Source organism: Trichosurus vulpecula, chromosome 8, assembly GCF_011100635.1.
Source record: "Trichosurus vulpecula isolate mTriVul1 chromosome 8, mTriVul1.pri, whole genome shotgun sequence".
NCBI classification, from domain to species: domain Eukaryota; kingdom Metazoa; phylum Chordata; class Mammalia; order Diprotodontia; family Phalangeridae; genus Trichosurus; species Trichosurus vulpecula.
In genome coordinates this window covers 228,986,708-229,052,011 of record NC_050580.1, presented here as the reverse complement: position 1 = coordinate 229,052,011, position 65,304 = coordinate 228,986,708, and the positions used below count along the sequence as shown (strand labels likewise).

General features: G+C 37.0%; 1 protein-coding gene and 1 pseudogene across 1 annotated transcript; one reads left to right on the top strand and one right to left on the bottom strand.

Moving 5' to 3' along the window:
* The first annotated feature begins 8,599 nt into the window (after positions 1-8,599).
* Positions 8,600-62,537, top strand: POLE2 (DNA polymerase epsilon 2, accessory subunit). The gene is made up of 19 exons (XM_036736715.1): positions 8,600-8,675; positions 11,725-11,825; positions 12,915-12,990; positions 16,400-16,477; positions 17,013-17,106; positions 25,224-25,298; positions 32,340-32,423; positions 37,803-37,859; positions 38,596-38,644; positions 43,057-43,129; positions 45,579-45,751; positions 46,204-46,293; positions 46,723-46,777; positions 57,677-57,736; positions 57,826-57,903; positions 58,759-58,867; positions 59,197-59,373; positions 60,814-60,881; positions 62,528-62,537. The coding sequence occupies exons 1-19, from the start codon at positions 8,608-8,610 to the stop codon at positions 62,535-62,537; spliced, it is 1,575 nt and encodes a 524-aa protein (XP_036592610.1). The 5' UTR covers positions 8,600-8,607.
* On the bottom strand, positions 35,406-35,926 carry LOC118828379 (annotated as a pseudogene).
* Positions 62,538-65,304: the final 2,767 nt, after the last annotated feature.

The following is a 65,304-nucleotide window of genomic DNA, read 5'->3' as shown; positions in this document are numbered from 1 at the left end:
ACCATCCGCAATAAGAACTACCTCAATGAAGTACCTACCAATCAACAACTATTTAAGTGCTTATTTGCTAAATACTGTAGATTTGGTATCATATATTGAATGAAACTACAGGCACATGAGATATGCACCTGGGGAACCAAAGATGTGCATATTAGAGGACCAAAGACAACCATATCTCACCCACTTTGAATGGCTAGTTGTAGAATGTGCACCCTTGTAAAGATTAATGAAAAAAATAAAATGTACGGTATTTTTTCTGTTTTAAAGGGATTAAAATTTTGGTATGGAACAGATCTTAAAGGTGGGAGTAACTGATCACCTTGTTCACACTGAAAAAACATGGAGGGGGTGGGGGGCCAAGATGGCAGCTGGAAAGCAGGGAGGTGCGTGAGCTCTCCGCCAGGTCCCTCCAAAAACCTATAAAAAATGTCTCTGAACAAATTCTAGAACTGCATAACCCACAAAATACCAGAGGGAAGCAGGGCCCCAACCCAGAACAGCCTGGATGGTCTCTGGGTAAGGTCTATCACACACGGAGCTGGGAGTAGAAAGGAGCAAAGCCCAGCGTGGGCAAAGGCAGGACCAACCAGACCAGGAGCTGGGCAGAACAGGCCCTAGGGCCCTGAATCAGTGAGCTGTGGCAGTTACCAGGCTTCTCAACCCACAAACACCAAAGACAACAGAGAAGAACTGCAGAACCCACGAAATAGCAGAGGGAAGCAAGGCTCCAGCCCAGGACAGCCTGGCTGGTCTCTGGGTAAGGGCTATCACACACAGAGCTGGGAGTGGAAAGGAGCAGAGCCCAGCATGGGCAGCAGCAGGACCAACCAGACAGGGAGCCAGGTGGAGCAGGCCCTAGTGCCCTTAATCAGTGAGCTCTGGAAGTTACCAGACTTATTAACCCACAAACACCAAAGACAACAGAGAAGGTTAGTGGGAAAAGCTGCTGGGAACAGAGTGATAGGAGTTCCAGGTTTGGCCACTGCCCCGGGGGCAGTGGGGGTGGTGCAGCTACAGAACCACAGCTGCAGTTGCTTCTGGCCCCAAGCCCATCTGGTGGGAGGAATTAAGTGGCAGATCAGAGCAGGAGTGCAAAACCTGCTTAAGATCTGAGTCAAGTCCAGGTTGGTGGTTCTTGGGGGAGGAGGAGTGCTGGTGTGGCAGAGCTGTATAGAAATAGCTCTGAAAACAACAGCGCATCCCCTCAAGCTTGGAACACAGTACTCTTTACTCTACAAGCAGTCATACCCTGACAAAAAACTCCAGTCAAGTAAGTTGGCTAGGAACATGACCAGGCAGCAAAAATGGACTCAGATTCAGACTCAGACTTTGGAATCTTTCTTTGGTGACAAAGAAGACCAAAACATGCAACCAGAAGAAGTCAACAAAGTCAACAAAAGCCTCCAAGAAAAACATGAACTGGTCTCAGGCCATGGAAGAGCTCAAAAAGGATTTGGAAAAGCAAGTTAGAGAAGTAGAGGAATAATTGGGAAGAGAAATGAGAATGATGCAAGAAAAACATGAAAAATAAGTCAATGACTTGCTAAAGGAGACCCAAAAAATTATGGAAAAAAATATTGAAGAAAACAACACCTTAAAAAGCCAATGAGGAGAAGAATGCCTTGAAAGGCAGAATTAGCCAAATGGAAAAGGAGAGTGGGAGTGCAGGGAGCGCTTTGCTGGCACTGAGACTGAAGAAAATACTACCTTAAAAATTAGATTGGAGCAAGTGGAAGCTAGTGACTTTATGAGAAATCAAGATATTATAAAACAGAACCAAAGGAATGAAAAAGTGGAAGACAATGTGAAATATCTCATTGGAAAAACCACTGACCTGGAAAATAGATCCAGGAGAGATAATTTAAAAATTACTGGACTACCTGAAAGCCATGATCAAAAAAAGAGCCTAGATATCATCTTTCAAGGAATTATAAAGGAGAACTACCCTGATATTCTAGAGCCAGAGGGTAAAATAAAAATTGAAAGAATCCACCAATCGCCTCCTGAAAAAGATCCCAAAAAGAAAACTCCTAGGAATATTGTTGCCAAATTCCAGAGCTCCCAGATCAAGGAGAAAATAGTGCAAGCAGCCAGAAAAAAAACAATTTGAGTATTGTGGAAACATAATCAGAATAACCCAAGATCTAGCAGCTTCTACATTAAGAGATTGAAGGGCTTGGAATATGATATCTATAGGCATCTGAAAAAACATTCTAAATCACTAGTGATTAGAGAAATGCAAATCAAAACAACTCTTAGGTACCACATCTCTCCCATCAGATTGGCTAACATGACAAAACAGGAAAATGATAAACGCTTGGAAGGATGTGGGAAAATTAGAACACTGTTACATTGCTGATGAAGCTATGAACTGATCTAGCCATTCTGGAGAGCAATTTAGAACTATGCCCAAAGGGATATAAAAACATGCATACTCTTTGACCCAGCAATACTGCTTCTAGGGTTGTATCCCAAAGAGATCACACAAATGGGAAAGGGACCCCTATGTACAAAAATATTTATAGCAGCTCTTTTTGTGGTAGCAAAGAATCGGAAATCAAGGGAATGCCCATCAATTGGGGAATGGCTGAACAAGTTGTGGTATATGAATGTAATGGAATACTATTGTGCTATAAGAAATGGGGAAGAAACGGACTTCATAATAACCTGGAAAAACCTACATGATATAATGCTGAGTGAGGGGAGCAGAACCAAGAGAACATTATACACAACCACAAATATATTGATTCTGTGATGACTAACCTTGATAGATTTGGCTCTTCTCAGTAATACAAGGTTTAAAGACAACTCCAAAGGACTCATAATGGAAAGAGCTGTCTACATCCAAAGAAAGAACTAGGGAGTCTGAATGCAGTTTGAGGCAAACTCTCCTTTTTTTCTTTTGTTTTTTTTTCTCTCTCTTTTTTTTTGGGGGGGGGTTGTTTCTTCTTTCTCATGATTCATTCCATTGGTCATAATTCTTCTTTACAACTTGACTATTGTGGAAATAAATTTAATGCAAAGTTAGATGTAGAAGATATATCAGATTCCATGCCATCTGGGTTGGGGGGGCAAGAAAATCTGGAACTCAAAATCATGTGGAACTGAGTGTTGTAAACTAAACATAAAAAAACTTAATTAAAAAAAGAAAATGTGACATCTCATAGGAAAAATAACTGACTTGGAAAACAGATCAAAGAGAGATAATTTAATAATCGGAGGACTATCTGAAACCATAAACAAAAAAGAGCCTAAACATCATACATTAAGAAATCATAAAAGAAAACTGCACAGACATCTTAGAACCAAAGAGTAAAGTAGAAACTGAAAGAACTTATCAATCATATCCTGAAACCCCCAAATGAAAACTCCCAGGAATACCATATCCAAAATCCAAAGCTCCTAATTCAAGGAAAAAATAGTGCAAGTGGTCAGAAAGAAAGAATTCAAGGACAGAGGAGCCACAATAAGGATCACACAAGATTTAAAGGAGTGGAGAGCTCAGAATATGATATTTTAGAAGGATGTAGGCTTACAACCAAAAATAACTTCACCAGGAAAACTAAATGTAATCCTAGAGTGGAAAAAAATTAATCTTTAATGAAATAAAGAACTTTCAAGTCTTCCTGATGAAAAGACAGAGTTGTTGAAAATTTGACATACAAACACAGGAATGAAGGGAAACATAAAAGGATAAACATGAAAGAGCAATCAAAAAGGACTAAATAAGATTAAATTGTTTACATTCTTATATGCGAAGATGACACAGGTAATCCTTCAACTTTATCGCACTAGGGCTTATAAGTGGAGTCTAATTTAAAGAATTATGTTTGGATATTCTCAAAAGAGGAATGGAATTAGTGGGAAGAAAGTACGCTGAGGGAATAGAGAAGGGAAAATAAGAAGGGGAAAATTATTCGGTATTATACTGAATGGAAAAAAATGGACATTTGACAAACCCTCAGATTTTCAAGACTTTGTTTAAAAAAATCCTCAACTTAATAGAAGATTTGACATACAAGAATCAAGAGAAACATAAGGTACACACTAAAGACTGACTATAAGGGATTCCTAAGAACAGATTGCTTGCCTTTTATATAACATAAAACGTAAAATGTATATGTCTAACATTCTTATTAATAATTCTCGAGCTCGTAAGAAAGAGGGGGATAAACCTGACTATGATATGAATTTAAAAAGTAACACCATTTAGAGACAACTAAAAAATAAAATAACTATTTTATACAAAAGATTTGCAAGAAGAAGAAAGGATACAGAGGATTTAGATGGGGAGGTAGGCTGGTAGTTCTGGCAACCTACTTTCATTGGGAATGGGTTTAAGAGGGAATAATACATATATATTTAGAAGAGCATAATAGTCTTCTAAATTTAGAAGAAATAGAATAGTGGGGGTATAGTGAGGGGGGAAAGGACAAGGGAGGCATTAGGACAAGGGAGGGATTTTTAGAGGGGAGAATGAGGGAATAGGTAAAGAGAGTTTAGATTATGGAAATGGGGAGATAAAAAAGGGGGAAGGCAAGTAATAGGTGAGCAGGGTGGTTGGTGGAGAAGGGGGCTAGGCAAGTAATAGGAAGGCAATGTAGCAGGTAGAAGTAAAGTGGAGGAGGCAGGAAGAATAGGAAATAAAAGATACATACAAACATAAAAAACAAAGATCAGGAGTAGATTATGTTTGGGAAAGTATACGTCTATATACGCATGTATATGTGTGTGTGTGTGTGTGTGTGTGTGTGTGTGTGTGTGTGTGTATCTGTATGTCTATGTATATATCAAGAAATATGTAAATTACATTGTAGCCATCTGGGGGATTGGGGGTAAGGGAAAAAAAGAACAAAGTAAAAAAGTGCACAGCAGAGAACAAAAGAAAACACAAGGAAGCAAAGAAAAGATGAACAATTCTCAACACAAGGTGTATTATTTATCACAAAGACTTTCTTGAAATGAAAATTTATTGTTACATATTTTGAATCCTCTCCTATCTTCTGCTATACACCTGACATGCTTTTTTTCTTTCTTACTTTATATTTAAGTTTCAATATTTAAGTTTATGATATGTTTTTCTTTCTTCTCTATTTTGTATTTGTGTTCTGGTGAAATAAAAAACTGTTTAAAAAATAAAAATAAAAAAATAGATCTGACAGATAAACTATTCCCTGCTCTCCTAATTTGCTCAGGGTATCATCCCTTATGTCTAAATCATGTACCCATTTTGACCTTACCTTGGGATAGGGTGTGAGATGTTGGTTTATGCCTAGTTTCTGCCATACTATTTTCCAGTGTTCCCAGAAGTTTTTGTCAGATAGTGAGTTCTTATCCCCGAGACTGAAGTCTTTGGGTTTATCAAACAGTAGATCACTATAGTCATTGACTGCTGTGTCTTATGTACCTAACCTATTCCACTGACCCACCATTGTATTTTTTAGCCTTAATTCCCTTGATATCCTTGAGCTTTTGTTTTTCCAGATGAATTTTATTTTTTCTAGCTGTATAAAATAATTTTTGGTAGTTTAATTGGTAAGGCACTGAATAAGTAAATTAATTTAGGTAGAACTGTCATTTTAATTATATTAGCTCAGCCTACCCAAGAGCAACTGATGTTTTTCCAATTATTTAGATCTGACTTCATTTGTGTAAAAAGTGTTTTGTAATTGTGTTCATATAGTTTCTGGGTTTGTCTTGGCAGGTAGACTCCCAAATATTTTGTATTGTTTACAGTTATTTTCAATGGAACTTCTCTTTCTATCTCTTGGTGTTAGACTTGTTGGTATTATATAGAAATGCTGATGATTTATGTAGGTTTGAGAATCCAGCCACCTCTGACCCTTCTCACCATTGGCTGGGAGGTGGGCTTACAATCTGAGCATGAAAGCTAGACAAAGAACTGGGAAAATAAGGCACAGAAAATCCAATTCCCATTCCCTTAGTTAATGATTACAACTGAGGTGACATCTATAAATCTAAAGAAGGAGAATAGACTAAGGGGAGGGGGAGACCCTCTCCATTCTCTTATAGTACTTTTATAGTAAAGGAAAGCAGGTCACAGTGACCCTATTCTTACTGAGCAAATCTTTAAACCAGAACCAGAAGAAAAAACAGAAGTTTCAGGGTAAACTTTCCCAGAGGCTGAGCTATCAGACTCTCATGGCCTCAGAATCTTCCATTTCCCTATTTCTTGATTTTTAAACATTTCTTAGTATATATATATATATATATATATGTATATATATTTATACATATCTTCCCTGTGAAGTCTTCACATTTTATTTGCCTCACACATTTTCCGTCAACATCCTGCCTCTCTCATCTTCCATTTTGAAGTGTCAGAAGCATCCACAGTGACTCAAAGCTTGAAGACTACAAGCTTGATAGAAGGCTCTCACCTGAAGAGTCTCTAAAGTGGAATGGCCCTGAAGAATCCTAAAGGAGGACACGTAAAAACTGGAGCTCTCTAGCCTCTCACCAACTCTGCCCTGCCCCTCACACATGGCAGGGCATGGATCTCCATGAATAAGGAGAACATCCCATACCAATGACCTTTGGGACAGGGGTTTCTTGCTGTTGTTTTCATTTCAGTTATGTCTAGTTCTTTGTGATCCCATTTGGAGTTTTCTTGGCAAAGATACTGGGGTGGTTTGCCATTTATTTCTCCAGCTCATTTTTACTGGTGAGGAACTGAGGCAAACAGGGTTAAGTGACTTGCCCAGGGTCACACAGCTAGTAAGTGTCTGAGGCCAGATAGGAACTCAGAAAGATGAGTCTTACTGATTTCAGGCCCAGCTCGTTTTTCATTCAAGGGTATGCATTGTATCCCAAGGATATTCATTGTATCTCAGCATTGTGCCACCTAGCTGCCTGGGACAGAATTTACAATTGTAAATTTACATCTTGTTTGTATGTAGTTGTTTTCATGTTGTCTCCCTCTACAAATAGATTTTAAGTTCCTTGAAGGTGTGGACTTTAAAAATTTTCATAGTAAGTGTATAATTCATTTTTTAAAGTCTAGATATGATTATAATCCATATGTTTTCAATGGAGTTTAAATCAGGTGAGTTTATTTACATCTCTTAGACAAATTTCTTGATGTGTTACATAGTATGTTGCAGTATTTTATCTCCATTGGAGAATTTCTGTAGTTCTGGACCAATTCTGCTTTTTAAACATACCAATCTATTATAGTTCATAATTAACAGGGACAAGATTTCCGGCCTCACTAGCAGTTAAAAAAATCCCCAAAACATTTTTGGTTAGATGTCTTACAGTCCAATGAAGACCAGTTAACAAATATTTGTTAAGGACCTATTATACACCAGGCAGTGTGCTAGATATTAATCATAAAATTACAATGAGTGAAACAATCCCTCCTTGCAAGAAGCTTATAGATATAGGCTCACCTGGACTTCTTCTGACAATGGTTTGGTATATCCTTGAATGAAAAAGCAAATTTCACCAGTAAAAATTTTTTTCAATCTTTAGTACTCTAGTCTTGCTTGTGACATGCACTTTTCCTTAATAGCAATGGTTAGTAGTGTTCCTTTGTGTTTCTGTGCAATTGATCCTGGTTCATTGTAAGCTTGAATGATCCTTTATTTCTTCACACCAACAGCTACTGCAATAACTCTAACAGGTAAGTGTACCGTTTAAGAGCTATAACTTTTCCATGTTTTCCTGAAGCAATATCAATGCTTGAAAAAAAATAAAAAATACAACAAAAGAGAGCAATAAAACTAACATATTAGAAGAAACCCAAAACTCAGCTGAAATAGATATCTAGTTAAGGTCAGAATTTTTAAGCTAGAGAGCGAGGATACCAGACTAAAAGTGTATCTATAGTTCCCCTAAATATTAGTCTGGGAAATTTGATTGGGTTCCATCTAACATCTGATGACCTTGTGTCTCTATAGAGAAGGGTGTTATTGGCCTACTGTTAAAAGCATTTATATGACCATTGCTGTCACAAAATATGTAAAAGTTATAGTTCTACCCAAATAGTTAGTACATCCCCTCATTAGGTGGAAGGGGACTAAGCCCTAGCTGATGGGGATCATGTCACTAAAGTCATCATGTTTAAAGTGATGCTTGAACAAAATAGCTATTCTAAAATTACAAAGGTGAGAATATAGTAGTGCATTCCAGGTACAACTTAGTGCCATTTCTCACATAATTCCATACTTTTTTGAAGTCCAATATAAGCTTTCCTTAAAAAAGAAAAAAAAAAGTTTGGTCACTATGATTCATTTAAGTTGCTGCTCCTAAAACCAGCCCATTCCAAACGCAAGCCTTTATAAATATTGGCCCAAAGGACTTTTCTCTTCAAGGGGGGAAATAAATGCTTCCCTGAAGATCCGCGGGTCAAAAATATTATGAGGGACTGACGCAGTTCAGCGGGACCAGATAGGGAGAAGGAAGGACCGTGAATAAAAATGAAGGGCTCAGTCCCGGGACACTCCCAGAGCTGTCTCCTAGGTTAACTGTGCTGACACAACTTCCGGTGGGGGAAGGGGGAGGGTCTCCTTTAGTCACGTGTGGGGCTGGGTGAAGAAGGAGGAGGAGGAGGAGGCGGGGCTTCCTTGGCGCCAAAATCCGACCATGGCGCCGGATCGGATGCGGAGCAAAGTGGTCTCTGCCTTTAAACTGAGGGGCTATCTGCTCCGGAGGTGAGTTCTCTCGGGATACGTTTCATGAAGGGGGTGGTATGCGAAGGAGGCGGGTCCGGAGAATGTCCGAGGCCTGTCCAGTGCTTTGTGCCCCCACCCTGAGCTCGGCGCGTCCCAGCTCGGGGTAGAGAGATCTGAGTCCGACTCTCCGAAGAAGGTGAGTGATGGAAGCTTGGGATATCCTGGGCCTTTTTTGGGAAGCATTTATTTTATTTTATTTTTTAAATTTATTTTTTATTTTTAGTTTGCAACACTCAGTTTCACAAGTTTTTGAGTTCCAAATTTTCTCTCTCTCCCTTCCTCTCCTCCCCCCTCCCCCCAAGGCAGCATGCAATCCGATATAGGGTGTACATATACCTTCACATTAAACTTATTTACACAGTAGTCAAGTTGCAAAGAAGAATCATAACCAATAAAATGAATCATGAGAAAGAAGAGACAAAACCAAAAAGGAAGGAAAAAGGAAAAAAAGAGAGAGCAAATATCATGCCTCCATCTGCATTTCAGACACCGTAATTCTTTCTCTGGATGTGCATCGCTTTTTCCACCGTGAGTCTTTTGGAGCTGTCTTTGAACCTTGCATTACTGAGAAGAGCCAAGTCTATCAAAGTTTGTCATCACAGATACAATGTGTCTGTAATTGTGTATAATGTTCTCCTGTTTCTGCTACTCTCACTCAGCATCAGTTCATACATATAAGTCTTTCTGTGTTTTTCTGAAGCCTGCCTGCTCATCATTTCATTACATTCATATATCACAACTTGTTCAGCCAATTGATAAACATCCCATCATTTTCCAATTCTTGGCCACCGCAAAAAGAGCTGCTAAAAATATTTTTGTACCTGTGTGCCCTTTTTTCATTTGTATGATCTCTTTGGGATACAGCCCTTGAAGTGCTATTGCTGGGTCAAAGGGTATGCACATTTTTATATCCCTTGGGGCATATATACAATAATTTTTTAAAAATGCCTTGGCTAAGCCAAGAAAATGGAGCGTTAAATATTTTACTGTGGAGAACTCAGTTTCTCTGTGCAAATAACTAAAGAGTTGTGTAGGCATTTAGGTTTGTGAATTAAGTCAACAAGTATGTATTTGAGTTCTGGCTATTCCTAGCACTCTTAGGTGCAATGGGTTAAGAAAAATAGTGTAAAACATCTGATCATAAGAAACAATCTTTTTAAGACAAGATGTGAACGCATTCAGTTCTTTTCAGCAAATAATGGGTACCAACATATTAGCTTCAAAATATAATGGATAATGTGAGATTGTTTATCAAAGTGCTTTATAACTTTAGAGTGCTATAAAGATGCAAGGTATTATTATTCATAATAGTTGTAAGTAAAATATGATAAAGTATCATAAAAGGTACAAAAGTACTATAGGAGTTCAGAGAAGGGAAATGTTACTTCCTGTTGGGATTAGGAAAAGCTTTATGCAAGTATTTGAGCTGTGCCTTAAAAGGATGGTAGTATATGGGGAATGGATTCTAGGAGGAAGAAGCAGTGAGAGAAAATGTATGGATATATGAAAGCATATGGCATATTTAAGAGTAGAATCATTTGTCTAGCAGGTTGTGTTCATGGATGGAAAAAAAAGATCCGGAGAGGTTGAGTGAAGTGAATTTCTTTAATATTTTTACATCCAGTTTTCACTTTTGTGCAGAATTACCAAATAGTTCTGTGATCTCTAGTCTGTGAATAGAAACTACTTCTAAAATTCTTTATTTTTAAAAGAATTTCTTTTGGCTTTTAATTTTGATTTCTGTGTCTTTAAAATTCCCAGTCATAAGATATTTATCTTAAAATGCAAAATGTTTAAAAAGATAAGTGTGTTAAACTCATTTGAAAAGTCTATTATTATAAATTTATTTGATCTAAGTCATTTTTTCAATGACTCTGATTCTCCATTACACACACACACACACACACACACACACACACATATCTCAGTGACATGGGTGCCCTACAGTGATGCAGATTGAATCTTATCCATATCTGTTCATCACATGCTACTCCTACATTCACTGTAGGTCCATCCAGTGGGGTAGGACCTTTACTTTATTCTCTTGATATTACATGGATTGTAGTAGAGCACATTTAGGTAAGGAATCCACCCGTATTTTTTTTCTGGTCATATGTTTCTCTGATGATATCTTTTATATTGCTTCTTTTTTGTTTTTTGTTTGTATTGTATTTCAGTCTGTATAGGCCCACCATCTACAATTTCATTCCCCTTTGTGCAATCCCTAGTTTCAGTTCTATATAGAATAAATGAATAAAGCATTTATTAAGTGCTTACTATGTGCACTGGGGATAAGCTCACAATCTAATGGGGGAGACAGCACATGGAAAGTTTCAGGTGCAAATTAGATGGAAAAATCCTGCAGACCTGAGAGTGCAGTTGCAGAAACAGATGTTAATGCCCCTTCTTTAATGTCATTGGTCCCTAGGCTTTAGGATTCAGGGTCCTGGGCTTTCCCCATCAGAGACTGAGGGGAGATGGTGATCAAGGTGATATGGTGGTGGTGATAGTTATGTGCCTAGCAAATAGCTCCTCCCATCTCTCCTTCAGGGTGTCTTGCTGCTTCAGCTCAGTTGGCTTGTCTGCCCTGTGAGTGGAGTTGGTGGGAAGGTACAGAGGCCTGGCCTCTTCTTCACGGCTGTTGCTTCCCCAGGTTATGGCAGTGAGGGTTGTGCTGGAAGGAGGTCTGGTTGTTTAGTGGGCACTACTATTCCCGTGACTCTTTAGTTCAGGGTCCTTGGCTATCCCCATCAGGGCATTAGGGGGAAATTGTGGTCAAGGTGCTGGTGGTGGTGGTATGACTTGCTTGACACATGCTGCCTCCTCTCTTGCTGTATTGCTTTAGCATGAGCAAAAGTCTCACAGATTTGTAAGGTCTGTTTGGGAGGGCAAGATTAAATTTCAGTAATAGACTGATGATTTTAGTAATTAATGCCATGTTTTTTATATTAAAAAGTACTTTGCCCTTAAGTATAAATTACCTGTTTTTTTTAAAATCAATTTCCAATTTTTTTCTTCCTTCTATTAGTGAAGCCACTAAATACCTCACTGAAGCTCTTGAGCTTGTCCCTGACTTAGAGCTTGAAGATACATTGGAAGGTGTCATTGATGCTGTTGAAAAGCAGCCTTGTAAGTAACTCTTCAATTGTTTACATAGTTACAAATTTAATTTGATCCTTAAATTTGGTGACGTTTGTTATAGCATAAAGTGCATTACTTATTAGATATACCATGATATCACCTTTCCCTAATTTGACAATAGCCAAAGTATTAAACCTGAACTTTGGCCTGCTTCCCAAGGGCCTCTGTTTATTTGTATAAGTCATAGCTCATGCTATTACAGCTAAATTTTCTCGTCTTCCCTTGACTTCTAATTTTGTTAGAACTAAGAGAAGTAATTGCATTATTACAACAGACTTTCTAGAAAGTTGTCATCAACTTAGGAAGCACCCCTCAGACATCCATCTTCCCTTGGATGCCCATTTGATTCAGAAAAGCTTATTTCCGCCCCAACTGCAGATAGTAACAAAGGACTTTTTGCTTGTCATCTTGGTCCTTCTAAATGTGCATCAGCTGTTGTCATTACAACAGGCACAAATCTGTAGTCCCTCGCTGTGGTCTTCAGTGATTCTGCTCTCTCATTTATTCCTATTGCTATTATTGCAGAAGGGAGAGAATCAAATCTGTGACAGAAACATTGTTACAACACAGGTGGAAAAAATTTCTATGTCTCATTTTAAGATCTATAGATATAATGGAACCACTTTTGCTCATATATCTTAGTGGTTAAAAATATAATATAGGAGTAAAATGACTCCAGGTATTTTTTATTATGAACTAATCAGCAAACTGTTGTGACTCAAGTGGGATGTGGACTTTTAACCTTTTTTGTGTCATTGACTCATGTGGAAATCTGTTAAAGCCAAAGAACTTATCATAAAAATGCTTTTTAAATGTATAAAGTAAAATAACATTACAAAAGAAACCAATTATATTAAATTATGGTTATCAATATTTTTAATAAACCCCAAATTCACAGAGTCCTTAAGAACTCTTGTCTTAAAACATTTTTCTTGAAAATTGAAATAATTAAAAAAAACAACAAAAAAAGAAAATTGAAATAATTTTTTAAGAATATTTTTCAGAAAAAATATTGATTAAAAAATTTAAACATTACAAAAGTATCTAAAAAGTGTAACTTTCAAATTGTCTTTTCAGTGTCATCAAATATGATTGAACGATCTGTAGTGGAAGCAGCAGTCCAGGAATGCAGTCAATCAGTAGATGAAACTGTGTATGTTTACAAAAGTATCATTTTATTAAGTTATTAAAAATTAATTTTCATTGATTTCCTTAGGAAAAGAAGTGATGTTCATCATTGTCTGTAATAAAAGGTTCAATTATTTCTAGACATTTTCATTCAAATGATGGGCTTTATTCTGTTCATCTGTTATTTTTCTTGATTTTTAAGGTTTTTAATATCTTAATGTATAATATGCGTTTTAAAATAGAAGGTACATTTTTATATCGATTTACTGGCAGCCTATTTTTGTTGGTTTAGACATCCAAAAAGATAATTTGCTATTAAAGTTATCCATTAGGTTGATAATTTTGAATTAGAACCTCTTAGTGTTAATGGGGATACAAACACTGCCCTAAGGGTTAAAAAGAATATTAAGGGTTGCTTTTTCAATACTTTGTGAAGCCCATAGTTTATTCTGTAATTTGAAGGCATCCTAAAGTCCTTTCCTTCTTGAACCTATACCAAAAGAATTTCTTTTGTGTCCCTTATTCTGTGTTTCCCCCTGTCCTTTAATGTTTAACCTGTGTCCACCTCCCCTGTCCTTAAATCCTTAAACCATAAAGAATTCTCTTTGTCTCCCTCATCCTATGTTATCCTGTCCTGTCTTTGGTCTTTAACTCCCATAAAACCTCTAAAACTACATCATCATTCTAAAGCCTCTATATAAGCATAACTTCCCCAAATATTGGGGTCTCACTTAGCTTTCTTGCTAAGGAGACCCGTGTTTGCTTACACAATAAATAAAGCTCCCAGTGGCTACAGAGTGAATTCTTTCAACGCCTGAACTGCTCTCCCAAAATCTAAACTCAACAGTGTTATTTGTGGGAATCTTTGTATTCCAAGCCTTTTTTTTTTCCTGTGCTCTATTAGTATGGGCAGTTTTCCAGTGGCTAGGCTTTGAGAAAACTGTTTACTTACCTCAAATTAAGTGATAAAAGAAATTTAATAACTTGCAGTGAAAAATGCTCCTTGGGAAAACCAAATAAGGGAATCAATTTGGAAAATAAAATTTAAAATCAGAAACTTTCTTTCTGATTAGGGAATCTGAGGTAGGAAGGTTCCTAGAGCGTCTAACTCAGGCAATTCAACTGGACAACCATACCCCACCCTCCTTACTTTAAAAACAAAATAAAACCCTACAATCAAAGCCTTTTGACTTTAAACAGATCTTTCTGAAACACTGAAAACACCCCAAACTTCCTGCTCCTGATTGAACTTTCTTTTGTAACAAAGAAAAGCAATTAAATAAAAATATCTGGTATCTTTACTATAATAAGTATAATATAATATAATATAATATAATATAATAAGTTTAAGAGTATTCTTTCCTATTAACTAGTTTCATCATTTTCTGTTCTGAGGATTTTCAATAGAATTAAGCTTGTAAATGATATTTTCATTTACACTGTTACAGTCATTGAGGATATTGTTGTTTTGGTTCTACTTATTTTAGTTATTACTCAGTCTAAGTTCATGTAAATCTTTGCAATTTCTCTAAATTCCTTATATTTGTCATTTTTTCTACTCAGTAACAATATTTCACTCTATTAATAAGCCACACTTTTTTTAGTCATTTCTTAATCTATGGCCTCTCATTTTGTTTCTGGTTCTTTGCTATCACAAGAAATGTTGCTATGGCTCCTTTTGGTGTACAGTGGGCCTTGCTTTTTATCTGACTTCTTTGGGGTATGTGCCCAATATTGGGGTCATTGGATATAGACAATTAGTAACTTTTTGCCTTTCTGTGAGACTCAGGCATTGCACTATTCCTTGGAGTAATAACCAGTCACTTTTTTAAAATTGTATTTTATTTTTTCTAATTATATGAAAAGACAATTTTCCGTACAATTTGAAAGATTTTGAGTTCCAAATTTTTGTCCCTTCCTCCTCCCCAAGACGACCAGCAATAGATATAGGTTATACATGCCCCGGTCCTATACAACATTTCCATGTTGGTCATGAATAACCAGCCATTCCACAGAATTAAAAACACAACAAAAGAGAGCAATGAAATACACATAAGCAATGAAATGTAGCATTCAGGTGGGGAAACCAGCTCACTCTGATTTTACCTGATCAAGGTCAGGCCTTGAGAGTCAACCAGTGTTATTAAAACGAAATATCAGAATTATTGCTTTTCCCAAGTAATTCACTCATGCCTGCAAAACATCATCTAATCTTTATCACACCCTCTTATGTGACACAAGTCTCTCTCTTGGGCTCTTGTCTTTCACTTGGTGACCTCATTAGCTTGCATGGATTTAATCATTCCTGTGCAGCTCTATATATGTAGCCCCAGTGTCCTGAGCTCCATTCCCACATTACCACTAATCCACTGGATATTTCCAACCTGTATATTAGACTTGGAATATCCAAATGAACTCATTTTTCCCCCCAAACCACTCCTCTTCTAAACTTCTGATTTCTGTTGAGGTCACTACCATCCTGCTAGTCACTCACATTTGAAAACAGAGTCATTCTCTTGACTTCTTACTCTTGCCTCACATATCTAATCAGTTGTTACCTCTCATCAACTCTTATGTTCACAACATCTGTTACGCATCCCACCCCTTTTTTCTTTACTCACACAGATACCACCATAGTTGTGCTCTCATCACTCCTCAACTTGGAATATTGCAGTATCCTCCTAATTTGCCTCTGCCTCTAGGCTCACCCTTCTCTAATCCTTCCTCCACACAGCTACCAAAGTGATTTTCCTAAAGCACAGTTCTGACCAAGTTATTCCCTTCATCCATTAGCTGCAGTGGCTTGATTTTACCTCAAGTTTCAAGTTGAAACTCCTCAGTTTGGCTTCAAATACCTTTTTACAATCCGGTTCCAATTTAACCTTTTCTAGTCGTATTAAATATTATTTACTCCTTACTTTGTGTAAGTACTCTTCATGTACTCTTCACTCTGGCTGCGCTGGCCTTTTTGCTGACCTCTCACATACTCCATCTCCCATCTCCATGTCTTTGAACAGGCTGGCTGTCACACCTGGAATGCACTTCCTCCTCTCATAGCCCCTTGTTCCCTTCAAAGTTCAGCTCAAACACCACTTATATGAAGTTTTTCCTAATTCTTCCCAGCTGCTAATTAGCCTTTCTAGTTCCCCCTTTACTTTGGCATTTATTTTGTTTATATTAAAATATGTACATGGTATTTCCCTCAGAACATTCCTGGAAGAACAGGAATATTTCATTTGTCTTTTTATCTTTGGATCTTACTGTGGTGTCTGGCACATAATCAGTGCTTAAGAAATGCTTGTTGAAATATATAAAAAAATGAAAAAAACAAGAAGGTTAATATATGAGAGTATTTTTCATGGTGCAAGTTGCTGTTTTGAAGTAGAATCTTATTAATAAGGTCTTATGTATTTTGTGTTTTGTTTTATCCCCAGAGAACATATTCTTAATATAATTGGAGCATTCGATGTTCCACACTTTGTGTATAATCTGGAAAGAAAGAAATTTCTACCGTAAGTTTTCTTAAGTATTAGTTTTCATATAAAGAATAATGCCTCACATTTATATAGCCCTTGAAGATTAAAAAAAAAAAGACCTTTTCTTCTCAACAACCCTATAGTGTACTCTGTTTCATGCCCTCTTTGTAAACCAAAGCCAGAAAAAAGACTAGGGGGGAGCCGGGCAAGCTGTGACTCAGGAATTCTTCAAAGGGCCAAGGTCTGATGCTAGTAACTATTTAGAAGCCTTCTAACTGCAGGGCTTATTAAATGCTTTGTTTATTCGACAGACATCAACCCTATGAGTTATCACCCTGTCCCCGTTTTGCAGATGAAGAGACTAAGGCTCATAGATGTTAAGTGACTTCCCCATGGAAGTCAATACTTGAACTCATGTCTCTTGCTTTTGAGCCCCATGCTCTTTCCCTGTACCATATTACCTTTCACAGATTGTGAAATGTCCACTTATGTGTGCTCATTTCATATAGTACCTATTTCTAAGAAACAAGATAGTGGCTTTGAAAGAATAAAGACATTCCTCTTTTTCCAGGCTATCAATGACCAGTCACCCTTCACCAAATTTATTTGGGGAAGCGAGAGACAAAGCAGAGGTGTTTCGTGAACGTTATACCGTTTTACAGCAGGTGAGTTTAAAAAAAAAGCAGGCAGTCTTTGGTTAATTAGTATTTACAATTTGACTTGAGAATTTTCATTACATATTTATAAAGATAAGTTTGGGGAATTAATACTTAAGGATTTTAAGGTTTCTAATAATAGAGATAATAATGTATCATAATAATGTATCATAACAGAGATAATAATGTATCAATAGAGATAATGTATTATAATGTATCATTTAGTATTTTGTGTTTTAGAGGGGACTTTCTATCTGACATTTAGGAAAATCATTTAACCCTTTTACTTTTTTTTTTGGTAGGGCAACTGGGGATAAGTGACTTATCCAAGGTGATACAAGTGTCTGAGGCCGCATTTGAACTCAGGTCCTCCTGACTCCAGGGCCAGTGCTCTACTCATTGCGCCACCTAGCTGCCCCACTTAACCCTTTTAGATCTGTTTTCTCACAATTAACATTCCGTAGTGCTGCAGTAATCTTTTAGGGTACTTTTTATAGCTTTTTATAGATAGTTGGTCATTTATTTGATGACTTGCTATTATAAATTGTAAACTTGATAACGGATTGCATCAATTGTGCCTTTTGTCCCTTTTACTTTCATTCCTTGTAGCTGTGTATATTTGAAGTAAGGAATTTTTAAAATTATAAAAACAAAATTCTATGGAATTCATAATATACAATCCTGGGGACATACTGTATACCTGTCACCTAAGGACCAGTTAAATTTGAAGATACTCATCACAGAGAGGAGTTGAATCTTTTTTGATCATGAATACTCATACTTAGGTATGGAGGGGATTTTGAGCTATATCACTTGAGGGGAATAATAACAGGTGAAATTATAGATCCTTGAAGTACTCAAGTATTCATTATATTGTTTCAAATGGTTATAAAATTGAAATTTTATTGCAAGCCCTGTTCAAGTTTTGTCCCAGAAAATGTTTTATTTATGGTATTAAATTCTACTTTAAAAATTATATAGTTTATTGGAGTAGGGCAAGTTGATTTTTAAAAATAAAATTAGCTTGTTCCTTCTATATATTACATAAAAAAACCAATACCTTATAACTTTAGCAATCTGAACATCTTTTCTTATTCTCCAGAAAATATTTAATTAATCCCTTTATATAAACCACTCTAGTAGGTATTATAGGATCATAGGATTGAAAACTGAAAGGAACCTTAGAGACCATCTAATCCAATCAACCTCATTCTACAGAGGAGGGAACTAAGGCCCAGAAAGTTTAAGTGATTTGTCTATGGTTACAAACTAATTAGTAACAGTTAAAATAAGAACCCAAGCCTCTTGATTTCAAGTACAATGCTATGTCCATTATAAAATGTTACTAGCTCTTCTTCTTCTACTTTGTATTTTCCAAGAAAATTGAGTCTATTTGCCATGAGCTTTCTCTTCCTTTCTTCAATCTGACTTCCAATTCCATCACTCATTACTAATGATCTCTTAATTGCCAAATACAATGTCTTTATCTCTGTCCTCATCCTCCTTGAACTCTGCAACTTTAGAAACTATTAATTATCCTCTCCTCCTAATCTTCTTTGGGTTTTCATGATACTGTTGGGCTTTAGATGTCTTCCTGCTTTCCTGACTACTTCTTAAGTTTTCTTTGATGGATCCTCATTCACACGATGTTTCCTAATAGTGTATGTATCCTAAGGCTCTGTCTTATACCTCTTTTCTCTATGCTCTCTCAATTGGTCATGTCACCACTTCCTATGGGTTTAATTATTATTTCTATGAAGATATATCCAAGATCTATATAGTGTTCTTGTACAGATCTGTACTAGCTTCAATAGCTTAAAACTCTACTAAGACTTTTGGGACACTGCATCTCTCTCTCCCTCTCCACATACACACATGCATGCAAATATACATATACATATGTGTCTGTATATGTATATCTTCTGAGCTGTGGTCCTATATCACCAACTTCCTATTGAACATTTTGAACTGGATGTCCTGTAGGCATCTCAAACTCAACAAGTCGAAAGCAGCACTCATTCTCTTTTCTCCACTAATTCATCCCTGGCATCCTTTCTAAACTTTACTATTTCTGTTAGGGACATGACCATCCTCTAGTCACACAGGTTTGCAACCTTGGAGTCATTGTATCAACGCCTTACTCATCTTTCTAACTAATTTCCAGATTTTTTCCCCCTATCTTTACATCTCTCACATCTGTTCTCTTCTTTCTACTCAAGCTACAGTCTTAGCTCAGGCCCTCACTGTATTTTTTTGCAGTAGCCTCCTAATTTCTCTCCTTGCCTCAAGTCCAACTTTATTCTAACCTATCTTCTACACAGTTGCCAAAGCGATTTTCCTTGTAATTAATCTGTCCATGTTGTCCCCCCTCTCCCCTCAATAAACTCTAGTGGTTCCCTATTTATTACATCTAGTACCAATTATAAACTCCTATAAGAATAAAGAAAATATATTCAAGATAAATACAAGGTAAATTTGTGGAGAGGATCCTTGTATCGCTTCGTATGTACCCACGTATATACATGTTGTCTCCCATGTTAGAATGTAAGCTTTTTAAGGCAGATACTATTTTATTTTTGCCTTTTTATTCCCTAGTACTGGGGTGCCTATTACATAGTATCCACTTAATAAATGCTTGGTGACTGAGTTATTTTTTTCACTCCATTCATTGTGAACATGACTATAGCCTGAAAAAAAGTGGAACATGAGAACTGGTCCACATGGTCTTCATTCTGGTATACATGATGCTTCTATTTTCTGAGGTCATGTATGATAGAAACCCTCTAGACCAAAATGCTTTTTCAGAAATGCAGATTTCCTAACTGAAACAGAGGCATCTAGGTGGCGTAGTAGATGGAGCACTGGGCCTGGAGTTACTAAGACCTAAGTTCAAATCCAGACTTAGACACTAGCTATATGACCCTGGAGATGTCATTTAAGTCTACCTGAATTTCTTAAACTGTAAAGTGTTGACAATAGCACTTACCTCCTAGGGTTACTGTGAAGATCAAAGGAGAGGTTTGTGAAGTAGAGTGCTTAGAATAGTGCTTAGCATATGGGTGCTTAAAAAATGCTTGTTCCTCCTCCCTATTAAGTGAATTGGCAAAAATTATTCAACTCCTTCCATCTTTGGCAAATCATTTTCCTTTATTTATTAAAATGGAATATTTACTAGGTAACACTGAAATAATTAATATTTAGGTTTGATAATAAAATTTAAATTGAGACTTACTTAATAAAGACTGTTGCTCTTCTTATTCTATTTTGATCTCATGGCTCACATGAGAATTTCCTGTTCAATCTTTAAACTGCCATGAAATTTCACAGAGAGAGAGAGAGAGTTTCTAAAACTACATGAAATATGTCTATCACAATATCAGGAAAATATTTCTGACACCTCTGTGTAATAGGATGACTCATTTATTAGTGAGTTCTCCATCACTTGTCACATTCAAGCAGTCATTAACCTTATGTTAGGTATGTTGAAAAGGATTTTATTACAATGTATGAAAAGTCAAAGAATTATGGAATCTCAGGTTTGGAAGGGACCTCTGAGGCCATCTGCTTCGTTCCATCCCTGAGGAGGAATTCCTCTATAATTTGCTTGACACTGGGTCATCAAGCCTTTACTTCAAAATTCCCAGGAGGGGGAATGCATAGCCCATACCACTCCTAGATATCTAATTGTTCTGTGTGCCTCTTTGCAACTTGTACTCTTTGTTTCTAGTCCTGTCCTCTGGAGCTAAGGAGAGCAAGTCTTATCCGTCTTTCAAATGCTTGAAGATAGTTATCATATTTCCTCCAAAGTCGTCTATGCTTCAGGTTAAATTTTTTAGTTCCTTCAACAAATCTTCACAGGGCATATTTGCAAGGTTCTTCCCCCTTTTTATTGATTTCTTTTAGAGGCTTTCTGACTTATGGATGTCCTTCCTAAAATGTGATGCCCAGAAATTGAAAACAGTATTAAGACAGCATACACTTTGACTTTATTATTCCTGGAGGCTATACCTTTCTTGGTGAAGCTTAATATTGTATTAGTTTTCTTGGCTGTCATATATTACTATTGTCTCATTGAGCTTTAAGTTTATTAAAATTCCCAGATCTTTTTTCAGATAAATTGCTCTTTAGTTTCATCTTCCCCTGTAATTTGTAAAGTTGATTGTTTTAACCCAAGTGTAACCATTTTCCCCATCAAATTTCATTTTACATATTTAACTACACATCTTAGTTTGTTAAAATATTTTTTGATCCTAATTCATTTATCCAATGTATTTGATACACCTTCCAGGCTTTGTGATATATGCAAATTTAATAAGCACACAATGTCTGCCATTATCCAAATTATTGAATAAAAAGCTAAATAGCACAGGGCATTCCACTAGAGACCTTACTCCAAGTGGATATATTCCCACTAATGACTGACTACCTTTTGGATCTGGCTATTCAACTAATTCTGAATCCATGTAACTCTAGTATCATCTAGTCCACACCTATCCATGTTTTTCATAAGAACAGTATGATTGACTTTGTCAAAGGCTTCCTAAAATCTAGGTAAACTATATTTACAACATGCCCCTGAGGTTAATCTGTCATGACTTTTTCTGGATGATGCCCAATATCCTGGCTTTATTTCATTGATTCTTACTTTGCTAGATAGTTGTTAACCATCTCTTTAATAGTACTTTGTAAAATTTTGCCAGAAATCAAAAACTAGCCCAACAGCCTATAGTTTACAGATTCGATTCTCTCATTTGAAAATTGAGACAATATTTCTCTTAATTGAATCCTATGGTAGCTCTCCTGTTTCCTTTAATTTTTTTCAGAAAACATCGACAGTGTTTCATCTGTCACATTTGCATATTGTATCATTATCCTAGAATGTAGTTCTTTTGGGCCAAGTAACAAATTTATTAAGGAAAGGTAATATTTATCTACTTTCTCTTTGCTTATCTCAGGTTTCTGCTACAGTAGGCCAGTAATGTCTCTTAGACATTTTTGTTTGTCCTTTCCAGCCCAAAGACCACTTTTATAAAGCACAAACAAAATAGAAATTGAATAGTTCTTTCTTCTCTTTTTATCATTGTCTCATCTGTCCTCATCTGCCCTATTCCCTTCTCTTATCCTTTTTATTTCTCCCATAAAGCATCCTCTAAACTCTTTTTGGTGTCTATAGCTTTCATTGCCAGCCTCAGTATATATTAAATAGTTTTAGTATTTATGATAGTGTTCTTGTATTAACCCTCTGTTACTTGCCCTTTGGATCCATCTTCTGTATTTCTTTTTAAAAATTGGTTGCTGAATGGAAACCTAATATTGAATACTAGTAAACCAATTAACCTTGTTCAGTAGCCATTTATTGATGTATCACTGCAACTTTTCAGGCACTCCCTCCAAGCCCTCAGTAGAATTCTGTTTCTTGCCCTATTTCTCTCCAGCTGTAGAGGAACAAACTATCTCTAGCCCTACCTCCCAGATTATTAACCTCATTCTCCTCAACACTAACTTACCTATTTCCCTCTTCAGACTTCTCCATCCTTTTCACTATGCCTTTGTGGATTCTGGTTCTATAATGAACCATTTTTTCTGATTTTACTTTACTTTCCTCCCTTTACAATCTTGACCCCAACTAGTCAGCCAATTGAATTCTATACTGTTTTCTTTTAAATTTCTCACTGACTTGTCTTACTGCTCTGCCAAACCTTAGCCCTGGATGATGCATCTTGGTGACACAATAGAGAGCATTGAGTCTGGAGTCAGGAAGACCTGAATTGAAATTTAGCCTCAGATACTTACTGCATGACCCTGGGCAAGTCTCTTAACTTCTGTCTGCCTGTTTTCTCAACTGTAAAATGAGTATCATTCTTATGAGGATCAAAAGAGATCATGTTGGTAAAGCACTTAGCATAGTGCCTCCTTTCTTTCCCTCCCATCTCTTCTCTTTTTATTTCCCCTTCTTTCTCCTCCACCTCCTATCCCCCTATTTGTGCTGCTGAATGGAGCTGAAGAAAGCCATACAACTCTTCTGACTGGGTACATTATGAATTGAGCTTTGACTGGGCCCTCACCAAGCAAGGCAATCCTTTTATTGTTTCCTCTTTGTATCCATATCTCAAAAGCTATTTCAAGCCTCCCACACCTCTACTTCCCCCATCTCTCTCAGGTGAGGACTTCATCTTTTACTTTAATGAGAAAATTTAGTCCATTTGACAAGAGAACCCTCTCTTTAATCACTGAATGGGAGCTGCTTCAGTCAAACTGAGACTTAAGATCTTGTCACTGGACCCAGATGGTTCTGGGGGAGAGAGTAAGGCTGGTGACTTTGCACAGCCCTGCCTCACTTAAATCCAATTCACTTGCAAGTCAGAATATCACCTTCCTGATGGCATTGGTCCTTTTGGAGAAATAAGGACAAACAAAGTAGTAGTAGCTGCCCCACTGGAGACCCAGCTGGCCAGTTTCAGTTGGACAATGCTCCCTCCTTCCTTGCTCCTTTCTTCCTCTTCCTCCCTCCCTTCCTTCCCTGTCTTCTCCCTTCTCTCCTTCCTCTCTCTCTGTCCACATAGGGGATTATACCCTTACCTGTGGGTGCTCTGCCCAAAGGAATATAAATTTTGATAGCTAAAACCTCACAAAATATATTGGGGTTTATGGGCTAGATTTCTTTCTTAAGGATCATGCCTTAAACTCAGATCACTCTGGCTGTCATTGATAGGCCAACAATAGGTCCCAGCCCAAGCCTCACTTGCTCATTGTTTGGGTTCTGACGGCTCAGAGTGAGTGTAAATAGCAATTGTTTTTGTTTTAACCAAAACCTTGTGAGTCTTCCCCTCCCAGCTTGGGTTTGTCTTTTTTTTCTTTTTTTAACTAATTGAAAGAAGCCATTCTTTGCCCCATTTCTTACCTAGCCTTAATCACTGAATGGGCATTGCCTTACTCAAACTGAGACCTGCAAAAGACCTTAGCTTAAAAAGGCCAAGGTTTCCCATTGCATCAGGGTCATCTTCAGTTGTCCTGATCCTGCCACTGGACCTAGATGACTCTGAAGGAGAGAATGAGGCTCATGACTTTGCACAGCCCTTCCTCACTTAAATCCAATTCACTTACAAGTCATCACCTTTCTGGTGTCATTGGTCATAATGAAGGACAAACAACAACTAATGGGTATCCCCTCACTTTCCAATTATATTAATCCTGTTTTCAGGAGTAGCTCTTTGTTGTTGTTATTTTATAGTACTTTAAGGGTATATTCCCAACAGGGGAATTATTGGGCAATAGGATATGATTATTTTTGTGACTATTTCAGTTCATATTCTTCTTTAACTGAAGTCCTTTTGCTTTTCTTTTTTTGTCCTCTTCAGGGCCTTCTGCTTAGGTCTTTTCATCTCCTTTTTCTCCTTTATCTCTACAGATACTCCCGCATTTCTTCTCTCTAACTCACATTCTTCTCACACTCCAAACTTCTTTCACAATTCTTTATCCAGCTCAAGGCCAGATTTGACCAAAACAAATCTTATGAGGCCCAGACTCCACGACTGAATATTACAAGGAGCAAAGGATGATAAGCCTTTGTTTTAGAGAAATAGAGGCTTTAAAAAACAAAGTTAGTAGTAGTTATTTCTTCTGCAACAGCTGAGGCATTTAGCATATTTTCAGTCAGCTTTAGAGAGCTGAACATTAGTGTAGGTCAGATAAGCCAGGCAATTAATTCTCTTGAGTTCTTTGAACTTATTGGAATTATTTGGAATTGCAAATTTAGCAAGCTTTCATTAATGCTAAGTAATAGCAGTTTTATTTTGTTCAAAAACAATTTTAATTCATTTCATTTTGATGCAGTAGAAATTTTCAAAGTCCCCTACAAAGTACATTCCTTGAAAAAATTTAACAGTTGTTAATTGAAAGAAGCAATAGATATTTCCCTTAATCCTTTAAATTGAACAGTATGGTAATAAGATTTACTGTTGTATTTTACCAGAGTTTTTTCCTCCCCAAGGTTTACACCTTTAGGGTTGTTGCAGTTATTGTGAATAATACCAATAATAAAATAATTTTTAAGAAAATTACTTTGATGAATCTCAAGGATTAAAAAATGTCTGCATTATTAACCCAAGTACATCTTTTTTCCATAGAGAATCCAAAGACATGAATTGTTTACTCCTCTGGCAACAGGTGCCCATCCTGATGAAAGAAGAAGCAAATTTCAGGTTAGAATATTTTACTAGAAATTTGGGGTGAGTGAATGAGTAGGTTTTCTACTTATTCATGCTTTATTTTTGTTTCTTGAATTCTAAGCGAAATTGAATGACACACTAGTCATGTCGCCCAGTTCATTAAGATGAAGAGAAGGCAGAATTATAATTGTGAGAGTTCATATTAGAGCCTTAAGGTATATTAGAAGAGTTTAGTAGAGACCAAATTCATTTGTGGAGTTTTGGAAAATGCTATCACTTACCAACATGTACTCTTGAAGTGAGTATATCTGTGAAACTTGAATGCTGAGTCCTGAAATACTTTGGAGTCCTCTCTTTGGCTTGTCTAAAACATTGCATAGTAATTTTAAATCAATTTAAATGAAATTATATTGTATTTGTTGCCTCTCTAAAGTCTTATTAAGTTTCCCTTTGTATTGTTGCTCAAAAGTGGACTACTCTTTCTTGGTCAGATTTTAGAAAAGTGAAAAAAAGAGAAAAAAGAATGGTATTTAGAAAATACCATTCTGTACTTATCCTCATTGAAATATGATATGATTTCACTTATAACTATGTAACTATCACAGCTTTTCTGAAAATATCCCATATTAACCCACCCACATCCAGTAAGTATGTAGATACTAAAATAAATTATTTTTACAATATACCTGTTACTCCTAGTAATTCATACCCTAGCTATTTGCAAGGTTGTGAGTGGGTAAGATTATTCCACATACAGGTTTGTATTTCTATTTGATTCATTAATTCTTCATGTATGATAAGTCATTTTATAAAATGTTGCTTAATTCACTATTAAGAAATACTTAAAGCTGCTAGTAATCTATTGTCAAGCTACTGCTTTAGCTATTAGAGTTCAACGTATACTCAAATGGATCCATGATCTTATTTAAATCCTTCCAACTAATATGTATTATACAGCACTTTCACACCTACCTATCCTGTGTGATTTGTCCATGTCTAACCATAAATTTACTACAAGTAATACCCACCATTCTGTGAGTCTTCCTCATTTTGCCTTAATATCACAAGAATACCGTGGAAGCACATAGGATGGCTCTTAATCCATGATGAGGCCATTTTCTTTTTCATTCATATATTTGTTTTTTCTTTAATTGCTATTGCCATCTTTTATTTTTATATCAACTTCCTTTCCCAACATAGTTTCCCTTGCCTTTCCCTAAAGAGCTATAACTTATAACAGAAAAGAAAAAGGGGGAAAAAACCAGTCCAGCAAAATTAACTAGCACATCAACCAGTCCTGACAGGAAATGCAGTGTGTTCCACACCTATAGTTCCCACTCTGCAGGGCCACTTTTCTATTCTTTGTTGCCAGGCTTGATCATTATAATTACACAGTATTCAATTTTGATTTTCTGTTGTTAATTATTTTTATGTCATAGTCACTGTGTAGTTTTTTCTTTTTTTCTTGGTTCTACTTAACTTTGCTTTTCACTTTGTTATTCTTCATAGCCATCTTTTCTTGCTGCACCATAATATTGCATTACTTTCATATACTTTAATTTGTTTAGCCATTCCCTAATTAATGGGTATCAACTTGGTTGCTAACTCTTTGCTTTCATAAGAGTGGTGTATATAGCCCTTTTTTTCTATATTTGACTTTATCACATATATGCTCAGCATAGGGATTTCTGAGTCAAAGGGTATAACCATCCTAGTCATTTTTTAAAGTATGATTTTAAAGTGCTTTCCGTAATGGTGAGATCAAATCATATTGACGATTCTAGTTCACCTTTTGTTTTTTAACTTTGCCAGTTTGTTGGATGTAAGGTGAAACCTCAGAATTGTTTCATTTTCATTTCTCTTATAGTGGAAAAGCCGTTCATAGGGTTAACAATTTGCAGTTCTTTTGAGATTTGTATGTTTATGTCCTTAAACCACTTATCCATTGGGGAATGACTCTTGACCTTATATATTTACTTGTGTTCTAGCTATCTATTGATGTGTGTGTATGTATGTGTGTGTGTGTGTGTGTGTGTGTTTAACATCAGACCTTTATTAGAGATATTTCATATTTTTTCCAGGTGACCATGTTCCTTCTTAACCTAATTGCACTGTACGAACGTTTTTCAATTTCATGTGATTCAGATTATCTATTTTATATTTTGTGCTTATGACTTTCTCGTATGGTTAAGAATGCTCCCCCTAGCTGTAATTGTAAAAAGCACCTGCTTTGGTTCTCTTAATTTTTTATGGTGTGACTTTTTGTATTCAGGTTACCCATCCATTTTTTATCTCACTGTAGTATGTGATGTATGATGTTGGTTTCTTTGTATATTTTTGATGACATCCTTTACACTGTTTCTCCTTCATAATACTTTCTAATGTATTCTAGTCTATTAATATCCACTATGCTGTTCTCTATTTCAATTTTAACTCTTTGGAGGCATTGTTCTGTGACTTGCAGCCATACAACAAGAAGATGATTGGTATTAAAAAGATGGGCCCTTGTTTCAGGGAGAAGAAGGTTGACCTTGTTAAAAAGAATATTGCAGTTTTCTAAAAGTAATCCAGCCCTCTCTCCCCTTGTTTAGTTCCAGGCTCAATTTAATGTCTATTTGTAGAAGCCTTCCCTTCTTCCTTTATTAAGTGCCTACTATGTGCCAGGAACTGTGCTAAGCACTGGGGATGCAAAGAAAGGCAAAAACAGCACTTCCACACACCCCCTACCACACCCCATTCTTAACGAACTCACAGTCTAGTGGAGGAGACAATAGGAAAACAACTATGTATAAACAATCTATAGTCAGGATAAATTGGAGATAATCAACAAAGAGAAGGTACTAGCATTAAGGGGGATCAGGAGAGGGTTCTTGAAGAAGATGGGATTTTAACTGAGACTTGGACAAAGCCAGAGAAGCCAGGAGACAGAAGATGGAGAGACTCCCAGGCATGAGGACAGCCAGTGAAAATGCCTGAGGTTGGGAAATGCACTATCTTGCGCAGGGAACAGCAAGGATACCAACATTACTTGATCACAGAGTACACAGAGGGGAATAAACTGTAAGAAAACTGGAAAGGTATAAAAAGGGATCAGGTTATGAAGGCTTTGAAGACCAGAGGGTTTTATATTTAATCCTGGAGGGTATGGGAAGGGCACTGAAGTTTAATGAATGTAGGGGGTAGAGGGGTGGGGTGGTATTTGATCACTTTGACAGCTGAGTGGATGATGGGATGGAATAGAGAGATACTTGTGGCAGGGAGACCCACCAGCAGGCTATTTCAATAGTCCAGGCATGATGTGACATGTTCCTAGACCAGGGTGATGTCAGTGTCAGAAAAGAGAAAGGCACATATAAGAGGTGTTATAAATTGACAGGCCTTGGCAACAGATCGACATAAGGGGTTAATGAGGAGTCAAGAATGATACCTAGGTAGTAAACTTGGGTGATTGGAAGGATGGTAGTAATAGGGTTTCTGGGGAAAGATAATGTGTTCAGTTTTGGACATGTTGAGTTTGAGATATCCACAGAACATCCATTTCAAGATATCTAGTACCATTTGGAGGGTCATCAGAGAGGTGAGGGCTGGATAAATAAATAAATCTAAGGATCATCTGCATAAAGATAATGATTGAATCCATGGGATCAGGTAAGATCATCAAGCAAAATAGTATAGAAGGAGAAGAGGGCCCAGGATAGAGTTTTAGGGAACACTCATAATTAGCAGCTGTGATCTGAATAAAAATCCCACAAAAGAGACTGAGGAGGACCAGATAGATAGGAAGAGAACCAGGAGAAAATGGTGTCACAGAAACCTGGATAGAAGAGAGTGATTAATATAGTAGAAGAGGGTGACTGGCAATATTAAAAGCTATAGAGATTGCCAATCACGGCAGCACATCTGAGGACCGCTGCTGTGAACAATTTCAGGGGTTCAGTCGCACAGCATAATGAACTCTATTTATTCAGTAATCAAACCAAACACTGTTAAGTTAAAGCATAACATTCATAACATCTTTAAGCAAAGTATATCATTTAACATTCATATATCTCATATCATTCAGTATATCATATATCTCATATCTACCTCTAGGTTACAGTAAGAACATCACCTTCCATTGTGTATATTATTGCATTCCCAAATCACTCATTTACACAGCAGGCCGCCCCAGGCTAGGGTCTTACCTAGCACAACACATCCTTAATCATTACCTGGCGTCCAAGCAAAGTCTTCTTTTCATCTTGACCCTAGGGCAACTTTTAAGTTCCATATCTCTTCCTCTGTGGGCTGACTGCTCCTGTCTCTCACCTGGACTCACACATAGGCAGCTCTCCACTCCTGCTCCAGATCTCAGCTCATGGGGACTGCTCTACTCCAAATTCTTCCTGCTCCTGCCCCACAGCAGGCTCCAGGGGTTCCTGCCTGCAGCTTCTATCCCTGTGAAAATGAAACCTAACAGGGCAGCAACACATACCAACAGCAACACCATCCCAATTCACCCCCAAAGGCCAGAGGCCTTGTGTCAACAGCTCAGTTCACTTTAACAGCTTCTCTTCTCTCTTAGAGGTCTCCTCTGCATTCTTGGAGGCTCTCCTCTGTGCTCTCAGAGGCTCTTCCCAGCTCTTTTAGGCTTCCTCTCAGCTATTAGCTCAAAGCTTATTCTTCTTCTTCTCTTCTCAACACTGAGAGCTCCTTCGATGTCTTCTCTTCAACACCTTCTCTATGTCTGCTTCTCTCACACTCTGAGCTCTCCTTATACAGGGTGTTCCTAAAGTCTGGACACATAGGTAGAAATGCATATTTTCAAGAAATGAAATGAATGAAATTTTCAACAACATTTTATTTAGTTGGAATATTAACAAATAACATCTTCGATATGATTTCCATCATTTGTGTTGCAAAGGTTAATGTGCTTTGCAAGATTCCCATGAACTCGATACAAAAACTCCACATTGCTGTCAATTTTAGCACATTCACTCTTTATGCATTAAATCAAGTGTGTTGCATATGTGATTTTAATTGAGTACACCTTCTTGTTTAGCAAAAGCCAGAAAAAGAAGTCGCTGAACAACAGTCTTTGGTGAAACGATTAATGAGATTTCCTATGTGTCCAGACTTTAGGGACATACTGTATACAGTTCTAGCTGGTGGTGTCTGATTGTCTAGAGCCACATGGAAGTCTCTGATTGGCTGAAACTCATGCACTTCTGATTGGCTAGAACCCAATGCACATTGAATCCAGCAAAAATCCCACTTTGTTTACTGTTACAGAGGTCAGTGAGGATGATTTTTAAAAGGCCATTAGATTAAGAGATCACTTATAATTTTTGAGTGAGCAGGTTTAGTTTGATGATGAGATCACAGGCCATACTAGAGAGAGTTAAGAGAGTAAGAGGTAAGGAAGTGGAGACACTGTTTGTAGATGAACTTCTCAAAATGCTTATCCTCAAAAGAGAGGAAAGATATTGGAAGATAGCTAGTGGAGATAGAAACGGTGAAAGTTTTTTGAGAATAGAGGAGACATGTTTGTAGGCAGTAGAGAAGCAGCCAATAGACAGGAAGAGATTGAAGATAAATGAGAGAGTAGGAATGATAGAGGGGAAATCTACTGGAGATGACTGAATAGAATAGAATGACTTATACATGCAGGGGAGGTTGCCTTAGCAAGAAGAAGAGCCACCTCTTCCTATGAGACAGTAGTTACTGAGATAGAGACGGGAAGAATGTGAGTCATGTAAGAATGAGGAGTGGGATGGGAAGGGAGGACTTGGCAAAGGACTTCAATTTTTTTCAGTGAAAGAGGAACAAAAGTTCTAAGCTGAAGGAGGATAGAGGGGAAGCAAAGAAAGGTTTGAGGAGGGATGAAAGGATTTGGAAAAGCTACTGTGATCAATGGGGTAGTGAATTGATTAGGGAGATGTAAAAAGATTGCATTGCCATAGTGAGGGTCTAGTTGAGATTATGTAACATAAATATGTAGTGGACCCAATCAGGATGACTCATCCATGAACCAGAACATTTGATAGACCTTATCATTTAGAGTTGATCCTGCTTTGAATTGGACTCTGCTGGCTCTCTACATGGTGGAAAATGACTTTGGCAATCCTATATTTCCCTATTTTATTCTTTGCTTGATATTAATGATTAGAAGATCATCAGACAGGTTCTGTCTGTTAAGTCTTTGAAAGAAATCTTGTATAATTTTTATATATGCATGGCAGATAGCTTGTTGGAAGAGAGTTTCAATCAATAAATAGTAAATGCAATAGGAACTTGTAGTATTTTCTGCATCTTTCATTCAGTTTTGCAATAGTAAATGTGATCTCTAGAATATCACTTGCAAACATCTGTCAGTTCCCTTCTAATAACCCTATAAAGGATGTGTTCTATGCATGTGTAAATTATTCTCATAAAAAGTTTATGTAGACAGGAAAGTAGGCTTATAGTTAGGTAGTTATTGATGTTCTTATAGTTGGCCTTTTTTGTACTAATAATGTCTGATATTTTTCTATGCTTTTGCCGCCATTCTTCCTTGAAAATCATTCTTTCAAAATTGTCAGTTATTTTGTAAGTTAATGTTTATAGATGGTCTCTATAATTCTTAGCACCCTCTTCTACTGCCAACATTAGTAAAGAAGCACAAAATTAAGCACCATTTTGTAGCCAAAGAATTTTTCACCAATGAGCAGCCTGCTATTGATAAGATTGTTTGTACTAACTATGATCAAAAATCAAATACATTCTATTGCTGAGAATTCTATTGAAGTCTTTCCAATTGAGAACAAAGGACAAAAGCAGCAATAGCCTTTGAGAATCCAAGATCACCTTCACGTGATGTTGAGACATTGGACTAAAATTTTTTTGAGGGCATTGGAATGCGCTTAAAAATTTTTAAATGGACATGAATTATACAGTGTCCTAAAAAGTCTTAGTGCAGGTTTAGGATTTTTTAAAAATAGCTTATCATAGAATTTTAATGATCATTTGTCAATATTGTATAAAACATTTAGCTTTTAGAAGTAAATTTCTGGAATGCGTGTATTTGTAAATCTGAGAAATTTTTTTTTCTTCTAGCTTAAAACAATAGAAACCTTATTGGGCAGTACAGCCAAAATTGGAGAAGTGATTGTTCTTGGGATGATAACCCAAATGAAAGAGGTAGGTTAAACTTAAACTGCTTTATATTGAGCTTTCTGATTTAGGGAAACTTTTTTTTAAAAAATGTCAGTTGTACAAAACCCTTCTACATAGCTCATAGTTCTTTCTTTTCTTTCTCTCATGTATCTGTTACTTAACCTTTTCTTCTTAAAATTGATTATAAAGTATCCAGAACTGAGATACTACAAGATCCTAACTGAGCTAATCACTGGTATGGAAGAATAATAAAATGTTGTTAGAATTTTTTAAACTATCTCACTTTTCTCACATTGAGAAGCAGAAACTAGACTTATAGTATGTCAAGGATAGAAAGAACCTGAGAGATCTAGACCAATTCTTTCATTTTACATATAAGGAAAAGGAGGCCCAGTGAGATTAAGTTACATATCAAAAGTGTTGAACCCCGCTCACTAGACATGTAGAGCTGTTGTCTCTCCCCTATGTAGTCCATGCTTTCTGAATTAAGAAAATTAAAACTAGTATGTGCTTGGAATACAAGAAACACATAGGAATTAGCTATAGATGTACTGTCAGTATTATCTATCTAGAGTAAAGGCAGTTTGTATAAAGCAATGTAAAGTAAACTCAAATAGAAAAGAATCCCTGTGGACTGCATATTGACTTAGAAAACTACAAATTAACATTATGTTGTATTGTACTTTTGTTCATTTTGTTAAACATTTCTCAGTTACATTTAATCTAGCTAGGTCAGCAATAGGGAGTTTTGCTGGCTGTGAATTTGATACCTGTGGTATAAAAAAGATAGTATTTACAAATACTTTACTAGCTGTATGATTATGGGTTAGTCACTCAACCATTTTGACCCTCTGTTTCTTCTATAAAACTGAGTAATAAATGATACCTTCCTCTGAAGGTGGCTTTGAGGAGAAAATGAAATGTGCAAGCTATTATCCAAGAAAAATATAACAGGAGTTTCCTTAATAACCATACATGACACTTGAAGTTTCATAGCATAGAATCTTATAGCTGAAAGGACCTGAGAAATCATCTAGTCCATTTCCTACTTGAAGTTTTAATCCCCTTTATAACATCCTCGAAAAGTAGTCATCCAGGCTTGAAAACCTTCAGTGATGGGGAACTCACTATTTAATATGGCAATCCATTCTATTTTTGAAATTACTAGAATGGTTTTTCATATGTTGAGCTGAAATGTGCCTTTCTGATACTTCTACTTGCTGGCTTTTATTTTGTCCCCTGGGATCAAGCAGAACAAGATAAATTTTTCTATAAGTTACAATCATTTAAATATTTTCTTTAACTTATTTTCACATGCCAAAAGTTTTGTGTGCTTTGACTTGAAATTATTCCAAAAATCTGTTGTCTAGAACAAAATATTTCAGATGTGGTTTGGTCAAGGTAGAGTTTGGTGGAACTATTACTTCCTTTGATTTAAGTTTGAGCTATTATATTTCTATCAGGGCAGCTTAAGAGTACTTAAGATTCTAATGGTTATGTTGATTGATATTTTAACCTGCAGTTCACTAAAAACCCAAGCCTTTTTCAATATAAACTACTGTCTGCCCACCTCTTCCCCATTCTGTACTTACACAGCTGATTTTTTGAAAGGGAAATGTAGGATTTTATATTTGTCCCTATTCAATTTTATCTCACCTAATTCTACGGATATTATGAAGCATATGGGAATATGTGGAATAAACTTCAATAAGACACGGTCACTCAACTTAATGGAGCTTAAACTGATAGTTAAATAATACTTTACCTTCTGAGATCCCTTCTAGCTCTAGATCAGTGATTTTATGAACCTCACTTGACACTCCCAACAGCCGCGTGAGGTTGGCATTACAAGTACTATTTCCTGAGGCTGAGGTAAATTAGGTGATTTGCCCATGGTCACTTAGCTAGTAAGTGTCAGAGGTAGGATTTGACATAAGTCTCTCCTGACCGTTAAACTTAGCATTCTTTCTGCTATACCATGAGGGCTCTACATAGTAGTTAGCATTTATTGCTTTTTAAGATTTACAAATCACTTTGATTTGTTATCTCAGTTTAATTCTCATAACAATGCTACGAATTAGATACCATACACATTATCCCCATTTTATAGCTCAGGAAACTGTAGTCAGGAGTTATGCATCTAAGGGCCAGAATATTATGTGCCCCATCATTCTAGCAAGATTATGATTTTTTGATCCTGATTGTAACCATATCTATTAACTGCCCCATCCCATAACTATCCCAGCTTCATGTCATCCACAGATAGGATAAGGTCCTCTAGCCTTCACTGAAATCATTGATAATTGACATGCTTCCAGGCTGAAAACATAAAGACAAAAATGAAATAGTCCCTGCCCTGAAGGAGCTTATGTTCTATTAGGTAAGACAGAATGCACATAGTTAAGTATATAGAAATCCATTTTGAAAATACAAGCTGGTTTGGAGAGGGAGGCAGCAAAGGTAGAGGGACAGAACAACTTCATGTATAAGGCAGTGCCTGAGCTGAGTCTTAAAAGAAGGAAGAGATTCAGAGAGGCCGAGGTGAGAAGAGAACACACTTTAAGCCCAGGGGATGGCAAATACAGAAGCATGGAAATGGTGGTAGGTGTTATGAGTGTGAGGAACAGCAAGAAGACCAGTTTGGCAGGACCATAGAGAGTGAGAAGGGGGTTGATGTATGAGGCTGCAAAAGTAGGTTGAGGTTATGTTGTGAAGGGCGTTAAATGCCAAGTGAAGGAGTTTTATTTAATCCTAAAGGCAATAAGGCAGCAGTAAATACTATTTTTTTTTTTGTTATAAAAACTTTATTTTATAATCTCTTCCCAAATACATTTTAAAGTCTGCCCCTTGTTTAAAGCACATGCTAAATGAATCCTTTAGGGTTTCCAGTGTGAAAAGGGTTTCCCCATCCTCCTACCTAGCTACCTCCCTTGTCGTGTTCCTAAAATGTGAAAAGACATGTTTACCAAAGAACTTGAATAGCTTGGGGAAGTTCTTACCCTGCCCCTAGTTCTTCCTTGGGCAAAGCACCCTGGCAGCAGCAGTGGCGGTGGCCGCCACGGCTCCATCGCCTTCATTGGAAATCACCATCCAGGAAAAGATCCCCATCAGCTTCTTCTTGTCTCCCACAGTGGCTGCAAGGCCTTTTTCTCTCCTCCTCTTGCCCAAAGCAGCCAAAGACTTAAAAGTCTTGGGTTCATAAATAGCCAGGTCAGCAAGGACTTTCCTGTTGAGCTCCACCTAACACTTGATCAAATTGTTAATAAATGATGGATACTTCAAACCATGTTCTTGGAAAGCAGCTGTAATTCGATTAATCCAAAGCATTCTCATGTTCCTCTTCTTCAATCTCCTGGCATTGGTACATTTCATGAAGGCTCTATTCCATTCACAGCCCTGACAGCCAACCTGTAACACTGATTCTTCCTTCCCCAAAAGTGCTGGGTGTACTGCAACATGTCCTAGACCTGCCAGTAGCAGTCGGTGATGCAGGTGCACACCCTCAGCGGTGCCATGAGCAGCACCATGCCTACCTGGCTATTCTGGGCAGTATGAGCCCCAGGTGGCAGCGGCTATGTACAGAACTCTAGAAGTGGCAGTGCCTTGAGCACTTAGTAAATATCAAAAAAAAAAAAAAAATCAAATGTGAGAGAGTTTGTTGAGGTAAAAATAACATTTGGAGATGTATAGTGAGGCGTCAAGGATAATGACAAGGTTATGAACTTGAGAGACTGCAAAGATGGTAGTGCCTTCAACAAAAATGGGAAAGTTTGGGAGAGGAGGAGTAAGTTGGGTTAACGGTGGAGAAGATAATGAATTCAGTTTTAGACATACTAAGTTTGATAGCCCAATGCAACATGCATTTTGAAATACTCAATAGCCAGTTGGAAATAGGGGACTGGAGCTCAGGTAAGAAACTAGGTCTGGATATACAGATCTGAGAGTCATCTTCATAGGGGTGATAATTAAACCAAGGGTTTAGTATGCCTGGCATATAGGTATGATAAATGCTTTTTAACTGATTGGTGACACAGTATAGAGAAAGGGCCTCGAGGACACAGTCTTACAGATATATCCACAGTTAGAGAGTATGATTTGTGGATCATTAACCCACAAAGGAGATGATAGGTCTGCTCAGATGGATAGGAGGAGAATCAGGAGAAGGTATTATAGAAGTCCAGAGAAGAGAGAGTATCCCGGATCAAAATTGGAATTGTGTGTGGTCATTATGGATAATGTATATTTTTAGTGGACCCAGTTAGCTTCATTGGGTGACCTTCTCTGTATATGTGTTTGTATGTGTCTATATGTATACAGGCATACATCAGTATGTATATATGTGCCTCATTCTGTACCCTGAGTTAGCACTTTTCTGTCAGGAGGTGGGTAGTATGCTTAACCATTCATCCTCTGGAATTGTGTTTGGTCATTGTGGATAATGTACATTTTTAGGGGACCCATTTAGCTTGCTTGGGTGACTTTCCTTAGTTCAGCAAGTAGTCAATGGTGAAATTAATCCAGGTTTGGATTTTGATAAGACATGAGCAGTGAAAGGACAGAGGGCCAAGGGATTTGAGGGCAGAATAGAATTGAATTTGTTAACCACAGGATAATGATTGGGAAATGAGGAAGGTAAAGTGAGAGCTTGGGTGATGGCCTGAAAGAGTAGGGAGGGGTAGAGGGATTGGACATTGCAGTAAGGATAAAAAATAGGTTGAATATAATAGAACAAAGGGAAGAACTATTCAGGAAAGGAAGCATGAGTTATTAACTATTTTTTGCACGCTAACTTTGTTTGATTAATTATAAGAAAAATAATACTACCTTACATTTATTTAGGCCTGTGTAGTTGTTTCTGGTAGCTAGGTGGCACAGCAGATAGAATGTCAGTCTTGGAGTCAGGAAAACTCATCTTTGCAAGTTCAAATTCAGCATCAGACACTTACTTAGCTGTGGGACCCTGGGCACATCACTTAATCCTGTTTGCCTCAGTTTCTCATTTGTAAAATGAGCTGGGGAAGGAAATGGCAAGCTACTCTATTATCTCTGTACCAAGAACACCCTAAATGGGGTCACCAAGAGTTGGACACGACTGAAACAACCTAACAACAAGAAGTTGCTTCTGCATATATTATCTCCTTTGTTCCTCAAAACTGCCTTGTGAGGTAGAAACAGGGCATATAGTATTATCTCTTTTGTTGTTGTGGAAACTGAGTATCAAATGAAGTAAATTTCCCCTGCTCCTATGTCTAATAAAGTAGCAGATAGGGAATTTTATCTTAGATGTTTGGACTGCTAGTCCAATGCCATTTCCACTATACTACATTGATAATTATTACTTTTGATTAGGAAGCAGTTGTTAATTTTTGTACATACTTTTAATTTTTCTTTTAATATTTTTAGGGGAAATATTTCTTGGAAGATCCTACAGGAACAGTGCAATTGAATCTTAGTAAAGCCATATCCTTTATGTATCAAGAAGTAATTTTTTTTCAGAGGAAGTTATTGATGAATTGAGAAAATTAATTACATCTTTTCCACAGAATGACCTCTCTGGATTGTGAGTTCTGTGAGAAGTTCTGTAGAGAAAGGGAATAAAATAATTTTGTCTACAGACATAGTATTATATGCTGTATAACCTTATTCTCTATCCACTAGGAAATTTCCCTGGGAGTCCAAGTAAGTCACTCTGAAATGAAGATTTCTAGGGATGCTAAAAATTCTCTTTACCATCCTGATAATGCAAGTGTCCTTGGGATTAATCACATGGTACAAAATGCACATATACAATTTTCTTTGGCTATGGTATATCCACAGTTATAAATGTTAAACATATCTGAAATTAGAGTTTGGCTATAGTGTTATGTTGAGACCATTATTGTATTGCCGTTAAAGAAGTCTTACTAGTTGAGAGGAAACATGGTATAGTGGATAGATGACTGCCTCTAAAGCAAGGGAGACCTGGGTTCAATTTTTTTTTCTGATATACACTGATAATATAGCTAGCTGTACGATTGTGGGTAAATCACTTTTATCTCACTGCCCAAGACATCACTGTAAAATAAATTTTATCTGTATCTCTGAAGGCAGTTTTCTGTATCAGGAGTTCCCTGGCAAAGTCATAGGTTCTGAACCTCCACCCCCACCCTGCCCCTGCCAAAGTGAGATATAATTATTTTCCTGAACTAATGAATACCAGTTTCATAGTGGTTTGTATACAGAATCATGCTTTGTCTTAGCAGAAGGTAAGTTAAAAAAAATGTACTTTTTTTTCTCCTGATGATTCTATGTATTCTAGGTGGATTAAAATAAGAAAACATTATAAAATAGTTGGGATAAGGGAAAAAAAGTAACTATCTGGGGAATGTGAATTCATGTAAATAATATTTAAATTTTAATTTTATTTAGGGTTACATCATGAAATATTTATTTGATAATACTTTGTTGGTCTGAATATAAGTCCTATTTTCCTCCCTTTGAGGGGAAGGTACTAAAGGGTAAGTGACACAACTAGTAAGTGTCAAATGTCTGAGGCTGAATTTGAACTCAGGTCCTCCCGACTCCAGGGCTAGTGCTTTATATACTGTGCCACCTAGCTACCCCTTTCCTCCACAATTTAACTAATACAAACCTAAGTGGGAGTCTGTAATATATCATTAATAAGCAAATGACAGTGACAGTATAGCTCTTGTGGGATGTGGGCCTGTGATGCTCCACCTTTCAGATGAACTTGGGAATAGCCACAGTAGCCCTCACCCCCTTTGTGACTGATTCAACTCTTTATTAATTCTCTTTCTAGGTTCAAAGGCAGTTTAGTGGATATGTTCTGTAATATTTCCACAAATTATTCATATTGCATAAATACTCTCTATTTGGTTCAGCCTGACTCCAGAATAAAACTGTGAGGGAATCTCTTCTCACATAGGCTAGCTTCTCCTCTTTCAATATTAAACCCATGAACATAGGTGAAATTATTGTTAATGGCCATATAATTTATTATCAATGCAGATAAACATTCAAACACCAACACAGCCTTTCGGAGGGGTGTTTCTAAAGAAAGGAGTTAAGATTTAAAATCTAGAAAGAGCAAGGAAAAGAAAAGATTAACTGGATCTCATTCTTCCATGTTTCAGTTTTCTCTTTTGTAAATATTCAGCATGCCCTGATAAATTAGATCTAGTGTGACTTCTGGTTGCTACCTTCTTTTTTGATCTTTGCCAGCTCCCAACCCTGGTTTAGGCCTGGGTGCAGGCTTGCCCCAGTTGAAGTTCCAGTAAACTGCCCCTATCCCTGACCTCTGTCAGCTGGGTGGAATTTACCCAGCAAAACTCAGTATAATCATATGAAGGGGAAATGGGTCTTTCATAGAATGTAGGACTTCAAAGCACTCCTGATAAAAAAGTCAGAGCTAAATAAAAACTTTGAAGGATTCAAAAGAAGCATAAGAGGTAAATATGTTTGAGCAATTAGAAGGGAGTATACAAGGATGAAGTTTTTACATTCTAACGAAGGGCAAAGAAACAATTGTCCCCTTAGAACCCTAATGTTGTCCGATTGTCACAGAGAGAAATAGAAGGGAATACACATTTCTCAGCTGCACATGGACACCTTTTAAAAAAAAAAACAGACTGGGTATTAGGGCATAAAAACCTCACAAACAAATGTAGAAAAGCAAAAATAGTAAATGCCTCAAAGGAGGCATTGACTATAATACAATATATATAACACAATAAAAATATATTCAGTAAAGGGCCATTGAAGAAAGGATTAAAAGTTATTCTGCAAACAAAGAAGAGATTAATAAAGTTGAAAACAAAAAAAATCCCATTAAATTAATAAATAAAATTAAACCTTTTTTGGGAAATCAATGAAATAGATAAACCATTAGCTAATTTGATTTTTGAATAGGAAAAGGAAATTGCCACTATCAAAAATGAAAAAGAATTAATAACAAATGAGGAAAGAATAAAAGAAGTTATTAGAAACTATTTTCCCCCAACTCTATACCAATAAAACTATCAATTTAAGGGAAATGGGTGAATCATTGCAAAAATCTAGAATTACCAATTTATCAGAATAAGAGAGAATTTAAATAACAGTTTAAGAAAAAGAATTTGAATAAACTGTAAATGAACTCCCAAAGAAGAAAACCATAGGACCAGATATATTTACAAGTAAATTCTACCAAAATCAAAGAAATTAACTCCCTAATGGATTGAGTGCTAGATGTGGAGTGAGGAAGATAGGAGTTCTGTTCCATTTCTGATCAGCCACATGACCATGGACAAGTCATTTGACTTCTAAGTCTTAGTTAATCTCTTGAATTACTATTATGTCATTTGTTTTGGTGGACGGTATTTCCAGACCAATGAATTCACAGATTTTTGATGTGTTGACATATTTCAGCCTACTCTCTTCCTCCTGGTACATTTGAGGCTTACTCATTGCCCATCTACAGTTCCCATTCATGTATATGTAGTGATATTAGCTCAGTGAACTATATTCCATTGTTTAGACAGTAGGCATTTAAGTGCAGACGATATACAAGTCACTGTGCCAGGCATCAGAGCTGCAAAAACAAAAGAAAGATAATCCTGACTAAGCCCTGAAGAACCTTAGATGTGACTGGGAGTTAGGGGCAGGAGGAGGATACCAGGGTATACAGATAGATAAGTCAATGCAGGATGATTTGAGGAGAGAGAGAATGCTAACAAATAGACCAGAAAAGGCTTCTGAGTCATGAAACTCTCAGTGAGATGTAAGGAACTGTAAGAAAATGTAAGATTCTTTAGCCAGGGAGTGACATAGTGCTTTAGGAAGGTTATTTTGGCAGCTGTATGGAGAATGAACGAGAATGAAAGTAGAAAGTCAAACTAGGAAGCATCTGCATAGTTCATGTAGGATGTGATAAGTACCTGATGCAAGATTTGTGAGAGACACATTGTAGAGATAGAACTGACAGCACTTTGGCAATTGATTTGTTATGAGTAGTGAAGGAGAGAAAAGAGTTGAGGATGATCTTTTTGAGGTTATTATTCCAGGTGACTAGAAGGACGTTGGTACCCTATAAAGAAATAGAGATTTCAAAGGGGTTTGAGCTTGGGGGGAAGACGACAAGTTCTGTTTGAACATATTGTATTTGAAATGTCATTGAGTCATGCAGGTGGAATTCAGCAGGTAGTTGGCGATGTGGGACTGGAGCTCAGCAGAGATATTAGGGCTGGATGTATAGATCTGGGGGTCATCTGCATAAAAATAATCAGTGAACTGATGGGAGACTATGAGGTCATGGAGAAAAGAGAGAAGGCCCACACATTTTGGTGCCTTTGCTGTGGCCATTCTTCATGTCTGGAATGCACTCATTCCTCCCCTCCCCCTCGCAGAATTCCTGACTTCCTTCAAGATATAGTTTAAGCACCACCTTCTACTTTCCTCTGCCTTCCTTGTTCTTCTCAATTGCTAGTGCCTTCCATAACTATTCTGCATTTGATTCCCATTTATTAATTTTGTATTGATTATGTGTACACGTGTGTGTATATATGTACATGTTGTCTTTCCCCCAATAGGATACAAACTCTTAGAGATTGTTTCATTTTTTTTCTTTGTATTCCCAGTGCCTGACACAGTAGGTTCTCAATAAATGCTTATTGACTGATTGATTGAGCAAAGGAGACTAAGTAGGAACTGTCAGACAAATTGTAGGAGAACCAGGAAAAATCATTGATTGTCACAAAAGCCAAGAGAAGAGTACCCAGGAAGAGGGGGTAAACAGCAGTGACAAAAGAAGGATGAGAACTGAGAAATAAACTATCAAATTTAGTATTTGAGATTCTCAGTAATCTTTGATAGAGCAATTTCAAATGAGGCATGGGATGTGAAAGCAGATTCCAAGGGACTGAGAAGGGAGCAGGAGTTGAGAAAGCAGAGGCAGTGAGTGCAGATAGTTTTTTAGAAGTGTGGCTGTGAAAAGGATAATAACTTGAAGAGATAGCAGGGTCAAATGGAGTTTTTTTTCCCCTTTAAAAATGTTTTATTGATGTCTTGTATTTTCATCATATTTCTGGAGGAAAATAATAATGATAGCTAACACTTATATAGCACTTATCATATGCCAGACACTGCCCTTTACAAATATTATCACATTTGATCCTCACAACAACCTTGGAAGATGGTGCTATTATTAGCCTCACTTCACAGATGAGGAAACTGAAGCAAACAGAGGTTAAGTGACTTGCCCATGATCATATTGTGCCACCCAACTGTCCGAATCTTACTTTGTGACAAAGAAGTCAAACCAACAACTTTTGTTTGTTTTTCTGACGTTTCCTGTGTGTCAGACACAGTGCTAAGCACTGGGAATATAAGTACAGGCAGAAAAAAAAATAAAAGCCCTTCCCTCTAGGAGCTTACATTCTAGTACGGGAAAATGCCTAAAAGGAACCTGAAATGAGGAAGGGAGAAGTATTGAGCCAGGCATATCAGGTTCTGTGGGAGAAAGTCCAGAGTGGGGAGTAGCCTGGAGAGGAAGGAAGACCTGGTTGCCATGGATCTTCTTACGCTATGTTAGATAAGGACGTAGACTAGCTTTATGTTATTTACTTTTGTTTTCCCGTTTTGAATATAGCTGATTGTGTCTGCTTAATATAACATTTTTCAGGTTGGTTTGAAGATCAGGTTTTTCATGTTAATGCCTTTGGATTTCCTCCTATTGAACCTTCCAGCACAACTAGGTAAAAATTTATTTTTGACCCTTCTGCAACTATGTGGATTTTGTAAATTTGTCAGTAGCAAATGTGAGACACGATATCAGACATATTAGCATTTATTAGCATTACCTTTGTAACAGGTATGTAAAAGTAGCACCTGAGAAATTGTAGCCTCATACGAAAACCTTTGGTTCTAGTGTTATTTCTGCCTGCCTCTAGCCTTGTCACTTTGGGCAAGCCATTTAATATCTTTGGGCCTGTTTCTGCATCTTTGGGAAGAGGGAGTTGAATTTACTTAGATCCCTTTGAGTGCTAATTCCTATAACCTTTTCTGGGCCCCAGTTTTGTCATTTAAAAAAGAGACATAAAAATACTTGGCCTGCATACATTATAGTGTTGTTCAGAGGATCAAATAAGGTGATAAATGTGAATGTGGTTTGAAAAATATAGATTGCCATGTAAAAGTGAGGTGATAGCATTTACCTCAGAGGGTAGTTGTCAGGATAAAATGAGAAAACAACCACAATTATAAAGTGCTTTACAGACCTTAAAGTGCTATAGAAATATTTATTTTTGACATTGTAATTATTATTGTTGTAATCATTGTGGTTATTATTTTGGAACAGACCAAAGGGATTAAGATTCTATTGTAAGAGTAGTATAGTTCTGAATGCCAAAGACAAAGTATTCGCATTAGGGAGAATACTATATATTCAGGAAATTAAGCACCTGTCTTAGGTACTAGGGGAAAAGAATCTGAAAAGCACAGATAAATACAAAGTGGAGAATAATAGGACAATGGAGACATCCAGGAAAAATGAGTTTTGAAAATCTGAGTAGGCAGAGAATGCTCTGTTTTAAGAGTGGGGACAGAGGACACACCCAGGGAGGCTTGATGGAATAGTTGGTACCTGAGCTGAGAAAAACTTTGAAAGGAGGAGGGAGGGTATTCCAAGGGTAGGAGACTATATCAATAAACAGATGATGGGGACTTAACAGACTGGTCAGATAGATGGAGTCAGATAGTGGGTATCAGAGAAGTCACATGAAGAGAAAGTATTGAGGAGGAAGAGGAGAATGTGGGCAATTGTACCGGAAGTTACACAGAAGTGAAGAGGGATGATAACAAATAAAGAAGATTGAAAAGCAGTATCAGGGCTGGGGGACCTGTGGCCTCGAGGCCACGTGAGGCCTTCTGGGTCCTTGGGTGCAGCCTTTTGACTGAGTCCAAGTTTTACACAACAAATCCTTTTATTATTAGGGGATTTGTTCTGTGAAGTTTGGATTCAGTCAAAGGGCCACACCTGACAATCTAGAGGCCACAGGTTCCCCACCCCTAGTAGCTGGAAAAAGTCATCATGAGACTTGGGTTTGTAGCCCGCTTCAGATATTTACTATCTCTGTGACTGGGTTAGTCGCCTTCACATACTCACTTTCTCATCTGCAAAATGGGAAGATTATTGTGAGGAAAGTGCTTTGTAATTTTTGAAGTGCTTTGTTATATATATTATGTTAGCCATGAATGATAATGATTTTTAAGAAAAAGCTGTCAGACTTAGCAATTAAAAGAGAACCAGGTTTCATTAGAATGGTGGAGGCAGAAGCTAGATTGCAAAAAGTTCAAGAGTAAATAAGCAGTGAAAATTTGGAGGCAGTGCACGTGTTCTCATAATCATGAAAAGGAGGAAAATAACTAAGGGAATAGCAGAGTCAAAAGAAGATTTTTAAAATAGAGGAGAAGCCTGAGCATGTTTTTCCACATCAGAGAAGGAGCCAGGAGAAAATGAGAAACTGAACATATTAAAAAGGGAAGGTAAGATTAATGAATCAAGCTGCTAAGTAAGTCATTGGAATCAAGGGCCCAAGTAGAGGGGTGGCCTTGGTAAGGAGAAGGGTTGCCTCATCCTTCTGAGCCAGGAGGAAAGGATAGGAGATGATATAGAAAAGTTTTGTAATACAGAATGGAAGGAGAGACAAAACTCATGGATGTCACTTTCACATGATACTCTCGTTCTGTTTTATCCATCAACTTAAGTGGACATTGTACAGTTACATCTATTTACTGCCTTCCTCTTATAATTTTAAAATTATTTTATTCCTTTTGAAGCTAGCAAAAACTAACAACAAAGTAAACGCTGCATAAAACAGCAAAAAGTAGTCCTGGAGTATGTTGAAAATGGACACCATTATAGCAAGGCAAATAGCATATTTTCGATGTTCAAATGTTTTGGCTAACCATTCATCACTTCTACACTCTTCCTTCTTCCCTGTCTCTGCACCTTTTATTGTATAGGCTACAGATTAGTTTGTTCAGTTTTGAATTGCTACAGATTATATATTTTCTCAAAATATCTTGTTGGGAAAACCCCCAATTGGAACAGGGCTGCATTATAAAATGAAGGGAGAAATTACTCAGATCTGGAGTGTAGTAGGGAAGAAAAAGAAAATGATGATGCTGTTTCTATTAAAATAGGGCATACTATGGAAATGTAAATTTTTTTGGTGGACCAACTTCTACATCTGTAAAAGCTTCTGCAAAACTAAAACAGTTGGAAGAAGAGAACGAAGATACCATGTTTGTATTGGTGTCTGATGTTTGGTTGGACCAAGTAGAAGTATTAGAAAAGCTCCACATTATGTTTTCTGGTATGTATATTTTTCCTTGTTCTGAATTCATGAATCCAGCATTTAATTTTTATAGTGATTTAACATTAAAACATTTTTAAGAGATTTTATTTTTGAGGCTAATAAATAAGAATAGAAATTTCTACTAAAGTTGTACAGTGATGCCTCCTCATAATGTGGAGGTGATATAGGTCTTTACAGCAGAGGACAAGCAGGTTCTGTCAAACTGGAAAATGACAGGTTGGTGATGTATATCACTTCTCTAAGAACTGGCCTTCCTAGGGTCAGAGAGATTCAGTAGCCTCAGGATGTCCTTAGGAATGTTTGGATAACTTTTTCATATTTCATTTATTAATTTTATTAGACTTTGAAAAATATCTCTACCTAATGTCATAAGTAGCCTCATGCTAATTTATTTGTAAATAGACTTGATGCATTGAAAAGTAATCTTTATCTGTGCTTATACTCCTTAGGCTATTCTTCTGTACCTCCAACATGTTTCATCTTCTGTGGAAATTTTTCATCTGCACCATATGGAAAAAATCATGTTCAGTCATTGAAAGGTATTGAAGATTTTTTTAAAGACAAGACACAAATAAGAAATACTTGAATGTTTTTATAAATTAAATTGGTGTAAAACATGGTAACTAGTCCCCTGACTTCTAGCCTTCCTTACATTGTATCATGGAAAAAACCCAGGATTTGAAATCAAAGTTTCAAATCCCAGTCTTACCATCTTTTTTACCTTGTGCATAAAGCAATCAACAAGCATTAAGCAACTATGTGCATCATTTTTATAACGGGAAAATACATTCTAGATTGCAAATAGTTAACTGACAAATAAAGCCATTTTTATGTTGAGTTTTAATTGCAAATTACTGTAATTTGAGTCATTAATTTAAAAGCTTTAGGCTGTGACAATGTTTTGATTTGATTTGATTTCATATCCAGAATCATACAAAATTGATTTTAATATCCTTTTAAAATTTTAGAGTCCCTGAAGGCTCTTGCAGACATAATATGTGAATACCCTAATATTCACCAAAGGTAATAACATACTTTTCTATGCTCTACACTTCTGTAGTCTTTCTGCTTTTTCAGAAAAACAAAATTCTATTAGTGACTGTTTAAAAACTAATGAAAATACTATATTGAGAAAAAAGAAATAGTATGTATAGACACAGAAGGCAATGTGTTAACGACTTTTATTATCTTTCTGATTGCACATTCAAAAACATACACTTTTAATGCAATGTGATAGATATTTTTATGGAGCTATTACTCTATAACTAAGTTATAATTTTGCTTTTTAACTTTGTCACTATTTCATATATACTTTTAACTTATTTCTGAATAATGTTAAAATTTATTTTTTGTCATTTTTAAGGTGATGTATCCATTACACTGACACACCGTTGTCCTTTTATCCATTCTCCACTAATTGAAAATTTAGGTTGCTTCTGATTTTTATTCCTGTATACATAGCTTAGCCTTAACATCTTTTACAGAGAGCTTTTTTTTAAAAATTCTTTCCTTGGTTTAACATGTCAAAAGATATCACCAGTTTCATATCATTAATTTCTATTGCTTACAGCTATGTATCAATGTAACTGTTTTCCCACAATCTAGTTAGTGCTCGATTTTATAACTTCAAAATATTTTTGACACTTTCCTGGGTAAGAAATTGTTTTAAAATGCCTTTCCTTAATTAATAGTGACTTGGGACATGAAATATTTAACATCTGTGTTTCCTTTTTATTTATACTCTTTGGATACTGGAAATGGAACAGTATTTTTATAAGTTCCCCGTAACTTCTTAAAAGTCAAGCTTTTATCTGGCAGTCATCCTTTTGTATGAATCTGTTTTATTTTACATAGTTGAACCCATGAAGAACTTCTCCTTTCCTCAGTTGGGATAATACACTATTTCATTTTATTAAGTTTTCTGGATTCAGGATTATTGAGGTTTTTCCTTTTTAGGGAAAAACCCTTTTTATGATTTATGATTTCACTAGCACAGGGAACTAGTTCAGTACCTTCTCTGCGATTTCTGATCTTAGAAGGTAGAGAGGAGTGGCTGGTATGTGCCAGGCAGTGTTCTAAGCCTTTCATAAATACCCCATTTGATCCTCACAACAGCCCTTTAGGTAGGTGCAGTTATTATTCCCATTTTACACGTGGAGAAACTGAGGCTGACAGCAGTTAAGTCAATTGCCAGGGGTCACTCAGCAGTGTCTAAGGCCAGATTTGAACTCAGGTCTTCCTGATTTCAAGGCCAGGCCTCTGTTCACTGCACCAAGCTGCTCTTTGAGAGCTGCTGGAAGTGATGAATGGTAAGTGACTAGTCCACGTTCATAGTCAGCGTATGTTAGAAATGGGCCTTAAAATGAAGTCTTCTTGCTTTGAGGAGAGCTTTCTAGCCATGCTGCCTTTCCACTCTTCAAAAATTTCAAACTAGAAAATCATCGACAAACATGAACATTTCTAAACACAAGGAAGGCCTGAAAGTGGGGATTATACATGCAACTGTGAATTTACCTGTCTTTTAACATTGATGTGCTTGTCTGTATTCCCCTCTGAAGCTCCCTCTAGTATCCTCTATTTTTAATGTTTAATTAGTGTGCTTTTCTTTCCTTTTCTTTAATCACTATTGCTACTCCCCCCTTCCCACAACCTAAAAATCTCTCCCCTTCACCCCCTGAAAAACAAGAACCTTCCCTTCTAACAAAAATATAGTCATTGTATGTTAATGGTTTATCTGGAAATGTATGTCTCATTTTGAAATTATAGTCCATCATCATCCCAGCTCTGCCACTTAGCTCTATGTCCATTTCAGGTGTGTCACTTAATTTGATACTGTTTTCACATCAATAAAATAGAGATAAAATTCTATGCCTTTTCTCTACCTTACAAGGCAGTTTTGAGGGAAAAATGAGAGAATATATGCAGAAGCAACTTTTTGTTGTTTGGCTGTTTCATTTGTGTCCAACTCTTTGTGACCCCATTTGGGTTTGTTTGGTTTTTTTTTTTTTTGGCAGAGACACTGGAGTAGTCTGCCATTTTCTTCTTCAGCTCATTGTACAAATGAGGAACTGAGGCAAACAAGGTTAAGTGACTTGCCCAGTGTCACGCAGCTAGGAAATTTCTGAGGCCAGATTTGAGCTCAGGTCTTCTTGACTGTAGGCCTCGCTTTCTATCCACTGTACCACCTAGCTACCCGTTTAGCTATATTATCTTTTGGCAAATTGCTTAACTTCTCTGAGCCTTAGTTTCCTCATTTGTAAAATGAGAAGATTGGACTAGATAGCCTCTAAGGACCCTTCTAGCTCTAAATATGATCCTCTGAACATCTACATCAAAGAGTTAATTATTGAATGAATATTCATTAAGTGCCTATGGTCTAGTGAAAATTTTGTTAAGGATGGGTGAGACTTGGGTATGTTTGAAGGCAGCAGGGAAGAAAACAGTAGATAGGAAGAGATTGAAGATTTGAGAGTGAGAGAGGCTGACCATAGATGCAGTCTGCTGAAAATAGAAAGACATGGGATCAAATATGCTGTAGAAAGTTGACTTTAGTAAGGAAAGGCACCATCTCTGAGACTGGGAGCAAAGTAAGAGATGATGTCAGAGGGCTTTGAGAGGAAGAGAATGGGAAGAAAAAGATCACATTGAATGGCTTCAACTTTCTCCATAAAGTAAGAGGCAAATTACTTAGCTGAGAGGGGGGAAGGGTGAGGTATAGGAGACTTGAAGAAATGGAAGGTTTGGAATAGCTTCTGTGGGCAGTGACATAGACCCTATTAGAAAGGATTTAAAGGACTGCTTTATTGCAGCAAGGGTCCAGTTGAGGTTGGACAGCATGAATTTGTAATGTACCCAGTCAGCACAGTTGTGACTTCCTCCAGCTGCATTTAGTGTCTTGTGGTCAGGACTGCAGAAAGTGGATCTAGGGCTGAGGTTTGGCAAGAGATTCAAAAACAGAGGACAGTTCAGAGTTCAAATGATTAAAACATAGTGATTGGAAAAGGAGGGAGTCGGAGCAGAAGTAATGGTCTGAGAAGTTACTGAGTGGAAAGGGGTTAGTACGTTTTGATGAGGGTGAGCTGAGGACATAGAGAAGAGTGGAACTGACAGGTTATGATCAGATAGGGGAATATCAAAGAGTTCTAATTAGGGAATTGGAACATTTATGGGTAATAGTGAGATCTAGTTTATGACTGTCCTTGGGATTTAAAGAAGTTAGGCAGCATCTAAGTGACTCTTAAGGTCTCCTAGTATAAGGGAAGAAGTTGAGGATTAAAGAAAGTGAGCCAGGTGCTGAACTTCTCGAGAAAGGATTCTGGAGGATCTGAATATTGTAGCTACCATAATTTGGATTGGGTAGGAAAAGTCCAAGACCCATTTCTGACATGACTAGCTGTCTTACATTGGGCAAGTCACTTAACTTTTCTGAATGTCAGTTTCCCTATCTGTATAAATAGAGCTGATGGGGGCAGCTAGGTGGTACAGTGAGTAGAGTACCACCCCTGGAGTCAGGAGGACCTGAGTTCAAAACTGACCTTAGACACTTGACACACTTACTGGCTGTGTGACCTTGGGCAGGTCACTTAACCCCAATTGCCCTGCCTTGACCCCTCCAAAAAAAATTAAATAAATAAATAGATGAACAGAGCTGATAAAACTTGTGTAACTCATTAGGTTGTTATAAGGATCCAATGAGATAAAATATGTAGTAGTTTGTACTGATAAACCCATAGGTTCCCAAAGTGGGTGATATCACCTCCTGAGGGGCGCTGGAATGATCCAGGGAGGCAGTAGTAGCCTCCGTTGTATTTGGGGAGGGGTGCTGAATTAAGATAAGGGGGTGGTGAAAGCATAAGAAGATAAGAAAATTTTGAAAAACCATTCCTACATGTTTCATCTGTTGTATAACAGTTAAAGTAGCGATTACATTATCTTTCTCTTTCAAATAAACACACAAAATGCAAGTTGACCATCAGTGGTCAAGTCCACCAACATATCTTAACAATCCAGTGTTGGCAAGGGAGCCTGTCTCATATTGTCGGAAAGTCCAGCATGCATCAGCAGGAATATGTACATGCAATGACTTGTTTACAATACGATACTGTATGGTTGCATGATGCAATATTACATCATCAAAATTTCAACGCAGGAAAAAACCCACAAATTTACAATAAATTATTAAATTTGAAATGCATCATTTAAAAAATATATTTTGTGTATTTTTTAAAATGATGCAAATTTTTATTAAAAAACCTGTTAAAGGGGTAAAGAAAGTAGATTTCCAGGGGAGTGCTGAGTGATTTTTTTTATAATTTTTTATTTTGAAAAGGGGGAGCAGACTAAATAAGTTCGGGAACTTGTGGATAAAGCCTTACAAACAGCATAAGTCATCAGCAATTCATGTGGTAAAAGATCTGAACAGTTTGGTGGACTGTATGCTCAACATGAATCAATAGTGTGAGGTGGCAGTGAAAAAAAATGATGCAATCTTAAATTGCATTAAGAAAGACGTAGTTGTCAGGGCTAAGATGGCAGCTTGAAAACAGGGACTTGCTTAAGCTCTCCCCCAAATCCCTCCAAACACTTGTACAAAATGACTCTGAATAAATTCTAGAGGTACAGAACCCACAAAATAACAGAGAAACAAGTCTTCAGCCCAAGACGGCCTGGATAGGCACTGGGAAGGGTCTCTTGCATCATGCTGGCAGTGGAACACAGCCCAACGTGGACCACATCAGGACAGACCAGGCACAGAGTAAATCACCAGGCAGAGCAGGACTCAGAGCCATGAATCACTGAACTGTGGCAGTTACCAGACTTCTCAACCCACAAACACCAAAGACAATGGAGCAGGTCAGTAGGAAAACTGCTGGATCTGGGTGACAAAAGTGCGTGGTCTGGTACTGGCTCCAGGGTGGCAGAAGTGGGGGCGACAGAGGTGGTGATGGCGGCTGCAACAGCAGCAGTGCTGCAGCTGCTTCCAGCCCCAGGCCCACACAGTGGGAGGAATCAAGCGGCTGGGGGAATTGGGAAGGGAAATGAGAATGATGCAAGAAAACCATGAAAAACAAGTCAATGACTTGCTAAAGGAGACCCAAAAAAATACTGAAGAAAATAACACCTTAAAAATAGACTAACTCAAATGGCAAAAGAGCTCCAAAAAGCCAATGAGGAGAAGAATACCTTGAAAGGCAGAATTAGCCAAATGGAAAAGGAGGTCCAAAAGACCACTGAAGAAAATACTACCTTAAAAAATAGATTGGAGCAAGTGGAAGCTAGTGACTTTATGAGAAATCAGGATATTATAAAACAGAACCAAAGGAATGAAAAAATGGAAGACAATGTGAAATATCTCATTGGAAAAACCACTGACCTGGAAAATAGATCCAGGAGAGAGAATTTTAAAATTATTAAACTACCTGAAAGTCATGATCAAAAAAAGAGCCTAGACATTATCTTTCAAGAAATTATCGAGGAAAACTGCCCTGACATTCTAGAACCAGAGGGTAAAATAGAAAATGAAAGAATCTACCGATCACATCCTGAAAAAGATCCCAAAAAGAAAACTCTTAGGAATATTTGTAGCCAAATTCCAGAGTTCTCAGGTCAAGGAGAATATATTGCTAGCAGCCAGAAAGAAACAATTAGAGTATTATGGAAACACAATCAGGATAACACCAGATCTAGCAACTTCTACATTAAGGGATCGAACCACTTGGAATATGATATTCTGGAGGTCAAAGGAGCTAGGATTAAAACCAAGAATCACCTACCCAGCAAAACTGAGTAAAACTCCAGGGCAATAATAAAATAGAGGACTTTCAAGCTTTCTCAGTGCAAAGAACAGAGCTGAATAGAAAATTTGACTTTCAAACACAAGAATCAAGAGAAGCATGAAAAGGTAAACAGTAAAGACATAAGGGACTTACTAAAGTTGAACTGTTTTGTTTACATTTCTGCATGGAAAGATGATATTTGTAACTCATGAGATCTTTCTCAGTATTAGGGTAGTTGTAGGGAATATACATATACATATATATATATATGTGTGTGTATATATATATATATATATATATATATATATATATATATAGACAGAGGGCACAGGGTGAGTTGGATATGAAAGGACAATATCTAAAAAATTAAATTAAGGGGTGAGAAGAATATATTGGGAGGAGAAAGGAAGAGATAGAATGGGGTAAATTATCTCACATAAAAGTGGCAAGAAAAAGCTGTTGTAATGGAAAGGAAGAGGGGGTAATGTGAAAGGGAATGAGTGAATCTTGCTCTTATCAGATTTTGCTTAAGGAGGGAATAACATACATACTCAACTGGGTTTCTTATCCTACAGGAAAGCAGGGGGAAAGGGGATAAGAGTGGGGGATGATAGAAGGAAGGGCAGATTGGGGGAGGAGGTAGTCAAAAGCAAACAGTTTTGAAAAGGGATAAGGTCAAGGGAGAAAATTGAATAAAGGGGGATAGGATAGGATGGAGGGAAATATAGTTAGTCTTTACAACATGACTATTATGGAAGTGTTTTGCATGATGATACATGTGTGGCCTATGTTGAATTGCTTGCCTTCTCAAGGAGGGTGGGTGGGGAGGGAGGAAGGGAGAGAATTTGGAACTCAAAGTTCTAAAAACAATTTTTTAAAAAAGTTTTTTTTACATGCAACTGGGAAATATGATATACAGGCAATGGAGTATAGAAATTATCTTGCCCTACAAGAAAGTAAGGGGAGGGGGGTGGAGCCAAGATGGTGGCTGGTAAGCAGGAACTAGTGTGAGCTCCATAACGAGTCCCTCCAAAAACCTATAAAAAATGGCTCTGAACCAATTCTAGAATGGCAGAACCCACAAAACAGCAGAGGGAAGCAGGGCTCCAGCCCAGGACAGCCTGGATGGTCTCTGGGTGAGGTCTATCCCACACGGAGCTGGGAGCTGGGAGCTGGGAACGGAGTGGAGCATCCAGACCAGAAGCCGGGCAGAGGGGGCCCTAGCGCCCTGAATCAGTGAGCTGCGGCAGTTACCAGACTCCTTAACCCACAAACACCAAAGACTGCGGAGAAGGTTAGTAGGAAAAGCTGCGGGAGTAGAAGGAGTTCCTGTTCAGCTTCCAGCCCCGGGGGCAGCGGAGGTGGGGCAGCTACAGCTGTTGTTACTTCCGGCTCCAGGCCCACCTGGTGGGAGGAATTAAGTGGTGGATCAGAGCAGGAGTGCAACAGCCTGCTGAAGATCTAAGCCCAGTCCGGGTTGGGGGTTGGGGAAGGAGCAGTGTACAAGCAGTCATACCCCACTGAAAAACTCAAAGGTCAAGTTAGTTGGCTGGAAATATGGCCAGGCAGCGAAAACGCACCGAGATTCAGTCTCAGACTTTGCATTCTTTCTTTGCTGACAAAGAAGACCAAAACATACAGCCTAAAGAAGTCAATAAAGTGCAAGAGCCTACACCAACAGCCTCCAAGAAAAACATGAACTGGTCCCAGGCCATGGAAGAGCTCAAAAAGGATTTGGAAAAGCAAGTTAGAGAAGTAGAGGAAAAATTGGGAAGAGAAATGAGAAGGATGCGAGAAAACCATGAAAAACAAGTCAATGACTTGCTAAAGGAGACCCAAAAAAATACTGAAAAATACACTGAAGAAAACAACACCTTAAAAAACAGACTAACTCAAATGGCAAAAGAGCTCCAAAAAGCCAATGAGGAGAAGAATGCCTTGAAAGGCAGAATTAGCCAAATGGAAAAGGAGGTCCAAAAGACCACTGAAGAAAATACTACTTTGAAAATTAGATTGGAGCAAGTGGAAGCTAGTGATTTTATGAGAAATCAAGATACTATAAAACAGAACCAAAGGAATGAAAAAATGGAAGATAATGTGAAATATCTCATTGGAAAAACCACTGACCTGGAAAATAGATCGAGGAGAGATAATTTAAAAATTATTGGACTACCTGGAAGCCATGATCAAAAAAAAGAGCCTAGATATCATCTTTCAAGAAATTATCAAGGAGAACTGCCCTGATATTCTAGAGCCAGAGGGTAAAATAGAAATTGAAAGAATCCACCAATCGCCTCTTGAAAAAGATCCCAAAAAGAAAACTAGGAATATTGTCACCAAATTCCAGAGCTCCCAGATCAAGGAGAAAATACTGCAAGCAGCCAGAAAGAAACAATTTGAGTATTGTGGAAACCCAATCAGAATAACCCAAGATCTGGCAGCCTCTACATTAAGAGATCGAAGGGCTTAGAATGCGATATTCTGGAGGTCAGTGGAGCTAGGATTAAAACCTAGAATCACCTACCCAGCAAAACTGAGTATCATGCTCCAAGGCAAAATATGGACTTTCAATAAAATAGAGGACTTTCAAGCTTTCTCAGTGAAAAGACCAGAACTGAATAGAAAATTTGACTTTCAAACACAAGAATCAAGAGGAGCATGAAAAGGTGATCAAGAAAAAGAACAAGAAAAAGAAATTGCAAGGGACTTACTAAAGGTGAACTGTTTTGTTGACATTCCCACATGGAAAGATGATGTGTATGATTCATGAGACCTCAGTATTAGGGTAGCTGAAGGGAATATGCATACATATATGTTTATGTATATATATGGGTGAATGTTTATGTGTGTATATATCTATGTGTGTATGTATATATCTGTGTGTGTATATATATATAGAGAGAGAGGGGGGGGAGGGAGAGAGCGGACACAGGATGAGTTGAAGATGAAGGGAAGATATCTAAAAGAAATAAAATCAAATTAAGGGATGAGAGAAGAACATACTGAGAGAGGGAGATAAGGAGAGATAGAATGGGAAGGATTATCTCCCATAAAGGTGGCAAGAGGAAGCAGTTCTGTGGGAGGAGGGGAGAGGGCGGATGAGGGGGGAATGAGTGAACATTGCTCTCATCAGATTTGGCCTAAGGAGGGAATACCATACATACCCAATTGGGAATCTTACCCCACAGGAAAGAAGAGGGAAGAAGATAAAAAAAATTGGGGGGGATGATGGAGGGCAGGGCAGATGGGGGTGGAGGTAGTCAAAAACAAACACTTTTGAAAGGGGACAGGGTCAAGGGAGAAAATTCAATAAAGGGGGATGGGTTGGGAAGGAGCAAAATATAGTTAGTCTTTCGCAACATGAGTATTGTGGAAGGGTTATACATAATGATACACATGTGGCCTATGTTGAATTGCTTGACTTCTTAGGGAGGATGGGTGGGAAGGGAAGAGGGGAGAGAATTTGGAACTCAAAGTTTTAAAAACAGATGTTCAAAAACAAACAAAAATGTTTTTGCATGCAACAAGAAAATAAGATACACAGGCAATGGGGCGTAAAAATTTATCTTGCCCTACAAGAAAGGAAGGGAAAAGGGGATGGGAGGGGAGGGGGGTGACAGAGGGGAGGGCTGACTGGGGAACAGGGCAACCAGAATATACGCCATATTGGAGTGGGGGGGAGGGTAGAAATGGGGAGAAAATTTGTAATCCAAACTCTTGTGAAAATCAATGCTGAAAACTAAATATGTTAAATAAATTTAAAAAAATAGTAAAAAAAAAAAAAAAAGAAAAGAAAAGAAAAGAAAGATGAGCAGAATGCCTTCAGAAAACCTGGGAAGACTTACATGAACTGATAAAAAGTGAAGTAAGCAGAACCAGGAGAACATTGTAGATAGTAACAGTAATATTGTATGATGATCCACTGTGAATGGCATATCTTATCTCAACATTAAAATGATCCAAAAAAAAAAAAAAAGAAAGTAAGGGGAAAGGGAATATGTGTGGTGGGAGTGGGGTGATAGAAGGAAAGGCAGACTAGGGAAAGGGGCAATCAGAATTTATGCCATCTCAAGGTGGGGGGAGGATAGAAATGGGGATAAAATTTGTAACTCAAAATCTTGTGGTAATCAATGTTTAAAACTAAAAATATTAAATAATTTTTTTAAAAAAGAAAAAAAGACAGTTTCCAGGGATAAGGAGGTTAATTATCCAAGGTTAATTTGTCCTAGTGAAACCACACCTAGAGTATTGAATTCCATCCTGGATATTACATTTTAGGAAGAGCATTCATTAGTTGGAGAGTAGTCCTAAATGAAGGGATAAATGAATGAATGAATTAAGCACTTATTAAGCACTCACTATTTACACAAAGCACTGGGGTTACAAATGGCAAAGTAAGGAGTCTGTGCTCTCAAGGATCTCCCATTCCAAAGGGAAAGTCGAAGATATATGGAAGGTTGCTATCTGAAAGTCAGATGGAAAGGTCCTTTGGGTACAACAACAAAGCAAATGATAATGCTTCTTTAATGCTATCTCTACTCATAAAATTCTGTCAGTTTCTGATGTTGATGTCAGTGTATGTAACTGAGGTTATATTAAGCCCACCTGCTGATGCTTTATCAGCAAATAGGTGGGGTCTTCGAAATTCATTCATTCTTGAAGGATTCACCCATTTAATGAACTAGGTGGAGAGCTCCTTGTGAGCAGGTTTTATTTTTTTCATTTGTATCCCCAATGTTTTGCACATAGTGAGCAAAGAAATGCTTTTTCATTCATTTATTCATTCATAGGTGGCAATTTCTTTGGCTTTGACAGCCATTCACTGAGGGTGTTGGTTTTTCCAGTGTTTCATATGACTCAAAGGTATATGAACTTGATTTAAATGTGTTAGCTTAGTAAAAATCCCCCAAAACAAAAGTCATGTTATTTGATTATTCGTATCTAAGAATTTGTAAATTGATTTTTACATATTAAGGGAGATGTTTTCTGTCATTACTTTGTGACAAAAACAGACTTAGCAGCACTTTTTTAAAAATTGTAAGTCTAAATTTAGATCATTCCTGACACAAAGTAGTTTAATTGCTTATCTTTATAATATTGTTAAGTAATTATAAAAATAACAAGTTATGTTGTATTACATTTACAGCAGTCGTTTTGTGTTTGTACCCGGGCCAGAGGATCCTGGGCCTGGTTCTATTTTACCAAGGTAAGTTAGAGCCATATTTTTAACAACTTTAAAAGGAAAGTTGAGGAATTTTTAACAAGTAATCTGTACCATGCAAATTGTTTTTATAGGCCACCACTTGCTGAAAGCATTATTAATGACTTTAGGCAACGGGTACCATTTTCAGTTTTCACCACTAATCCCTGCAGGTAAATTCTACCATTGTGTATTTTGTAATAATAGTTCTTTTTCTTTTGTTGAAATACATGACCTTATTAAAATTTTTCCATGCATATATTGATTTTAAGTGAATGAATCAAAATGATTTCATCATAAATGAAAAAGAAAAGGTATCAATAGAATTCAAAGCAGTGTTGAGAGGCAGTATCGTACAGTGGAAAGAGCAGGACTTGGAGTTACAGGCTCTGGGTTCAAATTACACCTCTAACAACGGATTACATGTGTGACCTTGGATAAGTCTTTTGTAATCTTTGTAAGCCTCTGTTTCTTCATCTGTATGATGTGGGGACTGAATTTGTCAATTTCTGAGGTACATTCTAGCTCTAAAACTGTTCTGGTGATGAGTAATATTTTACATATGATATAAATTATTGAAAATCTATATTATTGCCTATGTGTACACAAATTGTCCTTATAACACCCTTTTAAGAACACTGTCAAGGAGGAATGGAAACATTACAAAACATTTGCTTCTGTATCACTGATTATAATTGTAGTTTGCAGTATAATCTTCTGCAAGACTAATGGGAGAGGTGGTTTGCTGTTGAAAATGAAATTTCCTTTGAATTAAAAAAAATCAAAGATAACATGGCAAGATAGATTTGAAACCAGGATGACCTGGGTTCAAGCACCTCCTTTGACACATTCTTAAAGACTTTCAAAGACTAAGATGTAGAGGTGATGACCTACAGTGGTACAAAGTATTTCTTCATTTAGAAGTACCCTAAACAAATTAAATTAGCTGTATTTCCTATCCCTAAACAAAAATAATTTTTAAAAATCCCTCTTACATATTCAAAATTCAACCCACATTTTCATCCTAGAATTCAGTATTGTACTCAGGAAATCGTTATCTTTCGTGAAGACTTGGTGAATAAAATGTGCAGAAATTGCGTCCGTTTTCCTAGCAGCAATCTGGATATTCCTCATCATGTAAGTTAACATTTTTTCTTAACTGTATTGTTATATTGAATTAAATAAAAATTATTTGTACCACAGTCACAGATTAAACCCTGGGTTCCTTAGAACTGCTTTAAAGAATTACATTTTTTATTGCTAAATCTTCAGTGTAAAATGAGAAATTTAAGGACATTCATATTTAAAGCTGCTAGTATATTTTCAATTCTTAGGCAATTGTGGTTTTTGTATTACTTGTTTCTTACCTGATTTGAAGTAACTTTGAAGTAAGATACGATTTTTCAAGTGAAAAACTGAGGTTCTTTTTTTTTCTTACATTATACTTTTTTCTATTTCTCTTGTAGTTTGCAAAGACTCTCTTATCACAAGGACATCTGACTCCTTTACCACTTTACGTCTGTCCAGTGTATTGGGCGTATGATCATACTTTGAGAGTGTATCCTGTACCTGATCTACTTGTTATCGCAGACAAATATGATCCTTTTACTATTACCAATACAGACTGTCTTTGCATAAACCCTGTAAGAATTCATTTAACATTACATTATTTGCTACCATTAGAAAGACTTTTAAAAATCTTTAATTTTAAAATTTAAATTTGATTCACTTAATCTCACTTTAAAATGTGTAGGAATATAATAATAGCAACAGAATTGGGTTGTTTTGTTATAACACAAAGAAAACTGTTAAGCATCTTTAAGCGTGTTAAGTGTCTTTCAGATGTGGCTATTAAATAATGATATCCAGTCCCACATTTTTACAAACATAGCAGAACTTTTATATGAAAGTGAATGTCCAACCACTGCTATGACTTAGTATTGACTGAAAACTTTTTTTTAAAACCTTTTCACTTGGAAATGTCTGTAGGATTTTTAGCACTTTAAAAAAAAAAGTATTCTCAAACCTTGCAGAGTGCATTTAATTTTTTTAAATTGCCAAAAATCATCTGGAAACAAATTGGGTAAATATCTGGAAAATAAAATGTGAGCCAGTCATGGGGCAACATATTGGAATGATTTTCCTCTGTAGCACGGAATCTCAGAAATGCTTCAGATTTTCTATATAATAAAATGGATTAACTGCAGGGGATGAATATCAAATAAGCATTGTCCATAATGTCAAAGAATTAAGTTAGCAAAGTAATTTGTGATTTTGACATGTGTACCTCAGGTCATATCACCAAAAAATACCATAAATTCTTTCAAATTTTTTTTGTTCATTTTCCCTTGAAAGAGAATTATAAATGCTTGTCTTTAAAAAAAAGAAACCAACTTTTTTTGGTGTCTTATTTAGGTGTCTTATTTATTTGGTGTCTTATTTAGGGAACTAAATAAGTAGCACAATCTTTGAAAAACTTTCCTTGTATTCAGATTTTCTTTCAGAATGAATATACTTCTAAATTAACTTTTTAGTAACAGCTGTACTTTTTTGTTGTCTTCTGCCATTATAATGTAAACTCCTTAAAGGGAGTGACTTCCTTGCTTGCTTGTATTTGTATCTCTAAAGGTTACAGTGCCTGGCACATAGTAAACATTTCATAAATTTTGTATCTATTATCTGCTATCTCCACAGTTATTTCTTCCTCAGTGAACCAAATTTTTAAAATTTTCCACATTTTTATTATACTATGGGAAAAAATCCACTTCATTCATCATAAACAGCGCCCCTTTCTTCTTTAGACCTCTTGTGCCAGTCAGAAACTTTTGCTCTTGATACTTCTTTCATTTCACTTAAAATACCAAATGTCTCACTTGCAGATTTGTTTAATTTCACATAAAATCTGATTTTTCCTCTAAATAATGGCCACTTAATATTTATGCTGATGTGAAAGAATATGTATTTTTCTGCACAATGACTGCTAGCACAAGCCTACCTACTTGACCTTAAAAGTACTTCTTTTGCAAATTGAAGTTTGTTGCAATTAATTAAATGTAATAATGTTCACTTAAATCTTTTTTAAGGGCTCTTTCCCAAGAAGTGGATTTTCATTCAAGGTTTTCTATCCTTCTAATAAGACAATAGAAGACAGGTGAGTGTACCCATAATTCTGTTAACAATTGTGTTAGGCCATCAGCTTTCTTTGGGGTATGTAATAGAAATCATTTTAAAAGGGAAAAGGCAAAAAGCATCTTCAATCAGATGACACATTTCCACCTCTCTCTGTGGTGCTGTGGATAGGGTACAGGCCATGGAGTCCAGTGAGGAAAATCCAAAGTTCAGATCCTGCTTCTGACATTAGCTGTGGACCTTTAGACTGTCACTTCACCCTCCCGAAGCTTCATTTTCCTCATCTGTAAAATGAAGAGGTTGGATTCAATGGTCTTTGAGATTCTGTCCAGCGCTAATTTTTTGATCCTATGAAATTATCTCTAAGGCTTTCTCTAGCTCTGAATTTCACTTTTTGTGATGCTTATCACTAAGTACGCCTTTCCCAATTTTTTTTCCATTAATTCGCTTTATTTTCTTGATGTTTTGTTTCTCAGCACTTCTAGGCTTAAATACTAACTCAGCCGCCTCTTTGTTTTCAATCATTCTACTGTTCTTTGTAAAATCTACATTTCAGCCATATTCTCAACTCCTTGCATTCACACAAAAACTATCCTCTCTATCTACAATGCACACTCCTCATCTCTGCTTCCTGGAATCCTTGTCTTCCTTCAGTGATCTGCTTAGGTACCATCTCCTACGAGAAGATTTTGTCATTTTTCTTCTTTTTCTCCTTAGTTTATATTATACTTATTTATATACATATTCATAGTATCTTAGGTATAGAGCTGGAAGGGGCCAGAGAAGCCCCCTCATTTTACAGATAAGATGAAGGTCAAGAAATGAAACTGCTTGCCCAAGGTTCCTGAGCTAGTAAGTGGCAGCTATGAAATTTGAACCCAGATCCTCTGGCTCCAAATCCAGTTGTCTTTGCACTGTACCACATTGTTCTACACTCTTAGGATGGAGGAAGGCTCTCAGAATGAGGCAGGAACTGTTTCATTTTTGGATCTTCCACATATAGTATCTTATACATAGTCCATATATAGTACCTTAAAAGTAGTCTTTAATACTTGTTGTGTCAGTCAACACAGTTATGTTTAAAATCTGTGACAGGTTTTATTTTTCTTGCCTTTTCAATGAGTGGGGAGGGAGGGAGAGAATGCAGAACTGAAAATAAAATAAAGTTGAATTTTAAAAGAGATTTTAAAGAACAGAAATAAATAGAAGAAAGAAGATATTTATTAAGTATGTACTCTGTGCCAGGCACTACCTGCAAAGCACTAGGAATATAAAGGCAAAGAACAGTCACTTTCTTCAAGAAGCTTACATCCTAAGTGGGGGAGACAACATATACACACATAGATTCATACAAAATATAGAGTACATGGAAGATGCTTAGAAAGGAAGGCACTAGCAAACCAGTAAAGGCCTCCTGGAGGAAGTGGACCTTGAGCTGTATTTTCAGAGATTAGCCTTCTAACTTCCTTCCCACTCACCTCCCCCATTTAGAAAACAAGGAAAACACACCAAGCTGAGTCTTAAAGGAAGCCTGGGATTATAAGAACTGGACATTTGGAAGGAAGGAAAACATTACAGTCAGGATCACACACACAAAGGATATAGTTATTTCAGTTATTAAATATTTAATTTTATTAAATGAAATGACTTTTTTTTTCTATTTTTCAGCAAACTTTAAGAGTTCTGGGATTCTTTAAGAAGAAACCAAATTTACTTGGAACTTTGCTTAATTTAAAATGTTATATTATTTTTATTTAAAATGTAATAAAAATTATGTTAACCTTTAAGAGGAAATTTTATTGGAGAAAAGTTTTCAGCATGTTCTAGTCTAATAAACATTCATTAAAGGCCTACTATGTGCTAGGCACTGTGATAAACTCTGGGCATACAAATAAGAAAGAAACCCTGCTGTAGAGGAGCTTACAATCTGATGGAGGAAGACAACACAGGAAAGGAAGCTGAAAAGGAATAAGGAAGGAAAGTACCATGTTCCATGGAGCTGAAACCAATGATGGAAGCAGCTGATGGAAAATGGAGAGTTACCTTGAAAATTCTGACCCTTCTTATCAACGATGACAAAATAAAGCATTTGAATTATCAATGCTGTATGTTTTTCATGAAACATTTGAAATAAGTATACAATGATATAGTGTTAATAGAAACTGAGTGGAATACTGAAATAGTCACGCCCCTTCAGTGTAATATTGAATGGAACACTGAAATAGTGAAGCCCACCCCCCTCAGCATGGGAAAAGACCTTGTCTCTCCACCATCCACCCCACCCCCCACCCTGGACCCTATATTTTTAGAAACTGCTCTGCTGAGAAAGTAGAGATTACAAATAACATCAGTAGACGGACACCTGCAAGGTCCTGTTTTATCTGGCTTTTACTCCCTTTTCCCTGGTCTCAAGCCTGTCTTTTTGTTCTTTGTTCTCTATTGCTGGGAAAAGATTCCGAGTTTAGAATGTGAGCTCCAAATCCAGTCAATGGGAAGAGGAGCCAGTAGGGGGTGGGGGAACCCTTCGTTAGGGTCTATATAACTTGTTTTGAGCTGTGTGACACGTGACACACAAACACACACACACACACACACACACACACAAAAGCTGTCCTTTCTCATGAAACATTTCACATCCTCACACAAGCAGTGGGATGGAAGTATTCTTTTCTAATATCACCTCTGTTACTGTGGACTAGAAACTGCCAGATTCCATTTATACTCCATGGGGGAATGCCAATCTCAATTTTTAAAAATGAAGATTTAAAACATCTCAGGGATTTACCCCGCCGTGACTTGTTCAAAAGTGTTCCTTGTAAGCATAATACTGATTTGTTCAATTGATAGGAAGTTAAGCTTGAGGGAGAGACCAAAACCCTAGTAGGCAATCAGCTTTTCATTTATCACCTGAGATTTATTCTTTGCATTTCCCTAAATAGTTAAGGCAGTTAAATTAGGACAGAGTGCCAAAAGGAAAATATGCACATTTATGGTTCTAAGCTAAAGTTTTAACATAGAATGTAACTGACTCCTAATTAAAAGAATTATAGCAATGAAATGATAATAATGGGTATTAAAGTATTTAAACTTAGAGATAATGTTTTATGGATAATTTCATAAAAGAAAATGACAACAGACCATACCAAAACATTTGGGATTTTAAGGGAAAATTTCTCTCACTAAACACTTTCATCAACAAAAGTGATAAATTGGGCATGTATCTTAAAACTAGAGAAGGAGCAAATAAAAAAAAATCAAAGAAGAGATTAATAAAAATTGAAAGTAATTTTTAAAATCTATAGATTGTATTTTAGGGCTGGCTATCTGAGGCTAGAAAGGCAGGGGCTACTCATGGGTCTCACCCCACTAATCAGTGTATAAGCTTTGACTTGTTCCAGTTCCAATCTAGGCTAGTTTACCCCTCCCCTTTAGCAGCCTGCTTTCAGAAGGTAATATTAATATAAATTTAGTGCGGATACCTGATCAGCATAGCCCATGGAAGCTAAGAACTTCCAAGCTCAAGAGATCTACCAGGGGCAGATGGGTGGCACAGTGAATACAGCACCAGCCCTGGAGTCAGGAGGACCCGAGTTCAAATTCAGCCTCAAGACACTACCTATGTGACCCTGGGAAAGTCACTTAACCCTGATTGCCTGAAAAAAAAAAAGAAAAAGAGATCCACCAGCATAAGTTTTCTTCAATGGCTAAGATTACAGCCATGCAACAACCACACTTGGTTAAAATCCATAAATGAAACTGGCATCTGTTTGGGGTGATAAAATAGATGAAACAGCTAATCTGACCAAAAAAAGACCCCAAATTGCTAATAAGAAAAATAATAATTCACAACGAATTTTTTAAAAATATTTTGCCCGATTATGTGCTAATAGAACTGATAAATATTTACAAAAAAATGACACCTGGATTAATAAAACAAGAAATAGGGAATATATAATAACCCATTTTCACGGGGGGAAATGTCACACATCCATCAGGGGCCTTCCCAAGGTGGGAAAAACCAGGACGAGAGAAATTTATAAGTGAATTTGATCAAAGAACACTTTATACACAATCTGCAAAAATAAGGAAAGGAAGTCCTACAAAACCCCACTGAGAGAAGTGAGGTTCTGATACCTAAACCAAAAAGAGGTAAAAGCAGAAAAAGAAGACTCTAGACTAATTATCTCTAAAAATTGTCTTTTTACCATTCTTTTTTTAGATTTTGAATTCCAAATTCTCTCCCTCCTGCTGCTCCCTCACCCATTGAGAAAACAAGCAATACACTGATTGGTTACACATGTGAAATCATTCTATTTCCATACCTAATATCAATACATAAATATTAAATAAAATATTAGTAGCAGCTGAATAGAGCAGTATATCAAAAAAATTAAGTGCCAATGTATTTATAACAGGAAATCATTACCTAGAAAACTAGAAACAAC

Bases quoted from the DNA above. Each gene is read 5' to 3' on its own strand.
- POLE2 (XM_036736715.1), top strand. From the start codon at position 8,608: ATGGCGCCGGATCGGATGCGGAGCAAAGTGGTCTCTGCCTTTAAACTG. The intron at 37,860-38,595 runs ATATCCTTTATG...ACTAATGAATAC, and splicing joins AATTGAATCTTAGTAAAGCC to CAGTTTCATAGTGGTTTGTA. The intron at 43,130-45,578 runs GTAAAAATTTAT...CTATTAAAATAG, and splicing joins GAACCTTCCAGCACAACTAG to GGCATACTATGGAAATGTAA.